General features: G+C 41.8%; 2 protein-coding genes across 2 annotated transcripts; both read right to left on the bottom strand.

The window, feature by feature from the left end:
* Positions 1-11850: 11850 nt before the first annotated feature.
* LOC309796943 (melanoma-associated antigen B4-like) lies at positions 11851-12894 on the bottom strand (the record flags this gene model as incomplete). The annotated part of the gene is made up of 1 exon (XM_082610343.1): positions 11851-12894. The coding sequence occupies one exon, from the start codon at positions 12892-12894 to the stop codon at positions 11851-11853; it is 1044 nt and encodes a 347-aa protein (XP_082466469.1).
* Positions 12895-41474: 28580 nt separating this feature from the next.
* Positions 41475-43018, bottom strand: LOC309796389 (melanoma-associated antigen B18-like; the record flags this gene model as incomplete). The annotated part of the gene is made up of 1 exon (XM_082609427.1): positions 41475-43018. The coding sequence occupies one exon, from the start codon at positions 43016-43018 to the stop codon at positions 41978-41980; it is 1041 nt and encodes a 346-aa protein (XP_082465553.1). The 3' UTR covers positions 41475-41977.
* Positions 43019-72089: the final 29071 nt, after the last annotated feature.

Genomic DNA, 72089 nt, shown 5'->3' with positions numbered 1-72089 from the left:
AAGTTCTTTTCTTCTCTAGCTCGTCTCAAGAATTCTCTTTCTGTTTGGTTTTCTGCAGTTTGAGTATGGTATGCCTAGGTGTAGATTTTTTTTTTTTTCCTATTTATCCTGCTTGGTGTTCTCTGAGCTTCCTAGATCTGTGGTTTAGTGTCTGTCATTAATTTGGGGAAATTCTCAGTCATTATCACTTTGAAAATTCTGCTTCTTTCTCTGTTTCTTCTCAGATTGTTCCCGCTATGCATATGTTACATCTCTTGTAATTGTTCCACAATCCTTGGTTACTCTTTTCTTTTTTAAAAATTATTTTGTTTTCTCTTTGTTTTTTAGTTTGAGGGGTTTCTATCAACATATATCTTTAACTTCATTGAGTCTTTCCTTGGCCATGTGCAGTCTACTGGTGAGCCTATCAGTGGTATTCTTCACGTCAGTTACGATGTTTTTGATTTCTCACATTTCCTTTTGATGCTTTCCTACAGTTTCCATCTCTCTACGTACATTACCTACTATTCTTGCATGTTGTTCACTTTTTCCATTAGAGGCCTAGCGTATGAATCATAAGTATTCTAAAATCCTAGTCTGATATTCCAAATTATCTCCTATATCTGAGTGTGGTTCATTTACTTGCTTTGTTTAATCAGACTGTGCTTTTCTGCCTTTTAACATATCTTACAATTTTTCGTTGAAGGCTGGACTTAATGTATTGGATAATAGGAACCGATTTAAAGGGCCTTTTTAGCATGAGAGTTTGTGGTTATCTGCATAAGAGTTATGTCGTGTTTACTGTTTGCTCTTACTGTAGGCGCCTGAGATTTCAATTTCCTTGAGTGTTCTTGTTGTCTGTGGTTTTCCCTAGGAACACCTTCATAAGTAGTCTAAGCCTTGCAGTTCTTTCAGCAGGAATCCTCTGGTATTATATTGGAACCTTGTTGATGCAGTGGTAAGGTGTATGGGCAGTGTTCTATAATCCTGTGATTAGCTGTCCATGTTTTAGTGGCTCTGTGCCCCTGGGCGATTGCCTTCACAAATGCTTCTCAGCTTTTATCCCCCCTGTTACGTGACATAGGAAGTCTGGAGGGGGCTGGAGTTAGGATTTTCCCTTCATCCAAGTTAGTTGGTTTAGGAAAGTACACAGAACAGAAACATCTGGGCCTGTGTTTCAAAATGGTTCCTTTTTCCTAGGTGTATTTCAAAAGGGTTTATGTCCCCCTCATGCCAGAAGCATGAGGAAATTTTTCTTGGATCTTTACGGTGAGAACCTGTTAGGACCCCAGAAGGTAAAACTCACAGAAGTGTGTGGGCTCCCCTAAGACTCAGCTCCTAGGAGTTTTGGGCTCTGAAGCTTGTCACACATAGCTTCCAGTGTTGCATCAAGTACAATGTAAATTTTTCTACTCCTTCCTGGATCCAGGACTTTCAGCTCCCAGTGAGCTGTGATTCCCTGTTATTTGCCTGCATCTTCAGTTTTGAAGCATTGGTTTTCCCTGTAACTTCAATTCTCTGATGGATGTAAGAAGAGTTGTTGATGTTCAGTTTGTTCAGCTCTTTGTCATTGTGAGGATGGGAGTGATGACTTCCAAGATGTTCACGTGGCAGAGCAGGAAAATTCTTGTCAAATAGTAGAGACGGTACCGTATATCCGTGTCTCGTTTTTTATTTTCTTGGGAATTCTGATAACATTCCACATTTAAGTATGCTTAATACGTATAGATTTTACAGAAGAGAAATTCCCTACTAATGTGAGTTTGCGAAAAGTTATTACCATGGACTGGTGTAAAATTTTTATCAAAGGCCCTTTCTTTACCCCTGCACATAATTAAATTGTGATATTGTGATTTATACTAATAAATATATATGTGGTCTTTGTCCCCAGAGCTGCTAAAACTGTTGGGGTTCCCGAAGTGAAAAGAGCAAGAAAGGTGAAAGGAGTGTTTCATGCTACTGGTAACAAGCCCCTTTCAACCACTCCTGAGCTTAGGTTAATGAGGTGACTTTTGGAAAGCCCCTAAGGGTGGGGGGCTGCCTGCGGGACCCACCATGTGATCAGGGGCTAGGAACTTTCAGTCCTACCCTCTGACCTCTGAGGGAAGAAGGGCTGGAGATTGACTTAATTACCAGTGGCCAATGATTTAATTAAGCATGCCTGTGTAATGAAGCCTGCCTAAGAATCCTAACCAAAATGGTCTGGAGAGCTTCCAGTTTGCTGAACGCATGTAGGTGCTATGAGGGTGATGCAGCTGGAGAAGGCATGAGAGCTCCACACTCCTTCCCCACACCTCACTCTAAGCATCTCTTCCATTTGGCTGTCAGGGAGTCACATCCTTTTATAATAATCCAGTAATCTAGTAAGTACACTGTTTCCTTGAGTTCTTTGAGCCATTTTAGAAAATTACCAAACCCAGGGACGGGGTTGTGGGAGCCCCCAATTTATAGCCTGTCAGTCAGAATTATGGGAGACCTGGGTTTGGATTAAGTGTAGGGCAATCTTGTGGGAATGAGCCGTTACCTTGTGGGATCTGATGCTAACTGCAGGTAGATATTGTCAGAATTGAATTGTAGGATACTCAGCTGGTGGTAGAGAATTGGTTTGTGTGAGCAAAAGAAAACAAAACACAAAACCCATACATTTGGTGTCAACAGGCTTGAGAATAGAAGTGTAGAGACAAATATTCTTTCCCTTTAGAAATGCATTTTCTCCTTTCTCTGTTAATGCAGTGATTTCCAACGGTCAGTATTTTCTAATATGATATCTTTGTGTTCCTTAGTCAGAGCCCATTTCTTCATTTAATCACATGGTTATGTGTGAGTATCCTTATATTGGGGCATTCTTATCTGGACTTTGTATCAAGGAGGGCTACCCTATTAAAATGGTTGATCCGTTTTCTATCTTTCTGTATGGTTTGGAAGAATTCAAATAAGATGGTGATTAGTTTTTCCCTGATCATTTGGTGTGAGGGGGCTCCAAACCTGGATTGCCCTGGAACATTTTGATGCTGCTCTGGGTTTGGACTACATTTTCACTTTAGTGATTTATAGTTTGCTAAAAATTGTTCCATTTTACTTGGGTTTTCAAATTTAAAGGCATGATATTTATAATAAAAACAATCATATACAACATTACAGAGAATAAAGTAATGAACCCAATATACCTGGAACCTCAGCATCAAGAATCCTCAATAATTGTAGGAAACAGCTTGTTCAGATTAAGGCTTATTGATTTACCAGTTTGTTTATTGGCAAGTTCACTCCTGAGACAAAGCTGTGTGCTTCCATTAGGAGACACATAGTGTCTGTTTTCTGCTTCCTGGTGGTATTGACAGTTGGTGAGGATCTTCACCCTTATCCGTTAATCCATTAGGGGCTGTAGAATGGTAATTCTCTCATTCTATCTGATTCTATCATTCCACTGATTTTACATCCATACGTATACCTATATATTATACATAGTATATGTATAGTGGGATCAATCAATCTATTGACTGTATTATATATAATATTAAAAATATAAGTCACTGATATATATCCACATAACATTTTAAAGTGAATAATTCAGTGGCATAACTGCATTCACAATGTTGTACAATCACCGCCTCTCTCTTGTTCCAAACCTATTCCTCATTCCAAAAGGTAACTGCTCCCCGAAAACTGGGTTTGCCTCTTGGTGGGTGTCGAGCCAAATACACAGCCAAGTCAAAGAGCAGGAGAAGGAAGGATTTATTACTTGCAGCAAGGCAGGAGAACCCTGGGGATCTTTCCCAAAGCAGTGTTTCCCTGGACAGCAGAACTGGGGAAGTTTGAAGCTAAGGGTACATGCATATTCATGAAGGGGCTTGAGCAGAGGAGAATTCAGCATAGAGTTGGGGCAAAGGTCAACAGAGTCCGAGCTTTATAGGGGTTTGAAGTCACAAGGGTCAGAAAAGATTACCGTCATCATTCCTTCGGTTGCAGTTGACCTGGTGGTGGTTGATCATTCGAGGGGGGTTTGAATTCTGCAGAACAGCTGAAGATTGTGCTTCAGGCTAATCTTTACCCTTGAAAAGACTGGGAGTCTTAACAACTGACTTATTACCTTTGCTACTGTTACTACTCCTGCCTGATAACAGTCTTTGGTTGCTGCATTCTTTTATTCCCTTAAGATCATTATTACGGAGGTGTGTTCAAGGGCAAACATTGTTTCACAAAATGATCTTAAAATGGCTTAGATCACAAAATGGCTTAGGCGAAAAATGGCTTCTCTTATGTCAAGAGAGCCATGCCTGGTTCTCTTTCTCCAGGGACCGCCTACCCTATCTGCTTACATAACCTCTTACCCTTCAAAAAGTTACTTCTCATTCATAGCTCTCCCTAGCTCCGGGCAACCATCAATCTGCTTTCTGTCTCTGTGAATTTGCTTATCCTGGATAATTCATGTAAATGGTGTCATACAATATGTGACCTTTTGTTTCTGACTCCTTTCATTTATCATTTATCATAATGTCTCCAAGGTTCATCCATGGTCTCTCAGTTATCCGTACGTCATTGCTTTTTATGACTGAATAATATTCCATTGTAAGAATATACCACATTTTGTCTGTCCGTTCATTCAGTGATGGAAATTTTGGGTTGTTTGCATTTTTTGGCTTTTATGAATAATGCTCCTTTGAATATTTGGGTGCAAAGATTTGTTTGAATATAATTTTTAAGTTATTTTGGTTATATACCTAGGAATGGAATTGCTGGGTCATATGGTAATTCTTTGTTTAAATTTGAGGAACTACCAAACTGTTTTCCAAAGAGGCTGAACCATTTTACATTCTTCCCAGCAATGTATGAGGGATCCAGTTTCTTCATATCCTCGCAAACACTTGTTATTTTCCATTTTTATAACCAACCTAGTGAAATGGTATCCCACTTTTTTTTTTTTTTTTTATACATTACCCTAATGACTAATGATATGGAGCATCTTTCATGTACTGTTTGGACACTGGTATATCCTCTTTGTAGAAATGTCTATTCAGGTCCTCATCTCCAACTTATGAGGGAGGCTTTGGATATTGATCCCCTAGGTAAGCTCACTCATTGGTGTATTTATTCACAGGCCAGTCTCAACGCACCATTAACAGATTCCAGCGTTGGACTTGAGGGCACACTGGGGAAGTCTCAGGAGAAAGGAGCTCTAACGTGGGAAAGTGCTGGAGCTGAACACACGTGCTGGGACCAGGGCAGTGAGCTTTCAAGGAACCCTGGAGCGAGGGGCAGGAGGACTCTAGATAAATGAAGCCCACAGACAATCCCCAAATTATGGTTTATTCTTGTATTAACCTTCCTTCATCAGGACTGTTTATAGTACTTTGGCTACAGGGTTTTTTGTTTGCTTGCTTCCTTTTTTTTTTTTTTTTTTTTTTTTAAATTGCCTGAAATAGAGTTTGAAGTAGTGAGGAGAGAAGTGAATTAAAGGATACTAGGTCTGCCTCAGGCTGGGAAGAGTGAAACAGTGTGGCCTCTAGAGGAATTCAGACCAAGGGTCTATTCCCAGCTCTGTCACAAGTCTTGTGAACTTGAGAAAATTGCAAGTTCATCATCTGTAAAGTGAGTCTGATAAGCCCTATCGTGTAGAGCTATTGTAATATACGTGATGTTTGTAAAGCACTTGCAACAGTGGTCTCTCAAGAATGGCATTTATTACTGCGATAACTATGACCCCAGACCATAATACCAACTCCTGGGGATTTTTTTCTTTAATCTCATGAGATGTCAGAAACTACGCGGCACCTTTGGAACGAACAAAACTGCTTAGACAGTAAAACTATGTAAGATTTCCCCATTTGTAAATATGTCATTTGAGTGTAGAGGAATCTCTCCCAGCTGGATGCCACTCAGAGGTTCTAGAATTTGCGTCAAGGACCAACAACTTCCCTCCCAGGTGCCTTTTCATCCAAACCACCCCTATTTTCATTATAATTTCACCACCACCACCAAAAATGTAGCCTTCATTTGGAGTTCCCCAGATTACACTTAAGATCAGTAGTAGAACATCCCTTTAATGGCGTGGCCTCTGGCCCTTTGACCCCAGTGCAAAGAGTGCTATCACAGTGGCTTCTTGACATCTCACTTCAAGGAAGTATCCTCCTTGTTTCTCGGAAACTCCCTGGAGGCGATGGGATTCAAACACCTAGTTTGTGCACTGTGTTCACCTGCACTGGGACTGGGACAGGGAACCCATTTTATTCCTGCCCCGGGTGGAGAGTCTCTCTGTTTTACCCACAGTCCCAAAGTAAAAATTCAGGGTAATCTTCCATTCCAGTCTTGAGTCTCTCAACTCTGAGGCCCACCATCTAAGGGTCCCACCCTCCCCCACCACAATTCACTCAGCCTCATTTAGCCCACCATCCCGCCTAACTTAAAGTCACCTCCTCAAGGGAACTGCAGTGTCCCAAAGCTCCAGACTTCCTTGCTTCAGAGCATTTACGCTTGACTGCTCTCGTCTGGAACCTCCTCTTTCTCACCCCTTGTTTTAACTTGTCATTTATTTAGGTCTTAGAGCGTGTCTCACCATCTTCTTGATATGGCAGCAGCTCCTAGGCTTAAAGTTCTGTGGACAGTGGCTCAGTCTTCTTTTTCTTAACCATCCCCAGTTCTGCCATGGAGCCTTCCAAAGAGTAGATGCTCAATTAGTGGTTGGGAATAAGAGTGGCAACGAGAAGGATGTCTACTTTATTATTGTTTAATTTCTCTCACAATCTTGAATAACCCAAGAAAACATCTTTCAATTTTACAAAAAGAAGCACTAAAAGAATAAGAGAAACCAAAAATGTACCACCATTTACTCTTTTTCTTTTCTTTTTTACTTGACCCACATTATTTTACTGCCGAGTCTATTCACAGTTCCATGGAAATCCCTCTTCCATTGCTGTGTTTTCTTGTTCTGGGTCATAAAAAAAAATGGAAGGTTTCTAAATTTTTTTTATGAAATATCAAAACTTTAACTTGTACCTGATAAAAGTAATGGATATGTGATCCATATTGTCACCAGCAGAATGGCGATTTCCTTGGTTCTTGCCCTCCCAAGGAGGAAGAATTCAATCGAGAGGCGTAGAGCAGTTTTAAGTAGCAAGAGTTCAGTTAAGCAGAGCAAAAGTACACTCCCGAGAAAGCAGGAGAGCGGGCTGTCTGGAAACCAGAAGCAGCCCCGCAATGGGGTAGGGCTGTGTTTTGTAGAGTGGTGGTCCCTCCCTGTGTCCTGTGTTATTTGAGTGACAAATCGATTGACAGCTTTAGGTTATATAACTTTCCTGCTAGTATGCAGGCACTTACCCGTAAGCACCCAAGCAGAACCCATGGGGTGGGGCGGGGAAGCAAAAGCCGCAATGCTAAGTAATTACAAATGAGGCATAATGAACCCGGGGTTACCTTGAGTCACCTTTTAGGTCTTGGTGCGCCTGCGTCAACCTGTGCTGGCGGTTTTGTCTTGCTTGGTCCAGGTACGGCTGGAAACCTAGCAGTGGTCCTTGACCACGAGAGGGAGGATCTCTGGGCATGCTGCAACCACCAGTGTCCAGGTAGGGGAGGGAAAGGCGAACCGTCCAGGATGGGGCAGGCCCGCTCATCTGTGACTCGCTATCCTCACCTTGGCTCTGGGCACCCTCTTCAGATCCTGGGCATGAAACCCCTGCAGCACGAGAGCTCGTGGCTGGGCCTCCCTGAGGCTCCTGGCGAGTGCCGGCAGCAGGGGAGCTCGGGGGAGTACCCCGAGAAACAGAAGCGGGGCAGGAGGGCGACTCTTCTATCTCTGCCGCTGCCGCCGCCGCCTCCGCCTCAGTGGCCTGGACACCCTTGAGACTGAGTCTCCTCCCGGGCCTGGCGGCGTTTCTCCTGGGCACGGCGCTTGCTCTTCCGGCCTCGAGGCATGATGACACGGGTCAGGGCCAGCAGGCGGGAGTGTGGGCAGGAAGGCAGGCAACGAGGGCACCTGGGGGAGGGACAAGGAGATGCTGTGAGCACCTTCAGCGGGGAGAGTCCTCCCTGGCTTTAACCAAGGCCGCCTCTGCAGGGTCCTTGAGGGCACTGCCCGAGGGCCCACAGGGCTCCTGTTCTCCTGCTCAGCCTGTCCCCTGAGAGCCCTGTGGAGGACGGTCGAGTGAGCCTTGGGGCACAGCCAGCCAGCCTACCTGAGTGTCACTGGGGTGACAGAAGGGGCTGCCAGTGGGACCTTCCGTGTTCTAGGGCGGGGAGTCCGCTCAGTTCATCTTCAGGATCTTTAGATGGACGGCAGCCAGGGCCTGGGCTTCCTCCCCTCTGTTGCTCTGCCGTTGACACCTCGGTGGTCCCGGGGACCCATGAGGAGGAAGTGAGGGGTGCCCCAGCTCACCGCCCTGACAGGGGGAACCCAGTGCTGACAGCTCTGTGGAGTCCTTTCTCTCCTGGGATCACTGGGTCCTCAGTCCCTATTCACTGCTCTCAGTTGGCTTCGCGTAGGGCCTGGGACCCACCCTTCTGCCCTCTAATGGCTTTACCTTCAGGCTGAGGATCTCACCTCCCTTAGACCTGATGTAAAGGAGCCTCGGCCCGGCTGCCCTGTCCTGAGCCTTCAAGTGCTGAAAGCAGGCGCAAGGCTAGACTCTTGGTCGTCCCCACAGCTCAGGGGGTGGGGCATGTTCCCCTTAGTCGTCACTCAGGGTTCTCAGTTTGACTCCTGGGAAGGCCTGTGGCTCCTCTCTCTTTACCTGAGGACATGTGCTCATAGAAAGGCCCACAGCTCTCTGAGACCCAATAGAAGGTGAGGGTAGCCTGATTTCCCACATCTACCTGTGGTCTCTGAAGGCAGAAAGCTGTGGCAGGCAAACCCAGGCCTTATGATGGTCGGCCGCACCAGTCCTCACGCAGCCTCCTCGGTTTGACTCCTGGGAAGACCTATAATTTCTCCTTCTCTTCACCTATTACTGTGCTCACTTCTCTGTCACCCCGGGAGGAGTTAAGGGTTGCCTCTGCTCGGCCTGACATCTATCCAGGCGTCTCCCAGGACTGACAGCAGGGGAGAGATGATGTGCTGCCCCCATTGTTATGGTTTTCATGCTCCACTCCAGCCTTAGGTCCTCACCCCAACTCCTAGCACAACCTGGAAATTTCCCCTATGCTGAGTCAGCCAGCCTCAGAGCAAAGTCCTCACCACCCTGAGTCCCCAGAAGTAGAAGTCAGAGTAGGCCACGTGTAGCCACAGCTATTTCTCAGGGGCTTCTGAGGACTAACAGCAGAGGGCAGGATTCTCCGGGCTCCACTCTGCTGGGGTCTGTGACCTCAGTAGTCCTCAGTCTGTCAGGATCTGGGACTCTTCCCTCTACTGACCCGAGTCCTCCGGAGCTGGAAGCAAGTGGGTGACCCATGGAACTGCCCCTGCCTGGGGCTTCCCAGGGCCGAGAGGGTGGTGGGGCTGTGCATGTGTTCCTCTCTCTTTTCGGTTGGGCGTTCCCCTTGGTCCTCGCTCGGAGCCCTTACGCTGACTCTTCCCGTGACCTAGAGAGGCCTGTGCTCTCATACTGCAGCCTTTAATTCCCTGAGACCACCTAGGAGGATGTGAGGGTTGCCTCACGTGGGCATGACTGCCTGTGGTCACTCATGGCCGACAGTAAGGGAGGGATTCTGTGGCGTCCCCACTTTTATGATTTGGGTGGTTCCCTCAGTCCTCATGGTCCTGTGCTTGGCTCTTGGCATGACCTGGAATTCCTCCCTGTGCTCACCTGAGGCTGGCCCCTGAGACCAAGTGCCTCATCTACCTGAGACGCTCTAAAAGGAAAGGTGTGGGGCGCATCGTGCCAACATTCCTGGCTTTGCCAAGGGGAGGCGTCCAGTGGCAGGGCTGTGTTCTACGTGGAGTCCCTCTATCCCCATTTAGAGACACTAGATTTCCAGTCTCTACTGAGTGAGGCTGTTCCCCATAGACCGAGGCCCTCGCCTCCGTGAGACCACCCCCAGTGGAAAGAGGGGGCACGTCAGCCAGAAAGCTTTGTCCTGGGCCTCCTGGGGCTGACGTCAGGGGTGGGACTCTGCATTCTCCTCTGTTCTGGAGTGGTCCTCTTGCTCCTCATTCAGGGTCCTCATCGTGAGGCCTGACCAGACCCAGGCCTCCACCCTCCACTCCCCTGAAGCTGTGCTCCTCAGAACAAAGGCATTACCTTCTTGGAAATTCTGAATTGGAAGTCAGGATGAACCAGATCTGTCCGAAGCTGTTGGGGTCTTCTGAGGAGCAGGATTTTACAAGGCCCCACTCTTCTGGAGTCAGTGGCCCCTCAGTCCTAACTCAGGTTTCTTACCTTGACTTCAGGTAGCATATGGGACTCCACCCTCCCTACTGTCTGTCTGCCAGCCTCAAGCCAAGGCTTTCACCTTCCTGAGACACCAGAAGGGGAGGTAAGAGACCTATTCCCTGGCTACCCCTGCCAGGGGCCTCTGTGTGGTCCCCCTTTGTTATGGGGAGTCCACTCGTCAGCACCCAGTGTCCTCACCCTGAAGCAAATTAAGGCCTGTTAGGGTCTCCGAGCTGGGCAGAACTGGAGGTGCTGCCACAAGACCAAGGAACCCACCTCCCTGAGAGCCTCTCCACCCTTGCCCCGGAGGAGGAGAAGGGGTACCTTCAGACACACAGCTCTGCGCATGGCCACAGAAGGGAGAAAGCAGGGTATACCTTGTGGGGCCCCCTTCTGTTCTAAGGCCCTCACCTTGAGTAACTCTCAGAGGCTGGGACTCCTCCCTCCACTGACCTGAGGACACAGCTCTTAAACCAAGGCTTTTATGTCCCTGAGAAACTTGAAGAGTAAATGAGGAGATGCTGATCTTTTCAGGGTATCTGACGGTGCATATGTAGAAGACCCCATTGTCACCAAAAATTTCTTTTTTATTTATACCATTCACTTATTCAGCGTTACTATTACTGTATTCCACAACAGTGCTTTGGGAACAGGGCCCCTTTTATCCCATGAGATACATTTTGGAGTGGTGAGAAGAAAAATGAATTAAAAGACGTAAGGTCTGGCTTAGGCTGGGAGGAGTGGAAGAGTGTAGGCTCTAGACGATTCCAGACCAGGGGACTAGACCCAGCAAGGTCCCTTAATCAGTCTTGTGAACTTGAGAAATTTGCAAGTTATTCACCTATAAAGGGAGTCTGCTAAATCCTATCCTGCATGAATGCTGGAATGTTATGTACTACATGGAAAGCAGTGGCATACTCATTAAGAAATGTTGGGTTTTTGATGAGTGGCAGTTATGATATGATTATGAACCCCCAAAATACCACCCTCCCATCAGAGTTTATTTTTAATCCAGTAGGTGGCAGAGAATATGCAGTGCACTAGGACAAAAGAAACAAATACTCACAAATGAGCTAATCAGTCAAAGTATCTTTTATTTCTACCAAAAGAAAGTTTCAAAGAAACAAGGCAAACTACGAATTAACTACCTTTTACTCTGTTTTCTCCATTTTTTGTTTCTAAATATTTTCTGTGGTCGCCTTTCACATTTCCATGAAAATCTCTATTGCACTGCCATGTTTTCTACTTCTGGATCATAAAGAAAATATAGATGGTTCGTGAATTTCTTTTATATATACCAAAACTGTAACTTTAGAACTGTTTAAACAGCAATAAGTATGCAAGTAATGTCATTCACGTATTCGTATTCTTAAGAAAACACACTATTACAAGAAAAAAACATTTGAAAAAACCTAAATCAATCAATCAATAATATATAGAAGTTACTAGTGTAAAACAGGAAGATAAATGAGATCTATACTTTGTTCCCTCCACCCCTACTACTCTGCACTATTTAGGAGCCTGACTGCTCTCTTCCAAAACAAAGTGAGCAGTCTGCCCGCAGCCTCCCTCCCTACATGTGGGAGGAGCTGCAGGCCTTGGCCCTGGAAGGTGCCCTGCCCTCAGCAACAGCTGCAGCCCTGGCCGTGGCTCTCACCCCTGTTCTCTCTACCTCATCTTTCACAGCCTCCTCATAGAGATCTGGGAAGGCCCTGGGGACGGTATCATTCATCTTGGCCATAAACTCCAGCACTTCCATCTTGCTGGTTTCAGCTTGGGCTCTCGGGCCCCACAGGAACTCATAGCACAGAGGATCGCTGTTGGGCACCTTGCGGTACGTCAGGTACTTCTGCCGCACGAAATTTTTGATAAGCCTCCTGGGCTCCCCAAAGATCAAGTGGCTCTTCACAGCATACAAACCCAACTCATTGAGGAATTTCCAGATCTCCTCCTCGGTGGCCCGGTTGCCATTCGTGAAGATCTTGCCCAGGAGGGTCATCAGGAAACCGGACGTGGGCAGCCCCGACTCCTCACTCGGATTTCCCTCACTGGGGAGGCCCAGCTTGCTGATGAGGGCGTAGGAGTGACGGCTGGGGTCGACTTCCTTCAGATCAAGGCAAAAGACCAGCTCCATGCGCTCAGAGGCTCTCCTGAGGATCGCAGGGAAGTGCTTCTTGTACCTCTTGTTGACAATCTTCCGCAGTGTAGCCTTCCGGATGGGCTCCTTCGTCACGTACTTCTCCAGCAGGAACTGCACCAACTTGCGGATGTCCCTGGTCAGAGGATCGCTGTAAGTGCTGTGAATGGAAGGTGCTGCCTGGGCGGTACTTGTACTTTTCTCGTCTTGGCTCTGGGCACCCTCTTCAGATCCTGGGCATGAAACCCCTGCAGCACGAGAGCTCGTGGCTGGGGCTCCCTGAGGCTCCTGGCGAGTGCCAGCAGCAGGGGAGCTCGGGGGAGTACCCCGAGAAACAGAAGCGGGGGAGGAGGGCGACTCTTCTATCTCTGCCACCGCCGCCGCCTCAGTGGCCTGGGCACCCTTGAGCCTCTGAGTCTCCCCCCGGGCCTGGCGGCGTTTCTCCTGGGCACGGCGCTTGCTCTTCCGGCCTCGAGGCATGATGACACGGGTCAGGGCCAGCAGGCGGGAGCGTGGGCAGGAAGGCAGGCAACGAGGGCACCTGGGGGAGGGACAAGGAGATGCTGTGAGCACCTTCAGCGGGGAGAGTCCTCCCTGGCTTTAACCAAGGCCGCCTCTGCAGGGTCCTTGAGGGCACTGCCCGAGGACCCACAGGGCTCCTGTTCTCCTGCTCAGCCTGTCCCCTGAGAGCCCTGTGGAGGACGGTCGAGTGAGCCTTGGGGCACAGCCAGCCAGCCCTGCCTGGGCGGTACGGGGGTGACAGTGGGGGCTGGCAGGGGAGGTAGGTCCCCGCGGTTCCCATTCAGAGTCAGGATGACAGTTGTTGGCAAGACTCCCCCACCCCCCCCACCCCATGCCCTCTGCTGCTCTGAAGTTGACACCACCATCTTCCGTGACACCCAGGAGGGGGAAAGGAGGGAGCGTTCAGCCCACCACCGAAGGGCCCTGGGACCCTCCCTTCTGCTGCCTCGTGGCTGCCCCTCCAGAACAAAGCTCTAACCTCCCTTGGACCTGGCAGAGGAAATTACGGGCAGGCTCGGCCTGACAGTCCTTTCTTGGGAGTTTAAGGGTTGACAGGAGGGGACAGGCCATGTTCTCTCTGGTCCCTTCTCTTCGGGGTGGGTGACTCCCTTAGTCCTCACTCGGGGTCCTCCCTGGACGGCCGGTGCAGCCTGGAGCTCCTCTCTTGCCCCGAGGGCCATCTGCTCGCACCAGTGCCGGCACCTCCCTGAGTCTCACTAGGAGCCAGTGAGGGTGACCAGGCGGCCGCACGTGGCAGAGTTTTACCAAGCCTGCAGCGTGCGGCAGACAGGTCGAGGCCCTGTGGCTGGCGGCCCCACTGGCCCTCACTCAAGGGCTTGGGCTGACTCTTGGCAGTGCTTAGGGACGCGCCTTCTGCTGGCCTGCACCTCCCCTCTCAGACAGCAGCCCTCCCTTCTCCGCGTGTGGCCAGAAGGAAGCGGCTGACAACAGGGGAGGGGTTCTGAGGTGCCCTTGCGACGGGGAGGACGGTCCTCACCCTGACTCCTCCCGTGCCCTGGAAATCCTCCCTCTGCTGACCTGCGGCCAGCCCCTCAGAACAAGGCCCCGTCCTCCCTGGGTCTCCCGCGTCTGTCCGTCCGTCCGCGTTCGCACTGAGGGAGTCTCTCAGTCTTTAGACCTGCCCGGAGGCTCCCAGGCCGACGTCAGCGGCGGGGTCTGCGTGGCCGCCATTTTGGGGTGTGGAGCTCCTCGGTCCCCACAGGGGTCCCATCCTTCACTCCACAGGGCCTGGGACGCTCCCTCAACTGAGGTGAGCCAGGGTCCACCAGCCTCAGAGCGAGGCCTTCCTTGCCCGAGACCCCGCGGGGGAAGCGGATGGACTTTGGGCCTAACGGCCAGGCCCGAGCCTCTCGGGCCGAGAGCAGGGGCGGGGTGGGTGGGGCCTGTGTGGCCGCCTCTTTTCGGAGGGAAAGGGGATTGGGGATGTCGGGGGCATCCCCGCACTTCTAACTGGGGTTACCTCACACTTTGACAGCTGAAGAGACGTGGGATTCCTCCCGTGGCTCACCCTCGCCGGACGGCAGCTCTCAACAATGGCGTCGCCCCCACCGCGTGTGTAGGAGGACGTCACATCCGGTCATGCGCATCTGGGCTCCAGGAGCACAGCAGGGGTGGGGCGGGACGGGGCGGGACGGGGCGGGACGGGGCGGGGCCGGGTGGGACAGGAGGTTCGGGTGGTTCCGCGGGAGCTTCCTGCAGGCCTGGCACGAGGGCCTTTCGTTGACTCTTGGCAGGTCCTGGGACTTTTCCCTCTGCTGAGCTGAGTCAGCAGGCGTCACACCTTGGCTCTCATTTCTGTCGGCACCCCCAGCTGGAAGTATCTGGGGGCCTGAGCCTCACAGCCATGCCTGGGTCCCCCGAGACTGACAGTGAGGGCTCTTTGGGGCCCCCTCTTCTATGGTGGATGGTGCTCTCAGTCCTCCCTCAGTGTCTTCTCTTGACTCCCTGTAGGTGCTGGGCTACCTCCCGTCTGCTGACCTGAGGCCAAGGCCTCACATCAAAGACATCAACTCCCTGAGACTGCTTCTTGGAAATGGTTGTAGGAGGTGAGAATTCTGTGCGTTTCAGTGTCTTGGGTTAGGGAAGTTGCATTGAGTTCTATGAGTCTTGGAATTCTTCCTTTTTTTTTTTTGGAATTTTATTTAATTTTTTTTTTATGCAGTAGGTTCTTAGTAGTTATCCATTTTATCCATGTTGGTGTATATATTTCAATCAAAATCTCTCAATTTATTCGACCACCACTCCACCCCTCAGCATTTCCCCCCTTGGTGTCCATACGTTTTTTCTCTACATCTGTGTCTTTATTTGTGCCCTGCAGACTGGTTCATCTGTACCATTTTTCTAGGTTCCATATATATGCGTTCATATACGGTATTTGTTTTTCTCTTTCTGACTTCAGTCTGTATGACAGACTCTAGATCCATCCATGTGTTTACAAATGACTCAATTTCATTCCTCTTTATGGCTGAGTAAGATTCCATTATATATATATATGTACCACATCTTCTTTATCCATTCGTCTGTCGATGGGCATTTAGGTTGCTTCCATGACCTGGCTCTTGTAAATAGTGCTGCAATGAATATTGGGGTGCATGTGTCTTTTTGAATTATGGTTTTCTCTGGGTGTATGCCCAGGAGTGGGATTCCTGGGTCATATGGTCATTCCATGTTTAGTTTTTTAAGGAAACTCCATACTGTTCTCCATAGTGGCTGTATCAGTTTACACTCCCACCAACAGGGCAAGAGGGTTCCGTTTTCTCCACACCCTCTGCAGCATTTGTTGTTTGTAGATTTTCTGATGATGCGCATTCTAACTGGTTTCTTCCCTTTCCTAACTTTAGCCCTGGGGCCTCTCTTGCATGATATCAGTGTCATTAATCAAATTTTCTGGAATGAATTTTTTTGTTATGTGAAATTACTGTGATACTTGCTATTGTATTTCAATATTTTCTTTATATTTTGACAAATAAAATTGCTTTTTATGTATATTTTGTCTAATGTGATGTTTGGCTATATGGGTACATTGTGAAATGATTGCCAGAAGGAAAGTATTTATCGTATCTCCTCCCATAGTTAACCATTTTTGTGTGTGTGGTGAGAAATCCCATCATTTTGAACAACATGGATGAACCTAGGAGGACATTATGCTAAGTAAAATAAGCCAGACACAGGAAGACAAATATCACGTGATCTAACTTATGTGTGGTATCTAAAAAGTCAAAAGTTGAACTCCTAGTAACAGAGAGTAGAATCGTGATTACCAGAACCTGGTGGGTTAGAGAGAAGCAGAGATACTGATCAAAGGGTACAACTTTCAGTTATAAGATGAATAAGTTCTGGAAACTTACTGTACAGCATGGTGACTCCTGTTAATTATAATGTATTATACACTTGCAATTTGCTGAAAGAAGAGATCTCAAGTGTTCTCACTATTTTATTTCCATTCATGCCTTATAGTCTATTAAGATGACCATTAACAAAAGCCCTGTCTTCACCAACAGAAGAAGTTTCAGGTGGTTATTAGGACAATCTCTGGACTCATATTACCTCAACCAACCCAATTTTGGTTCTGTTCTGATATTATCCCATAGTCCTGGCATAACCCAATAGTCCTGGCATGTGGGCTCTGAGGAGCTGCCTCAAGTTCCCTCAAGTTCAGTGAGGCAGTGGAAATTCATCCACCCAGGGCACACTGGGAGAAACGAGGGCTAAACTTTAAAACCTTTGCTTCAAATGATCCTGTCTTCCCTAGACCTATCTCAACTGCCCTCACACAAGCACTTGTTGAGTACAGACTTAGTACCCTCAGGGGTTTCTTGTTGTTGTTTTACTGTTAATGTTGATATCCTTTTGTTTGTTCCTTCTTTAGTTTTTCCAGGGTTGATTTGGGGCACAGGAGACCGCACCTGGAGTTTGGTTGTCATCTTGGAAGCTACAGGTACAGCACTAAAACTGTAAAAGTTAAGGAGCATTGACCTCTTTACAATATTCTGTCCCCCTGAATCAACATTATACTGCTCTATTTGGGACATTTTGTTTTCTAACTCTATCAGTAAATTTTTATTGTTGTCTTCATAAAGATCTTGTACAGTTTTGTAAGGTTTCATTTTAGGTACATTTTAGATATTGTTGCTGTTGTGAATGGGATTGTCCTTTACGTGTTCTAATTAGCTATCGATTTTGTGTGACCAGGTTTCTGATTTTGCTGTAGTGATTTTCAATATACTAGGTTTTTGATGTTCCTTATACATTTGAATATTATGTTTGCCTATTACTTTAGGTATTTTAATTATAAAATCATATTGGTACTATTATTGTTTCTTTTCATTATTCATATATTTATTTTATTATTCTTGTTCTTGGCTGTGTCCTGCTATACATTCACATGCAGGTTTGTGGTACCATACATCTGTGTGTTTTTCCAGACTTTATCGGGAATGCTTCTAATATTTCACATTTATGTATATTTGCTGATGACTATGATATGGGAATTCCATTCTTATAAGTTTGCTACAAGTTATTACCATTAATTTATGTTGAATTTTTATCCAAGCTTTTTCTTTACCCCTGCACAACATGATCACATGCTTTTTCTCCCTCATCTGTTGGTATAGTGAATTCTGATTCATGTTTTCTAATGTGATTTCTTCTTTGCATTCCTTTGACACAGCCTGTTTTTTCTTATTAATTCACCACTACATTGCATGTGCTATGAAGTTATTTAAGACTTGTCTGTATATGAGTGAGCTTGATTCATGTTCTTTTTTCAGCGTATCCTTACCTCGTCTTTGTATCAAGGAGCGCTACCCCATTAGAGTGGTTGAGTCATTTCCTATCTTTTGTATGGTTTGGAAGAGTTTACATACAATTTTGATTGATTCCTCCTTCATTTGGTATAAGAAGCTTCCAGGAACATTTTGAGGGTTCCATGGGTTTTAACTACAGTTTTAGTTTTTATTGTTAGATTAAGTTTTTTGTTTCTTTATGGACCTATTCAGTCATTTATATTTTGCTAAAAAAATCTTCCATGTCAGTTGGATTTTTAAATTTAGAGGCATGCTATTTATAATAAAATCATGTTATTGAAATACTCAAACATACAACGGCACAGAGAATAGAATAATGAACCCAATATACCTGATACTCAACATCAACAGTCCTCGATAATAATAGAGAGACACTTGAAGATGAAGGTTTATTTGTTGGTAACATTACTCGAAAGATGACACGTGCATTTCCATTAGGAGATACATGATGTCTGTTATCTCCTTTGTGGTGATGTTGCCAGCCATTGAGGTTCATCACCCTCAGCCATTAACCCATTAGGGGCTGCAGAATGGTAACGCTAGCATTCCTTTGTGATTATTAGCTAAAAAATTCTCTAGGTAGAATTTTTTCCTTACCCACCATTTGTTATCCTGTTGTAAGGGTAAAAGTATTTATAGTGTTCCATTATAGCCTTTAAATCTCTTCTGTAGGTATATCTTATAGAATTTTATTGAACTAATATCACTCATTTATGCTTCTTTCTTTTGTAACTGATAAGAACTACAGAAAGTATTATAGAAATATTTTCAAAGAGCTGGCTTTCATTAGTTGGCTTTACTACCTTCTAATTCATCGTTTCTGCATTTATCTTCATTATTTCCTACCTTCTCATTATTTGAATGTAATGTGCTATTGTTTCTATAGCTCTTGAATCATTTGAATGTTTAAAATTTTTTTTTCTGGTAAATGTATTTAAGGCTATAATATTTGAGTACCACTTGGACTATTTCTCACAGGTTATACTGTAGAGCTTTATGTGTAGTGCTCGAAATTTTTAAAAGTTGAATAAATCCCTCCATTATACTGTTAAGAGTTTTTGAATATATATGTGTGTGTGTGTGTATACACACATGTGTGACAGAGTTAAGTTTTTCTTAGGACTGAAAGGAGGCTTTCACATGAAAAAAATAAATCAATAAAATTGGTCATCTGTAATTGGTCCCCTGTTATCCAGGAAACAGAAATCACTCTATACAATTTGGAGAATTTAGTGTAGGAGATTGGTTACTCGAGAAACCAACTGGGGAGAATTGAGCAAAACAATACTTCGCAACTTAAAAAGGCATTCCCGCCTCTAGGCTAGAGGAACAAAGAGAAAAAGTATTGTTACTGAGGTAAGTTGGAGCCACGGAGATAATGTGGCCATCGAAGGGAAACCACCTGCTTCAGAGAGGAAGAAGGTGAAGGATTCTGGGCACTTGGATCCTCCTGGGCTCTACTCTGCAGTTGTCACTCCTTGGTTTAACTGAGCTGGCATCCAGGTGTTGGAGAGCACAGAGCATGAGAAATGAGAGACATTTTATACTAAAGAGCAGAGCAGAAGAGTGAGGAATCGAGCTGAGGTAGAATAAATCCACGGCTGGCATACCTTGTGGACAGATTAAATGAGAGAAAAATCATATGTAAATTGATACAGAATAGTGTTTTATAAAACTTATTCATTCATGATGAAAGAAATTATGCTACCAGGCAAAGGATATCTTTGAAAGTAAAGGATATCTATGAAAACATGAACAATAAATAAAAACAGCCTATGAAATCAATAGTTTTTTTTTTTTTTTTTTTTTTTTTTTGCGGTACGCGGGCCTCTCACTGTCGTGGCCTCTCCCGTTGCGGAGCACAGGCTCCGGACGCGCAGGCTCAGCGGCCATGGCTCACGGGCCCAGCCGCTCCGCGGCATGTGGGATCTTCCTGGACCGGGGCACGAACCCGTGTCCCCTGCATCGGCAGGCGGACTCTCAACCACTGCACCACCAGGGAAGCCCAATACAGTTATTTTTAAAAGTTGGTGGGTATAAAGTCAATATGTAAACATGCGTTTTGTTTCTGCAGCAACAAACGTGACCATGAAATTAAACAAAATATAACTTGTAAATTACTAAATAAAATACACATGCCTCATATAAAAATATATATAATAAAAAATTTTAAATATACAGCTATTAATAGAGAAGTTAACAGAAACTTAAATAGGGAATTATCATATATTCATGGAGAGGAGCATTCAATATTGTAAACATGTTAATTCTCCCCAATTTTAATCTGTCGTGTATGGTAATACCCAGTCCTCCCAAGAGAAACTCAAGAGGTTTTGTATGTGAAACTTGCTGGCTTATTCTAAACTTTAAATTTCTTTGCAAATGGCCAAGAAGAGTCAGTATGCTCTTGATAAAGAAAACAAATATGAGGACTTACTCTACTAGGTGTTAAGAATTACTTTTTTAAAAAACACTACAGTAATTAAAAATTGGTGTTATAAGTGCTGATATAAGCAAATAGACCAGTAGAACTGAATAGAATGTCCTAAAACACCCACTTATACATGGACCTTTGATTATTAAAACTGCCATTGCAGAGAAGCAGAGAAAGAACACTCTTTTTACTAAGGTGTGATAATGGAACAACTGTATATCCAAATTGGAAAATAATGCAACTGGAACACTCCCTCACACTAGCCACAAAATTCAATTTTGGGGGCTACTAAAAACCTTCTTTTATATATATTATGGTAATTTTCAAAGTTACATCCAGTTGAGGAGAGCAAAAAAACTTTGTATTTTCTATCAACTAGAGAGATATCAGCATTGTTCAACTAGTGCATCTGGAAGGAAAGGGCTGAAAGGAAAAGGGGACATCAGTCAACTGAGTAACAGAAGGACTGGGAATGATGTTAGCTGAAGAAGAAGAAAAAACGTCAGCTCCTTCTGAGAAATGGCAGCTCCTTCAGTCCCCTTGTCCCCCGCTTAGTTGGCCTGGATACCATCTCGGGCTTTCACTTTCAAAGAAAAGTGCATGGGGATTTAGCAGAGGCTTGGGAGGAAGCTACCTGGGCCAATGATCTGTTCATTCCATCTACCTCTACACCAGTCTCTCCACTGACCTGTCAATCACTAGACTTTGAGGAAGCATAACCTGGATAATAGTGTTATAGACATAGTGACCAAGGAATATAGTGCTGATTATAGACACACTGAAGAGAACCAAGAAGACATTAGTGACTTAGAGGCAGTTCCAGCTTGTCCACCTGTGATGGGGGCAGTGTCTCACCTTCTTCTCCACCAGAATGAGTGCTCCTGCTGTGGGGTGAGGAAATTGGGAGCCAGGGCCTCTCCCCCGCTCCCCCTTTTTTTTTTTTTTTTCTTTTGCCCACGTAGAGGTATCCTGCAGATTCTGCTCTTTATCAGGGAGACTCTTTTGTAGAGGCTTACCCTGGGGTTTAGCGTAGTTAATGGTACAAGGGAGACATTTCTTTCCCTTGTTGTTGTCAGGGCTACTCTGAGTGGAGAGAGGTTGGGAAGCAGAGAGTGACCCTGATTCCACAACGGGCAGGCAGCTTTGCACAATCTCATTGTGAGAGCCTGCTCCTCTAGCAAGTGAAGTAACACCACTCAGGGCAGGTTGTGCCCTGGAAATGTGTAAAAGAGGACTTTCCATCATCGGAATGGTATTTGGAGCTCCAGTGGGAAAGACTTTAGGCTGACAGTCAATCCCGAAATGTGGAATAGGTCACCCAGAAATAAATCCACAGGGTCATAAGCTGAGGGGAACTGGAGGAGGACGGGGACTAACCTGGTTATCTCATAGGTACATCTCAGCCCAGAATAAGGCCTACCTTCACTTCAGCTCCACATACTTCCTTCCAGCTACCCTCAACTCTGACAGGAGTGAACAACTCCTGCTCACTCAAATGTTTCATGAACCTTTTTCTAACTGTTACCAGGTAACCACTTTAGGCTTGGAAAGTTGGTATGTAAGGAATGAAGAAAGGCCAAAAGAAAGGGTTAATAGCTAGGTCAGTATAGTGGAGTATTCTTGTATCCATTTTCTCCTGCTGCTACATAGCAAATTAGTGCCAATTTAACAGGATAAATGAACACAAATTTATTATCTCACAGTTTCTACGTGTAAGAAGTCCAGGTAGAACTCAACTGTGGTCTCTGCTTTAGAGTCTCACCTAGCTGCAGTCAACATGTCAGTTGAGCTATGTTCTTATCTAAAGGCTCAACTAGAGAAAAATCCCAGTTGACTCACTTTGTTGGCAACGGTGCTAAGAAATGTTGGGTTTGTTGTTGTTGCTGGCTGTTGGTTAGAGGCCAGCCTCAGTTCCTAAACACAGCCTGCAATTCCATGACACGTGGCTCATTCCATCCTGGCCATTTCCATAGGTCCCCAAAGACCTGTCCAACATGACAGATCTTTTCTTCAAGGTCACCAGCATAGCAAGAGCATTTCTGCTAGCAAAATGGAGTCTTATATAATGTCCATAATCAGGGAAGTACCATCTCCCCTTTGACATACATGAGGGCAAATACAAATTTAAAATAAGGAAGAAGTAGAAATGTTAAATCATTATGTTGTACACCTGAAACTAATAAAATGTTATCTGTCAATTATACCTCAATAAAAATAAAATAAGAAAATTTTATTTCTCCCAGGGCAAAAAAGAAACGAAACTCCCCCCCCTCCCCCATTTTTTAGAGCATTTACTTTAAAAAACTTGTAAATTCTTTCTCTGCCTCTTTGAGATCTATGTAAATCTTTTAAAAGCTAAATACGCCTCTCGCCAGTTTTACAACCCAGGAATGTTTTTCTCAAGTAACTGGGAGCCACCTCTTTGAAATATAAATATCAAGGAAGTTAGCACCCCATCTCCTAGACTCCATAAGAGTTTAACTTTGACCTGTCTCCAAGTTGTAAAAAACTGCCTCCTTTCACAAAGGTATAAGTTTATTTTTCCTTTGGATAAAGTCAATTATCTAACAAAGAGGGCAGCCCCAACTACCAGATGAATTTAGGATGAAGTATGTGTAATCCATGGAGCTGTCAGGTCCTCTTACTTGAGGAACAGTTATCCTTATCTTGAGAACATGGGTGTAATGGGTTGTATTTGTTTGGTGGTATAAAAGGGTGAGCTATCTTTCTGTCTTCACAATCTTTTTAGCAGGTTGCCTGTGATGAGTGTCACATTCTGGTTTAATTCTTATTAAATAATAAAACTGTTTCCTTTCTTTCCTATATTTTGCAGAAAGGCATTTGTTAGTTGGCAGAAGAGTCTGTTTCTAATAAATTACCCCAAGAAATCTGGCAATGAGGACCAGACTTCTGTAAGTTCCTGAATCAAGTGAATCAGCAGAAGTTCTGTAGACACACAACAGTCAGGTAAGAGATTTAAATGATAAAGTCTTCCTTCTAGCTCTGTGCCCTTTTGGATCATTTGTCAGAAGAACCAACCTCATCAAATTCAAGATTTTACTATAAAATATATGCATGGAAATATGGGCTCTAAAAGCCCATCAGGATCACCATCAGCTTTGCTGATGGAAAAATATGGGAAGCCACTTCTTTCTCTTTACTAGGTACTAGCTCTATCACATTAGAGATGGTATACCTGTAAGAATCCAGTCTTGCGGTGGCCTGAGGATGCTTCCTTTAATTTGGATAAAGTAACATGTTTTCAGAGGTTCTCAGAAGGGCCTCATCTCAACCAAATGAATTATTAGTATTTATGGGATTAATATCATTCCTACAGGAAAATTAAATATAAGTTGGGTAGCCAGGAGGAAAGAAAACCTGAGAAAAATGGAAGAGGAAATTAGAGAATTATAGGCACTGTCTCTGTCACAGAACCCTCCTCCTTTCCCTGATGTCCGAACTCTCTCTGCTCCCCTGCTTCTCTCTCTCTCTCTCTCTCTCTCTCTCTCTCTCTCTCTTTCTCTTTCTCTCTTTATTATTTGGCTGCGACAGGTCTTAGTTGCAGCATGCAGGATCTTTCGTTGCAGTTCACGGGATCTTCGTTGTGGTGCGTGGGCTTCTCTAGTTGCAGCCTGTGGGCTTTTCTCTAGTTGTGGCGCACAGGCTCCAGAGCACGCGGGCTCAGTAGTGGCAGCGCATGGGATCTTAGTGACATGTGGGATCTTAGTTCTCCAATCAGGGGTTTAACCTGTGTCCCCTGCATTGGCAGGTGGATTCTTAACCACCGGACCACCAGGGAAGTCCCTCCCCTGCTTCTCTTTATCTTTCCCTAACTCAAATCAGTTTCTGGAGAGGAGGAGGCAGTGATCTTTTGGATGTGTGGCTCCCTTCATTAGTGATTTCCCTGCACAGAGGGACTAAGGCATAAGTTTGGTAACTGCTAATGAATTACCTGCCCTGTTTGAGGACACAGGTTTTTGTACCTAATGCCCTAGCCTGAGTCCACTTCATGTCTTCATGCCCAGGTTCACCTACAAGATTCCCATATCATCCCCACACCAGGTAGGTAGGAAGGAAAGCAGAAATGATAAAGCAGCATGATCATGGAATAATTGAGAATGTGGATAAAAGATTCTGTCCCCATATGAAGGCAACAGGATGGAGAGTAATTCCACTAGGCACTTGAAACAAAGCAAACAAAAAAAGATGTTAAGCTGATAAAGGTCAATATGGGCAGATTAGCCAAAAGACCATATAATTTACCTTTTTCTTATTTCAGTATGAGAACAACAAGCTCTTCCTATTCGGATCACCAGCAATGCCGATGACAGCGTTGAGGAGCTGCCCAGGCCTCCAAGGTAATGCGCTTGCCTTTCCAACGAGCTGATGTGACTCATTTAAAGGCTTTTTTTCCACTGTACCCTAGAAATACTTTGCAGTGTGTTTTCAGTTCACAGCCCCACACGTGGGGATGTGCAGTGGCTGCTGTGTGGAATTTTACAACTAGCTGGCTTGGCGAGTTTGATGGAACAAGCATGTCAGGGTCCAGAAAACTACCGCATCAAGGTATATGGTGGCCAAAGGAAGCCACTGCCCCCCCGCCCCCGCCACAAGTGTGGAAGAACCAAGGGCAGTAAAGACCTGCAAGAAGGGTTGCTAATAGCCATGCTTGAAGCCTTTCTGCTAAAGGTGAGCTGAGAGAAGTTTCAGAGGTGTAACCAGAAAACCAGTGAGTCCCCCCAACTGATTTCAGTTGGCTGTTTGCTAAGGCGGTCTCAAAATTTATTGGCTCAGGGCCAAAGGCAGATGCAAATCACTCCTTGGCCCTAAGCACACTTGTCTGGGCTCTCTTGATGACTATCCACATTCAGGTTAGGCAGAAGGAGGCAGGATGACAAGGACAGATTGTTACTCAGATCTCCGCAGCAGCTCTGTTGTTTTCTGACAATCGAAAGAAAGACAAAGAAGGAGAGAAAAAATGAAAAATTGTTGTGTTAGCTGCTTAGTTAAAACTATTTGGTAGAGGAATAACCCCTACTCTGGACAACTTGTGAAGGGAGTAAAGAAGGGAGACTGTATGTCATTCTTACAAGAAGCCGGGACATTGGAAAAGGAACTGTAAAGAGATATTCCGAATGCAGAAGTTGCAGGAAGCAGGGAATCAGGAAAGCCCAGGAAGACTAGGGAATAATTGGCAAAATGGCTAAAAATGGACAGATATTGGAATCTTGGGGGTGAGAATTGGTGATACTGGTGCCACTTATTCTGAAACTTCCTCAGGGATTTTTTGCTTTTTATTTGGTGGTAGATCAATACAGGTTTCTGGTGTTTTGGGTCAGCCTTCTTCTTGTCCCTTTTCATCCCTGGTTCCCATACAGATAGGGCCTATGACTAAGGGAAATCCTTTCTTACTTTCTCTTGATCCTCCTGTAAACCCACTGGAGAGAGACATGCCTTGGAAATGAAAGGTTACCACATTCTATACACTGGACAGAGTGTCTGTGGAGTACCATAGGGGGAGAAAAGCACCTGATGGGGTTCATTGTGCCTTCTGAATGAAATGGGGTATGGCAGAAAGTGGCAGTGTCATACCATGCTGGAAAAGCACCCCAAGCTAAAACAGATCTATGTATCACTTTGGGCCCTAGGGAATAACGATACTGGTTTAATTTGAGATCTAGAACCAATAAAAATAGCTCACCAAAGGGATGTCATGGCTATGCATAAAACAGTATCCTTTGTTGAGAGCTCACTTGTAAGGAATAAAATTGGTTATAAAAGAATTAGAGAAAAAGGGAGATGATAAAAAATGAAAACAGTACTTGCCCTGTAATACTCCCATACTTAGAGTAAAGAAGGAAGGTATATTTTATGAAGATCTTCGACCACTACATCATTTTGTACAAGATCTTAGAGAAGTAAGTAAATCTGTTGTTCCATTAACCCCTATAGTCCGTAAGCCTCCAACTGTTCTCACTTGTGACTTCAGTACCAATATCTGTAGTGTTTTTTTCTCTGTAGTTGGTCTGCATTCTGATTTTTTTTTCTCCCTCTCTGTTCCTCTAGCACACAAATCTATATTCTTGTTTGTGTTTGCTTACAAAAGAGTACAGTATTGATGGCAAAGGATTCCTCAGAGCTCTGGGGACTCTGCTACTGTTTTCTCTAGTCATTTACAGGAAAATGTAGAGAAATTTGTGCCGCTAGTAGAGGGACAATCATGCAATATGTAGATGATTTGCTGGTAGATTCAGAAACTAAAGAGCAGTGCAAAGCTGAAACTTTGTTACAATTCCTCTCTTCACAGGGCCATAAGGCCGCCCTAGGCAAAGTGCAGTATTACCAAACTGAGGGAAAATACAACATCTGTTGTCAGCTGGAAGTGGCAAAGTGTTACAATCGAGGAGCCAGCCAATTTTGCAAATAAAAAATTATCTTAGATAATTAGGGACCTAGTAGGATATTGTAGACAGTGGATTCTAGGTTTTTACAGGGCAGTCATAACTTCTGGCACAGCAGTGGCACGTTGTTCTCTAGATCCTCTGGTTTTTGTCCCTAGAGTCTGAAGAGGCTTTTGAATAATTGAAATTGGCTACGGCCTCTCTCTCCCCACAACTTTGGAGTCTACATTTTGAAAAACCTGGCATGATTTATTTGACATTTCTGTTTAGAATGCAGATTTGATCATGTTTACTGCTGGGTCATGTACTTGAGATAAAAGTGGCTGACTTAAGGCTTCCTGTGGGGTGGTGAAATGAAATCTTGGAAGCCCATGTTTTGTCCAGAGTTAGGTCTGCAGAAGCAGACGAGATAATAACAGTTCCTAGAGCTACAATTCTTGGTCCTAGACTTAAAATGGATACATATGCTACTAATCAATGTTTGGTTCTGCCATGCCACAGGGTAACTTTGGAAAAACAGGGGATTTTTTACTTCGATAAGAACTAAATTTTCTCATGGAAAAGTTATAGCTGATTTGTTAAAGGCTTTACAACTGCCCGCTCAGATATCAGTAATTCATGGTAGAACTCACACAGGGCAGAAGGATGAAGTTTCTAAAGGTAATAATTTTGCTGATAGAGCTGTAAACTGTGCTCTTCAAACATGGCAGACTCATTCATTTTTGCTTTTGTTGCTTGTGCTTTGCTGTCATATCCAGGAAATCACTGCGTAGATCAATGTCAAGGAACCCTGTTTGCTTCCAGGAGTTTTACGGTTTCAGGATTTAAATTTAAGTTCTTACTCCATTTTGAGTTCATTTTCGTGAGTGGTATAAAATAGGGGTCCACCCTCATTCCTCTGCATGTAGTTATCCAGTTTTCCCAACACCTTTTTTTGCAGAGACATTCCTTTCCCCCATTGGGTATTCTTGGCACCCTTGTCAGATGTTAGTTAATCATATATGTGGGGGTTTATTTCAGGGCTCTTGATTCTGTTCCATTGGTCTGTGTGTCTGTTCTTATGCCAATACCATACTGTCTTGATTACTACAGCTTTGTATTATAGTTAGAAATTCAGAAGTGTAATGCCTCTGGCTTTGTTCTTCTTTCTCAAGATTGCTTTGGCTACTCTTGTTGTTTTCTAATAAAATAGAACTACCATATCATACAGCAATCCCACGTCTGGATATATATCTAAAGGAAATGAAAACAGGGTATTGAAAAGATGTCTGCACTCCTGTGTTTATTGCAGCATTATTCACAATAGCCACGATATAGAAACAACCTAAGTGTCCATCACGGATGAATAGATAAAGAAGATGTGGTATATATATACAATGGAATATTATTCAGCCATGAGAATGAAGGAAATTCTATCATTTGCAACAACTTGGATGGACGTTGGGGACACTACGTTAAGTAGAATAAGTGAGAGGAAGGCAAATACTGTATTATATCACTTATATCTGGAATCTAAAAAGGATAAACTCAGATTCATACTTCCCATTTGAAGCCAGCACCACAGAAGGACTAGGACTGTGATTCCCTAGAGGATTTGAAACTTAAGTTTTCTAGAGTAACTGAAGTTGATACTTAATTCAACTGAAAGGAGGCGTTCTAGCAAACTTACTATTCTCACAGACCACCTTGCTGTCCTGTTCACAGTAGTGGCTATCAAATACTTTAAGAATCATGTTTTACTAGGAAGAAAAAACAGGTTTCTTGTTAAAATATGGAAATATACTGCTTGGACTGTTTCATGCTGGAACGACAACAATCCCACAAAGCTCTCAGAGACACTCACTCCAAGATATTGTGTAATCACTTGTTCAAAATTACAGGACTATTCATATTTAAGGCAACAATTAGGTATTGGGACTATGACTATCCCAAAAGAGACAGAAAGATGGTATAAAAAAGCAAAGCATCTAACTAATAGACAAACAAATCTGTTATTTACAGATAGAGACTTCAGAGGACAGGTCTAGTGTCACTCCATTCACCTTGGGATGCAGGTCCTCTCCAGTCCCAATATATAGAGATAAACAAGGTCATTATTTGTGGAGGTTTAATTGACTGCTCTAATAATAGAATTACTGATTTGGACCGATGCCAAAAAAGAGTTTCGGTTTGTCCTCGAGGCTTAAAACAATTAGAGCCATGTACATTAAACACTGCAAGTTCACACGCTACCCTTCAACAGGTGCCTTGTAATAAGATATTGATACTAGATAATGGCCAAATGTCTTTGTGTTTCACATCTGGGAAAAATTATTTGGTGAGATGGAGCACTTATTGAAAGAACTTTAAGTCATCATGTAAATGTTATGTTACTTATGTAATTAAGGGAAACTCAGGAGAAATTTATTGGCCCTTGTAAGAAAAACTCCTAGTTAAAATTTTAGATGGTCAGACTCTAGAGTTACGCTCTCCCTTAGGCTTGGATTGGGTACTATAATATTTTATAAGGAACTACTAAATAATACTCAAATAGTTACTCATTTGGAAGTTTGAGCAGTAAAGCATCACAACAGTTTGTAAAATTAATGTACGATGAAGGACTTTCGCACATTGCTGATCAAGAATTTGCTTTAACCATTCGCCATTGGTCTGATATATTTAAAGGTTTTCTCCCCGAGGCAAATAATGTACTGAATTTTTCAACCCATCCTACTTTATTTCTGTACTTGCATTGCTTTGTAATTTACCACAGACTTGTTGATTATTTAGATGGCTGTAATTTGCCCAGAGAAAGGTAGAAATGGCAGTGGAAATAAATTTGAAAACAGTAGTGTTAACTATTTTGCAGCAACAAAGGGAGGGTACTGTAAAGATAAATACAAATAAAAAATTAAGAACTTTTAATTCTTTTGGTGTCCAAAAAAAGGAATGCGACTTCCTTTTTTTTTAGAGCATTTACTTTAGAAAACTTGTAAATATAAAACCTTTCTCTTTTAAATATTGTTGCCAGTTTTATAACCCAGGAATGTTTTCCTCTGGGTAAAGTCTAACACAGAGGGCCACCCCAATTGCCATGTGCATTTAGGAAGAATTGTGTCTGACAAATGGTGATACCAAGTCCTCTTACTTGAGGACTAAGCTATCTTTTATCTTGAGAACATGGATTGTATCTGCTTGGCTGTATAAAAGGGTGAGATTTCTTGTTGACTTTGCTATCTCTTTACTTGCTTGCCTGTGATGCACATCATATCACAGTTTAATGCTTATTTAATGATAAACTTATTTTCTTTCCTGTATGATAACATTGCATTTTCCCTGAGCCCTGTGATTCTGGAGAACAGTGTAGGTTACGAGATTCCCCCCCACTTTGTGTTCCAGGAAATAGCTTACCTCAAAGAACCATTCTTCCCCATATAATTTAAATAAGACTCATGGATTTTCCTTTGTTTACCTATGACAAGGCCAGATACAGATCCTCAAAAATACCACTTTTTGTCTCATAAATGATCAGTTGAAACAAAATGCTTGTTAGCCAAACCTTGGTTAAGCTTCTTTTCTTCCTCCAGGCCCCTGAATTTTGGCCTCCTCTCACCAGAGCCAGCATACAACCCCTCTTGAGAATCAGCTGTCCTCGGGGTAAAACATTCTCTGATTTAGTATCCAATCACACTACCCCTTCATCCCCTTTCCCCACACCCAGTTCTTTCTAGCATTGTTTACTCCTGTCTACAAAAGAGAATCCCTTTTTGCCCAATGCTTGAGATCCTTGCAGATCTTATGGTCACAGCTTTTCTCTATTGCAATAGGTGCCCTCGCCCTGTTTCAGAAGTCCCTTTCTACCCTTGTAATAATCCTTTTTCAAGAAAGATCTCTCCTTAATAGTCTAGATTTGTTTTATATTTTACACATAGCTTGCAGAGGGGCATTTTTGAGTCAGCAGGATGGTTTGTTTCTAATCATTTCCAAAACACATATAATGTCATCACAGGGGCGACATCTCATCACCTTTGTCATAATATGTTGGTTAGAAGCAAGTCACAGGCCCTACCTACAATGAATACACAAAGGCATGACCACCAGGAGGTGGGGATCACGGGGGCCCCATGAGGTTCTGTCTGCCACAGTTTACCCTCCAGGCCTCAATATTTCAAGTCCCCACCTTATACAGAATTCATTCACCCTCACCCAAGATCCCCAGAAGTCTTGCCTCATTACAAAATCAACTTAAAATCCAAGTCTCATCCTCTAAATCAGGTCCAACTGCAGATGATGAGGCTCTTGGGGGGAAGTTCATTAAGCAAACCAGCTGGGCACAATAAATCTCTATTTATGGGCATATAAGATAAAGAGACAAGTCATCTGTCCTAACAAATCCAATGTACAATGGAGAGATAGCAGTAGGGTAACACCTATAGACATTCCTGTTTAGAAACAAGAAAATGGGAAGTATAAGAGTCACTGGACAGTAGCAGTTCTGAAATACCGATGGACACATGTTTCAGTTCCTTGATTAGATTTCAAAGCCTGGGAAAAATTCCCCTGGTTATCACCTCCATCTTGTGAGTCATCCTTCCTTTTTTATGGAAGATAGCATGTGTTTGTAGTTGAGAATGTAAAACAGTTACTTTGCAGGCTGTGATCAAAGGCACTGGGACGCGTACTTGAAACACCTACCTTGCCTCCGCCAGTGGAAAGTTTCTTTCTAATTTATCCAGGATTCCAGAGTCACTGCTAAGAGCCATTTTACATTTTAGGCTTTAGTCTCTCAACTTTGAGACATACTATCTGAGGGTCTCCCATATCCTTACCTCACCCACCGTATAGCTAAGCTTAACACTTCCTTTCCACTGAAAAACTGCAGTTTCCCAAATGTCCAAATGGATTTGCCTCAGGGCTTTTACACCTAACAGCTGTCACCTGGGCTCCCACCCCTTCACTCCTTTTTAATTGGGCTAACATGATATAACTTCTGACTGCTTCTAGACACAAAATCCCTAACATCCCCAAGAATATCAGGGTGTTTTCCAAAGAGCGCATGTTCAGTTAATGTTTAGAGAATAAATGAGTCAATGAACGTCCTAATGTAAGTTTTAATTTCTCCTACATTCTTGGATTAGTTAAGTAAATTCATGTATGCATCTTTTAATTTTACAAAATGCTGGACTGAGTGTATTAGGAAAGCCATGAGTCAACCATCTTCACGTTACCTATTTCTTAAACCCAACAATTTTACTACTGAGTTCTTGCATATTTCCAAAGAAACAGCTACTCAATGCCATGATATCCTGTTCTATATCATAAAATAAGATGGAAGATTGACCAATTTGTTTTCCAAATTACATAGCTCCTGCTCTTAAACCTGATACATAGCAATAAGTATATAACCAAAGATTTGATTAATAAACTTATATTCTGAAGCTATTTAAATCTTCTATTAAAAGACACATTTAGAAATTAATTAGAAAGAATGAATGAAATTGAGAAAGAGTGAAAAAATTATTTAAAAAAAGAAGGAAAGAAGGAAGGGAAATCTCCAAGATACCACATAAAACAGAAAGACAAAATGATATGTTGTGTTTCCTCCAGCCCAGTACCGGTTCTCCACTAGTTGGAACATTGTCTGCTCTCTTCAACCACAAATTAAAGAAAGCAGTTCAGACTCATTGTGGGTAGGAGAAGAAACTGGACATGACCCTGGGACATGTGCTGTCCATGGCAGTAGTGCTAACCCTTGCTACAACTTGCTCAGGCTCTCTCTTCCTCATTTCTAAAAGCTTCCTCATATTGGTGTGGGAAGGAACTGTGTATAGTCTAAGTGACCTTGCCCAAACCTGCAGGATGTTCGTCTTGCTGCTTTCAGCATGGGCTCTTGGACCTCACAGGAATTCATAGCGTGGAGGATCTCTGTTGGCTACTGCTGGCACTTCAGTTACTTTTCCTGCACAAATCTTTAGTGATAAGCTTCCTGGGCTCTCCTAGATGAAGTGTTTCCTCCCAGGCTACACCCCCATTATAGTCAAGAATTCCTAGATCTCCTTCTTAACAGGGCAGTTGCCTTTCATGAAGATGTGCCAAGGAGAGTCATCAGAAGACTGGTCTTGGGCAACCCCTGCCACCATTCAGACTCCCATCATTAGTGACATGCAGTTTCCTGACAAGGCCATAGAAGTGCTTGGTAGATTCCATTTCCTCCAAGTTAAGGCAGGAGACCAGCTCCGTGTGTTCAGAGGCTTTCCAGAAGATCACAAGGAAGTGGTCCCTGTATTCTTTGTTGACCTTTTTAAGCATGTTTGCCTTTGTAATGGGCATTCATTTTACAACTGATCAAAAGAAAGTACACCAACAAAGTCACCTTCTTGGTTAGAAAGTCTCTGCGTGGGTGCTTACACAGAAACAGCTACCAGTTGTGTGTGTGTGTGAGTATAAGTATATATGAGTGTATATGTGTGTACATGTATATATGCATAAATATACCCAATCTCAAAAGTTTCTTGAAAAATACTAGCCTATGTGTGATTTACTGTGATATTCATTATTCTATTTCTAGCCCATACACTGTGTTCTATTAAAAATAATAATAAAGGCCAATGCTCACCTCTAAAGAGGTTTCAGATGTGCAGCCATAAAAGGAGAAATGGACAGAAACACAGTAATAGTGGGGGACTTTAACACCCCACTTATGTCAATGGACAGGTCATCCAGACAGAAAATCAATAAGGAAACACAGGCCTTAAATGACACATTAGACCAGATGGACTTAATTGATATTTATAGAACATTCCATCCAAAAGTAGCAGAATACATACATATTCTTCTAAAGTGCACATGGAACATTCTCCAGGATAGATCACTTGCTGGGCCATGAAGCAAGCCTCAGTAAATTTAAGAAAATTGAAATCATATGAAGCATCTTTTCTGACCAGAATGCTATGAGATTAGAAATCAACCGCAATAAAAAAAAAAACTGTAAAAAGCACAAACATGTGGAGGCTAAACAATACGTGACTAAACAGTCAATGGATCACTGAAGAAATCAAAGAGGAAATTAAAAAAATACCTAGAGACAAGTGAAAATGAAAACATGACAATCAAAAACCTATGGGATGCAGCAGAAGCTATTCTAAGAGGGAAGTTTATAGCAATACAGTCTTACCTCAGGGAACAAGAAAAATCTCAAATAAAGAACCTAACCTTACACCTAAAGCAACTAGAGAAAGAAAAACAAACAAAACCCAAAATTAGTAGAAGGAAAGAACTCATAAAGATCAGAGCAGAAATAAATGATATAGAGATGAAGAAAACAATAGAAAAGACTAATGAAACCAAAAGCTGGTTCTTTGAAAAGACAAACAAAATTGATAAACCTTTAGCCGGACTCATCAAGAAAAAAAAAGGGAGAGGGCTCAAATCAATAAAATTAGAAGTGAAAAAGGAGAAGTTAAAATGGACACCACAGAAATACAAAGGATCATGAGAGATTACTACAAGCACTATATGCCAATAAAATGGACAACCTAGAAGAAATGGACAAATTCTTAGAAAGGTACAATCTACCAAGACTGAACCAGGAAGAAATAGAAAATATGAACAGACCAATCATAAGTACTGAAATTTAAACTGTGATTAAACATTTTCCAGCAAACAATAGTCCAGGACCAGATGGCTTCACAGGTGAATTCTATCAAACATTTAGAGATGAGCTAACACCTATCCTTCTGAAACTATTCCAAAAAATTGCAGAGGAAGGAACACTCCCAAACTCATTCTATGAGGCCACCATCACCCAGATACCAAAACTAGACAAAGATACCACAAAAATAGAACAGTCATATGGATACATGGGTATACTGTAACATAATTACAATTAGCTTTTTAATTTTTCTAGTTTTTGATAGGTAAAAAATAACGCTATTTTTTCATGTTTAATATGTTTCTATGTTTATTATTCATTTGTGTTTATGTTTCCTGTTTATTGTTCATGAAGTTTGCCAACATTTAGTGTGGTCAGGTTTGAATGAAATTTTTATGTATAAAAAGTTAAAATTTGTTCTGAACATTTAAAATAAATAAATCACAATGTCACCTTGTTAAATCAAGAAATAGGTATAGCTATTTTACACAGTTATTGAGAAGAAATAGAACTGAAAAGAATTAAAAAAAAAAAAAAAACACAACTCAGGAACCATGAGCTGGGGATGTCATCTAGATTATCTTTTTCAGACATGTCCACACTCAGCCCTTTATCTGCAGAATCACTGAGGTAACTAGCCTCAGGACATCTCCCCTCAATTTCTCCCTCTCTGCAGTTTTAGGTCCCCTTCCACTACTCACTGGTTTTCCTGGCCTGTCTCAACTGTCATCACTTCCCAAACCTGCCCACTCATACTGCCCCAAACTCAGTAGAGGAGGCACTGTACACAGGGTAAAAATACCAGACCCCAGCAGCCATCAACACAGCTCCCAGCCAGGAACACTGGCAGGGATGCAGTGAACCACCAGAATAGCCAAGAGACGTAGCTCTCCCAGCATTTAGCATCACTGGGTGACACAGAAAAGCTACCTATACTCTCTGCCTGATGGTAGGCACAGAGGATTCTAAGGTAGGTGAGGTGTTTGGCGTGCCTCTAGTCCTTTCATCCAGTAGATCTGCCCACCCAGACCTCTCAACTTCTAGCTGCTCGTGGTAATTCAGAGATTTCCCAAGCTTACTATCAGAAGTTATCTTGGACCCTCTACCCAGATTCTCCACCTTCTCTCCGTATAGTCCCTTCTCTACCTTATGCTGAACTCTAAATCCGGAATGCTGACTGCCAGCCTACCATGGGCTCTCTAGATGAGGTTTTTCATGTGGTCTCTCTCATGAACTCTGGCAATTGCTGTGATCTCAGAGCTTCACTAGCTAAGGGTGTCCTCCCTGGTTCTCTTGCCCAACAACTGATCATACTCATCAAGTCCTTGCTTTTCAAAGTAAAGGAGGGATGTCTTGTTGATATTTCAGAATGTAAAGTATGCCTAGAAGAATCCTGGTACTCAAGACATTGATGCAGAAATCCAGCTCCATATGGGTAAAAGTTTAATTTTATACTCAACCTATTTGAAAATAAGGGAATAAAAAACGAGACAGTATCTTTCATCTGAAAGTTCGGCCAAAATTTAAAAGACTGATGAAATAAAATGCCCATGAGAATGTAAGGCATTCACACACGTGAATCTGAAAGACTGTAAATTGGTATGGCGTCTTTGGAACAGAAGTTCAGCAATATTTGTAAAAAATTTCAGTCTGAACACTCTGCCCACTTGAATCAAGTTTGCACTTTTCTGTGTCTTTCCTGTGAGAGAGCATGCACATTTGTCTAAGATTTCACGTTCAAAGATGTTGATTTCAGTCCTATTACTCATAGCAACAAATGGGGAACAATTTTTATGTCCATTAGGAGGAGAATGATTAATTATCACACAAACATAAGAAGTAGGGTAATCCTTACGTGTCTTTTTCTTGGAGGGCAGTTTGGAACATGATGATTGGAGTTCTCATGATACATGATTAACATCTGTGCATAATCAAGACTTGCAACACCCTGATTGCTCCTGTCTTATTCTTCCTGAAGATCTTCCTTTCGAATGGCCAAAAGGTACGAAAAGATGCTCAACATCACTAATTATCAAGAAAATGAAAATCAAAACCACAGTGAGATATCACTTCACACTAGTTAGGAAGGTTCTAATTTTAAAAAAGCGTAATTAAGTGTTGGCTGGCATGTGAAGAAATCAAACCCTTGTACACTGTTGGTGGGCGTGTAAAATGGTATAGCCACTATAGAAAATAGTATGGAAGTTTCTCAAAAAATTAAAAGTAGAACTACCATATAATCCAGCAATCTCATTTCTGGGTATGTATTCAAAAGAATGGAAATCAGGATCTGTAAGAGATGTCTGCATTCTCATGTTCCTTGCAGCACTGCTCACAACAGCCAAGATATGTAAACAACCCAAACGTCCATCAAAGATAAGCGAAGAAAGAAAATGTGATTCATGCACAATGTGACGCACACACACACACAGATATGCAAGATGAATTAGTTCTCCAGATCTGCTGTACAGCGTGGTGCCTATAGTTAACAATACTGAAAATTTTTGAAAGAGCACAGATCTCATGTTAAGTGTTTTCACCATGAAAGAAAACACCAAAGGGACACGAGGAAACTTTTGGAGGTGATGGATATGTCTGTTACGTCGACTGAGGTGATGATTTCACAGGTGTATACATATGTCCAAACTCATCAAATTGTACATATTAAACATGTGCAGTTTTTTATATCAAATATATCTCAATAAACATGGTTTTTTTTTAAAGAAAAAGGATCTTAGTTGTTAAATGAGTGCGGTGGATCTATGTGTGCTGTCGTGGAAATATCCTGCATTCATGTTGTTAAGTGACAGGGTCAAGAGGCAGAACAGTATGTGTGTTGTTAATCATACATGTGAAGTTCAATATATTTTTATAGCACATCTACATATGAAGAAGCCTCAGGTCAGCTTTAAAATGACACACATCAGTTTGTTAACTGTGGTTGCCTCTGAGGCGGGGGCTGGATTTTGAGGAAAGGGGGAGATTGTAATCTATCTGTAAGAATTTTTTGCAGCAAGAATGTATGTACTGTTACCTTTGTAATGACAATATTAAATACATCTAACCACAAAAATAGTAGGTATATGGGACTTCCCTGGTGGCACAGTGGTTAAGAATCTGCCTGCCAGTGCAGGGGACACGGGTTCGAACCCTGGTCCAGGAAGATCCCACATGCCGCAGAGCAACTAAGCTCGCGCGCCACAACTGCTGAGCCTGCGCTCTAGAGCCCGCGAGCCACAGCTAACTGAGCCCACGCACCGCAACTACTGAAGCCTGCCCGCCTAGAGCCCATGCTCCGCGACAAGAGAAGCCACCGCAGTGAGAAGCCCGCTCACCGCAACGAAGAGCAGTCCCCGCTCACCACAACTAGAGAAAGCCCACACGCAGCAACGAAGACCCAATGCAACCAAAAAATAAATTTAAAAAAAATTAAAAAAAAAATAGTAGGTATGCATTAATCAGATAAAGCAACTGATGCAACAGATAAAACCTGCAGACCCACAATGGCTTAAAGCAACAGAAATTTATTTCTTATACACATAAAGTCCAATGTGGGTAGGCAGGGGCCTCCACTGTCAGATGACCCAGGTATCCAGTCTGCTCCCATTGGCGGTTCCACTTCTCAACAAGCGATCTCCGTGTTTGCTGCTGAATGGGACAGAAAGCATGGAAGTGGCATACTGGCTTTCAAATTCCTTGGCCTGGAGTTGACAAACATTGTTCATATTTCAGTGTCTGCGTAGTCACATGAGCCTTCCTAAGTAGAAGCGGATTGGACTGAACGTGTAGGACACGTTTACAGGTGACATTAGGCACAAGGGAAAACCAGGATTTTCCTCTGGGGCAAGAACTGAGATAAGAGGCCTATGAAGGATGGTGAATTATTTTGATCTTTGTTGTTCAAAGACAGGGTATCTGTCAGGAAACCCCTGACATTTTTCCCCTCCTAGAACGACTGTGGGTTCTGAGGGATTCAGCCTCAGTAGATGTTTGTTAGACAGTGAATTCCATGGTCTTTTCTCATCTTCAACCTATGAGGGAGGCTTTCGTAAACTCACTCATTGGTGTATGTGTTCAGTGGCCTGTCTCAAAGAACACATTCCTTCAAAATCCTACTGACAATATCTGAGTCATTTACAAAACCCCCCATCTAACTTCAGTTATATCCCAAGAACCAGTATCTTCTGTAAGAAATGACTGTGATCACCAGCTCACTTGGAATATACTCTGAAACTTGTGGGCTGGGGATGGGGCTGTGGTAACCAGGTATCTAGACTTCACTGTCAGTGGTTCCACTGGGAGGGATGGGACCTTCACTGTACACGTGCAGAGAGTTGGAATGCTTTAATCAAGGGGAGGGCATATGACTCTGGACTGCCTGTATCACAGGAAACAGGGTGCAGCTCCAGAGGTCACAGTGAAGAGCTGGTCAGTGTATGAGGTTCCCATTTGGGCAGGAGGGCACACTGGGGAAGACCCAGAAGAAACATGCTGTAATTCAGGAAAGTGCTGGTACAGGACTGTGCCAGTATGTGGGCAGAGTCACCTGTCAGGGAACCCTGGGGCTAGTGACAGGGGGATCCTCAGCATATGAAACCCACAGGCAATCCCCAAATTGTGCTTTATTCTCATATTCACCTTCCTTCATCAGGATCGCTTTTTGTACTTTGACTAGAGTGTCTTGTTTTTTATTTATTTATTTATTTATTTATTTATTAGACCAAAGCTTCTTATTTATTTATTTATTACCTCTTTATTGGAGTATAATTGCTTTACAATGGTGTGTTAGTTTCTGCTTTATAACAAAGTGAATCAGTTATACATATACATATGTTCCCATATCTCTTCCCTCTTGCGTCTCCCTCCCTCCCACCCTCCGTATCCCACCCCTCTAGGTGGTCACAAAGCACAGAGCTGATCTCCCTGTACTATGCAGCTGCTTCCCACTAGCTATCTATTGTACGTTTGGTTAGCATACGGTATTTGTCTTTCCCTTTCTGACTTACTTCACTCTGTATGACAGACTCTAGGTCCATCCACCTCATTACAAATAGCTCAATTTCATTTCTTTTTATGGCTGAGTAATATTCCATTGTATGTATGTGCCACATCTTCTTTATCCATTCATCCGATGATGGACACTTAGGTTGTTTCCAGCTCCGGGCTATTGTAAATAGGGCTGCAATGAACATTTTGGTACATGACTCTTTTTGAATTATGGTTTTCTCAGGGTATATGCCCAGTAGTGGGATTGCTGGGTCATATGGTAGTTCTATTTGTAGTTTTTTAAGGAACCTCCATACTGTTCTCCATAGTGGCTGTACCAATTCACATTCCCACCAGCAGTGCAAGAGTGTTCCCTTTTCTCCACACCCTCTCCAGCATTTATTGTTTCTAGATTTTTTGATGATGGCCATTCTGAGTGTCTTGTTTTTTAATTGTATGTGATACATCTTGGAGTAGTGAGAATAATAGAGAATGAAAAGACAGAAGGTCTGCCTCAGGTTGGAGGAGTGGAAAAGTGTGGGCTCTAGAAAAATGTGGACCAGGGGTCTAGTCCCGGCTCTTTCACTTATCAGCCATGTGAACTCGAGAAAATTACAAGTTCTTCATCTGCAAAGTATGTCTAATAAGCCCTATCTTGTAGGACTGTTGGGATATATGTAATGGATATGAAGCACTTGACAGAGTAAGGTCTTTATTGAATCGCAGTTATCATATGATTTTTTTTTTTTTGTACTGCAGATGATACCACCCTCCCCTCTGGGAAGATTTATGTTATATTAATCCAAGAGGTATCACAGAATATGCAGTTTCCACCAAGTGATCGCATAAAGCTGCTTCGCAGGTAAAACAAAATAAATTCCCCCATTTGAGGATGTTACTTAATTTGTATGTGGGGTTGTCCACCCCAGTTGGATGCAACTCAGAGGTCATAGAATTTGTGTCAAGGACCAACAATGTCCCCCCTGGGTGCCTTTCCATCCAACTCACCTGTATTTTTATTCACTTCTTCACCACCTAATATGGAGCCCTCCCTTAGAGTTTGCAAAATTATACTCAAGATAACCTAATTAAAATGTCTTTGTGTGTGTGTGTGTGTGGTATGCGGGCCTCTCACCGTTGTGGCCTCTCCCGGAGCACAGCAGCCATGGCTCATGGGCCCAGCCGCTCCGCAGCATGTGGGATCTTCCTGGACCGGGGCACGAACCCGTGTCCCCTGCATCGGCAGGCGGACTCTCAACCACTGTGCCACCAGGGAAGCCCTAAAACGCCTTTTTAATGCCTGAGATATGGTTCTCAGCATTCCACCTCAAGGGCGTGTCACCTTTATTTCTCATAAATTCCTTGGAGATGCCGTGCATAAAACAACTAGATTGTGCTCTGTGTTCAGCTGCACTTGAACAAGAGCACAGGACCCCTTCCATTTCTGCCCGAGGAGCTTTTCCTGTGGTTTATTGATGATACTAAAGTAACTCTTATGAACAGGTTTGCATTCCAGGGTTTTGTCCTCCAACTCTGAGAAACAGCGTTTGTATACCTGGCCTCTGCTCACCAGTCCCACAGCCTCATCTAGTCTACCACCCAGCTTAAATTAACAGGATATCCCACTAAGTGATTTGTATTTTCCCCAAACCCCAAACTTCTGTTCCCCAGGGAATTTGTACCTTATTGTTTTCACCCTCCCTCTCCCACGTCTCCCAACCCCATCCCTGTCCCATTACCTCCTTACTCCTTCTTACTTGTCCTTTAGGTCTTAGAGGGTATTTCACCATCTTCTCTATATAATTATGGCTCCTTGACTGTACAGTTCTAAAGGCAGGGTGTTTTGTATCCTAGTTTCACCATTTATAACACAATAATTTTCAAAGAGCAGATGCTCAGTATTTGGAGAATGAATGAGCCAGTGAGCATGAGCTGTAGTTTATAAGTGTTTTATTTCTCCTACATTCTTTAATAAGCTAAGCAAATCCAGGTATGTATCTTTTATTTTTACAGAATAACAGACTAAAATGGATAAGGTAAACCAAGAACTGCACATTTTTTAACCTTTTTTTCTCCTGTATTTTTTTTAACATCTTTATTGGAAGTCTCCTGTATTTTTTGATCCCAGTAATTTTACTGAAAAAAATTTTCACATTGCCAAAGAAATGCCTATTACCATGCCATGTTTTATTGTTCTAGTTCAATAAATACGAAAGGTTTCCCAATTTGTGTTACAAAATAATAAAACTCTTAATCTTAACTCTATTAAGTTAAACCTAATAAATATGTAACTGAGGTCACTAATAAATTTAGGTTCTGAAATTATTATACCTTCTATTAAAGAAACAACATTGAAAATATAACAAAAGGAAAGAAAGAGAAAGGAAGGAAGGGAGGGGAGGGGGAAAGAAAAGAAAAGAGAAGAAAAAGGAAGAGAAAAGAAAAGGGAGAGAAAAGATTAAACTCTAAATTTACCATATAGAATAGGAACACAAAGAGGATATTACTCTGTGTTCCCTATAGACCCACCCTGGCCATCCACAACTTAGAATGTTACTGCTCTTTTTCCACAAGGAAAACAGTCTTCTCAGACTTCATCATTTGAACTATAACCTAAATAAAAAAGAAAAAAAGGTAAAATTCCAAGTTAGCAATACACAACAGGAACTCAGGGATATACCCTTCTCCAGTCCCACCCTGGCCCTCCACTGTTAGAACACTGACACACCTTTTCAACCAAAAAGGGAGGAACCAGCCTTGAACTTCACGTAGCCTGGGAGAAGTTGCTGGCCGTGGCCCTGGAGCGTGCACTGGCCATAGCAGCAGTACAAGCCCTGGCTGCCATTCTTGCTTGGGCTCTCTCTGCCTCGTCTCTCATGGCTTCTTCATAGCAGTCTGGGAAGGCACTGGGCACTGTATCGTGAACCTTGGCTAAAAACTCCAGGATTTTCATCTTGCTGGTTTCAACGTGGGCTCGTGGACCCCATAGGAACTCGTAGCGCGGAGGATCGCTGTTGGCCACCTGGCGGTACTCCAGGTACTTTAGCTGCACCAAATCTTCAGTGATGAGCTTCTTGGGATCCCCATAGATGAAGTGCTTCCTTCCAGCACGTACACCCATCATATTCAGCACTTCCCAGATCTCCTCTTCAGGGGCACAGTTGCCGTTCATGAAGATCACACCCAGCACCATCATCAGGAGCCCGGTCTTGGGTATGTTCTCTTCTTCATTCATCGTTCCATTGGAGGTGAGGTCTAGTTTGCTGACAAGGGCATAGCAGTGCCTGACAGGATCCACTTCCTTCAAATCAAGACCAAAGATCAGCTCCATGCGCTCAGAGGCTCTCTTGAGGATCTCACTGAAATGACGCTTGTGCTTTTTGATCACAAACTTCAGCATGTCTGCCTTAGTAATTGGCTCTTTGGTTTTATACTTCTGCAGCAGGAAGTGCACCACCCAAGCCACCTTCATTTTTAAAGGATCTCTGCGTGAGCCCTCAGTGCCCGTGGAGGATTTTGAGCTCTCCTTCTTTGGGCTGTTGGTACCTTCATCTGAATTGGTGCGTGAAACAGCTGCACTGGCGCTGGTGGTTCCCTGAGGTCCCTCAGGACTGCTAGGTGTCCCAGCAGCAGGCATATCCTGAGGCCTGTCCTCAGAGAGAGGATAGACAAAGGAAGGGGACTCTCCTGCTGCCGCCGCCGCCGCCGCCCCAGTGGCCTGAGCATCCTCCAGACTCTGGGTCTCAGCATGGGCCTGGCGGCGTTTCTCACGGGCACGGAGCTTACTCTTCTGACCTCGAGGCATGATGACTCTGGTCAGGGACTGCAGGCAGTTGTTTAATCTGTCAAGGTTGATGAGAGGTCACCGAAGAAGACAGAGGAAGAGATGGTGTGTATAGCCTCAGTAGGGAGATTTTTCTACCTTGGCTCCAAGAAAAGCTGCCTCTGCTTTTCCCCTTAAGGGTACCGTTTTAGGAACCCGCGAGACAGGGGCCGGCAGGACTCTGTGCACCTCCTCTGTTCTGCAGGAGCTTGTCACCTCAGTTCTAACCCAGGATACTAAACTTGACTCCTGACCAGCCCTTTGACTCCTCCCTCTGCTCACTTGAGGCTACCCCTTGAGACCAAGGATTCCCATCCCACAAATTCTGCAGGCGGAAGTGGAGGGGGGTGTTGGGCATAACAGCCACGCTTGAGCCACTCGGGGTCGACAGGGGGGTTGGGGCATGTCGGTACAGGGCGGGGCTCTGTGGGGCCGCTTCAGTTCTGGGAGGAGTGTGTCCCTTCAGTTCTAACGGAGATTACTCACCTGGACACTTCTCCAGTTCTGGGACTCCTCCGTCTGCTGATACGAGGCCACCCCTCTCAGACCGAAGCCTCAGGCTCTATAGCTGGTGTGACAGAAGTTAGGGAGAGTGCTTCTGGCCACGCCCACCTGGGCTTCCCAGCGTTATAGCAGAGGTGGGGTTCTGGGGGCCTCCCTCTCTCTCCTGGGAGGCGGAGGAATCACGCAGAACTCACACCGGGGTCTTACCTGACTCCTGACAGGGCCCGGGACTTCTTCCTCTGCTGAGATGAGTCAGCTGGCCTCAGACCAAGTTCTCATTTCCCTCAGAACCCCCAGTTAGAAGTAAGGGGGAACCTGAGCCTAGCAGCCGTGTCTGGGGTCTCCCAAGATTGACAGTAGGGGGGCTCTTTGTGGCCTCTTATTTTGGAGTGGGCTCTCCCTTCTGTCACCCTTCAGCGTCTTACCTTGATGCCTTGTAGGTGCTGGGCTGCTTCTCTGCTGACACCGCACCAAACCCGTCAGGTAAGGCATAAATCTGTAAATAATTTACGGAGAATTGACATCTGTGCACTATTCTACTCACCATGAATCAACATAATATGTTGCTGTATTTGAGACTTTTTTTACCAAAATCTATCAGTAATTTTTTATATTTGCTTCCATAAAGATCCTGTGCATTTTTGTTAGTTCTCTTTTTAGGTATATTTTGGATATCGCTGCTGTTTTGAATGGTGTATTTTCCATTACATATTCTAATTAGTTACTGATGTTGTGTGATAAGAGTCCTCCTTTTGGTATAGTGATCTTCTACACCAGCTTTCTGAAGTTCCTTATACATTTGAATATTTGGCAGCCAATTTCTTTGGAGTTTTTAGTTAGAGGATCGTATTAGCTCTTTTCATTATTCATGACTTTTATTTTGGTATTGCTGTGTATGGCTGTATACTGGCTATGCAATCCAGTCCCGGTTTGAACAGCAAAGTTGGTGCCATACCTCCGTGTCCTCTCCTGGACTTTATTGGGAATGTTTCTAACATTTCACACTTACATATGTTTGCTGTTGATGTAACAATATGGAAATTCCATGCTAATATAAGTTTTCTAAAAGTTATTACCATCAACAGGTGTTGAGTTTTTATCAATTTCTTTAGTCCCACACATGATCAAATGCTTTCTCTTCTCTGTCTGTTAACATAGTGAATTCCAATACTACTCTTTGTTAGCAAAACCATTCCAGAGGTGACACTGCAATTCTATTAGGAGATACATAGTGTCTGTAGTTTCCTTTGTGGTGATGTTGTCAGTCATCGAGGATCATCACTGTCATCCATTAATCCATCAGAACTGCTGAGTTGTAATTCTCCAATTCTATCTTCTCAAGATTATTAGCTGAAATATATCTATAGGTAGAACCTTCTGTTATCCTCCCTTTTGTTTTCTTGATGTGAGCCTTACAAGGCCCTATTTTACTGCCTAGAAAGATAGATAGATAGATAGATAGATAAAGAGAGCTAAATCTCTCTTTGTCTAATCAATATCAGAACAGTCTTTAGCCCAAAGTTGTTTCATATTTTTTATAATTTTAAATAACAAAAAAATCTTGCTTGAGAACAAAACCAGTTAATAACTGGTTGAATAATTCATCTTGCATTAATTACTATTAATGAGCAGCATTGGAATAATCAATGTTCAGGCCCTAGAATTTATCACATGACATATTGTTTGTGCCTACAGATAGTTATAACTTTGGAAGACATAGAAAATTTTCCTATGATTTATTCAAAGCCAGCTTTCTTTGAAGGGATATAGTTTCTCTGTTCTTTCTATAAAGCTATCCGGTCGTTATGCTAGTTGAGTTTTACTTTTTTCTTTGAAAATTCCAGTGGGGATATGGCAAGTAGTGTAAGTGTTATTACTGTCTTAGTTTATGCATATGTAGACATAAAAACCAATTGTGGCACTCTGTCCTCTGGGTTCAGAAATTTATTCAATATAGGGCTGTCCTGATGGACTTCATTTAAGGACTCCATTAATGTGGTCAACGCAGAAATATCTGATTTGTTTGAATAAATATGCTAATATGTTGCCTCAGTTTATTAAAATAATTTTCCAACTTCTCATTTCACTTGTTAGTAAATGAAATGTTTAGATTTTTGAATGAATATTTACTTCTTGAGTAGGTAACATTGTTGGTTGTTTCTAAGTTAATAAGCCTGGAAATACAGAATGTTCTAGAGCAAAGACACTCAAACTGTGGGTAAGGAGTCTTAGGTTTTTTTTTTTTTTTTTTTTTTTTTGCTGTACGCGGGCCTCTCACTGTTGTGGCCTCTCCCCTTGCGGAGCACAGGCTCCGGACGCACAGGCTCAGCAGCCATGGCTCACGGGCCCAGCCGCTCCGCGGCATATGGGATCCTCCCAGACCGGGGCATGAACCCGTATCCCCTGCATCGGCAGGCGGACTCTCAACCACTGCGCCACCAGGGAGGCCCAGGAGTCTTAGGTTATAAACTAACTGTTACAACTATTTTAGAGTTCTTTATCTCCCCCCTGTGCTTCAGCCCATCCTGCTTCCCCCTGAACGGTATAATAATGCCTTCTGAAGCAGAAGTCATTTAGGGTGATTCAGCCCCTACTAATAACTTGAGCCTTTCAATGGCTGAAGACTTTGTTCCCCTTTGCTTTCTGTTTCAGTTCGACTTGAACAAATTGTCCACACTTAAATCTGCTGTGTCCAGTACCATTTCAGCCCTTTCAGTGGCCACACTGCCAATGAAGGACTGAATTTCTGAAGGCTTCCTCATCCCCATGCCTCATTCTCTGAAACATCAGCTCCAGCCAGGATAATGATATTAAGGAGGAACAAGACATGTTAGTGATCAAGGCCATTTTAGAGGAATGAATGCACTGTCTTCAATGAGCCCAATACCTGTGACACCATGCTTAGACTGACATAGCCAGGAGTCACGTTGTCAGCTTAAGAGAACTCTGCTTTTGAATACATAACTTCACCCCTTGCCAGACAACCAAAATAACTGAGTAGAGAGTTTATTTAAGAAATAGAAAATGTTAATATGGCCTAGTAAATGGAAGATAAGGAAGTGTCCAAGGGTACATGTTACTGAGTCAGGGCCAGGACTTAGGTGAGGTGAGTGATAAAATAAATAAAGTTTCTTTATTTTCAATAATGAAATAAATAAATGCAAATAAATACAAAGTTTTAAATAAAGACAGGACCTGACCCTCCACTTGTATGATGCCGAGAGTGAGTGCCTCACTTGTTTAACCCTATTTTTAGCCAGTGGATGGTGTTTTTATTTAAAGGTGTGATATTTTCTCATCATGGATTTTGGCATTTATTTTGACTTTTTAAAATATGGAATTGAGACATAATTTATCTTGATTACTGAGATGTTTTTGGTTCCCCCCTTACCTTAAATTTTGAACTCAAGGTGAAGGCCTGACTTGTCTCACCCTAGCCCCAGTCCTGGTAGGTCTTTAGTGTTTAATATTGATCCTGGCCTCACACTTTTAAGAGCATCATTACTTAATGCCTTGTTTTAAATTTTAGGCATCATTTCACTGTCTGCTTTTGTGATCTTGAGCCCTAAAATTACCCTATATGAGACTCTGTTAAAAAAAAAAAGTTTAGAGTAGATAATGAAGATATTCTTTTTACTGGGTTGTTGGGATGAATAAATAAAAGTATATATGAGAAAATACTTTGTAAACTTTACAAATTATTAGTTGTTTAGAAATATTTATTGGGTTGAAACTTTGAGAAAGTTCTAAAAATCAGTCTTGATCCATCCTTTGAGATACCCGGTGGATTAATTTTCCATTGCTGCATGGCAAGTTATCATAGACTCAGTGGCTTAAGATAGCATCCACTTATTATCTCCCAGTTGTGTTGGTCAGTAGTCTAGGTGCAGTTCATTTGTGTTCTCTGCTCAGGTCCTCACTCTCAAGGTGTCTTATTGGCTGAGCTGTGTTCTTATCAGGAGGCTCTGGGCAAGGATCCACTTCAAGGAGTCAGGTTGTTGGCAGAATGAAGTTCCTTGTGATTGTGGAACTGAGGTCTCCATTGCCTTGCTTGCTGTCAGACGGGGGCCATTCTTAGCTCCTAGAAGTTGATTGCATTCCTTGCCGCACGGCCCTCTCCATTTTCAAAGCCCGCAGTGAAGAATCTCCTTCATGTAGAACCCCCAGAACTTTGAATCCATTTCACCAGGAAGACAGAGTCTTGCCCCCTTTTAAGGGCTCACTTGATTAGGTCAGGTCCACCAAGGATAATCTCCCTTTCTTAAAGTCAACTGTGCCATGTAACATAACCTGATCACGGAAGCAATATTCCATCATATTCACAGGTCCCTCTTGCACTCAATGGGAGGGGATTAAACAGGAGTGTGAGCCATATGGGGTAAGCTTAAACTTCTGCCTGTCACACCTAGAAACAAATAAATGATTGCAGACTTTCTGACCACAGTGGTAGCTGGAACTCCCAAGTCGCATATGCTATACTAAATTTAGAATGAAGGGTTTTAAAGTCTCTAGTGCTATGGGTTGTGTTTTTGCTTTTTGTTAAACACTTGTGCCTGATGGCCGTTAGCAAATACCAAATACTGGGGTATTTGGAACGTTTAAAATCTGATCAGTTAAGAGGCTTTGGTTTTTTGTTCGTTTGTTTGCTTATTATTTTCACTCTTAGTGGAATGTGAGAACTAACCTTCTCAGTATGTATCAATGTATGTGCAGTCATTCGGCAGGCAAGAAGGCATGGGAAGACAAGTTATCAACTACTACAAGATAAGTGAGAAGTACCCTAAGAAAGAAGTGGTTGTGACTGGAAAACTTTAATTAGCCTAGTGTCCTAGACTGTTTTAAATCCAAAGTGTGACTGAATTATGGAATGGGGCCCATGGGTTTCCCCACCCCATTCTCTAAAACATCTGTTATTGAGCCACAGAGATATGAGGGGAAATAGTAAGGAGGGAGGACAAATATTTTAAAGTAAAAATAATAATAACTACTTATTTGTTGAGGACCCATTATGTTCAAGGAAGTGTGCTATGTGCATTATAGTACTTCACCTGTGGTGTAGGTTTTATTTATTGGATTATACAGGCAAAGGAACTGAGGCTTTTAAGATGAAGAAGCTTTCATTCATCCATTTAGTTTTTATTTACTAAACCAGGAACTTGACCACAGTCATGAAGATACCAAAGGCTTAGACTAAACAAGACATAGAGAAAAGGGGTGTCAGAAGAAGTTTGTTTTTTTTTTCCTGGTCAGAAGTGGCAAAGATCCCTTGACAGTAGATAAGCAACTTTATTTAGTTTTAAGTATTGCATTCAACCCTGTTCATTACTTTCTGTCTTAGCCTTTTCTTTGTTTTTTTCTTTGTCATATTACTCATAATTTTGATAAGCAAAATGATGGTTAAAGATTGGTCTCAACTATAAACTAGTATTAAAGTCATTATAAGGAAAAAATTAACATGGTATTTATTATAAGGACATTGTTCACTATAGAATCATCTTAAGCATTCAGTTGAAAAGACCTTTACGCTCTTAGTTTAGCTCTTTTATTTAAGAGAAACTGTTGTTTTTAAATTTGTTTATTTGTTTGTTTGTTTATTTATTTATTTTTGGCTGTGTTGGGTCTTTGTTGCTGCACGTGGGCTTCCTCTAGTTGCAGCAAGCGGGGGCTACTCTTCATTGTGGTGCACAGGCTTCTCATTGCAGTGGCTTCTCTTGTTGTGGAGCACAAGCTCTAGGCGAGTGGGCTTCAGTAGTTGTGGCGCACGGGCTTCAGTAGTTGTGGCTGGCGGGCTCTAGAGTGCCGGCTCAGTAGTTGTGGCACATGGGCTTAGTTGCTCCACGGCATGTGGGATCTTCCTGGACCAGGGCTCGAACCCGTGTCCCCTGCATTGGCAGGTGGATTCTTAACCACTGTGCCACCAGGGAAGCCCTATGTTGTTTTTAATCTGGTGGACAATTAGATGTCGGTTTTTACTCAAGTCAAAAGTAGAATCTCAAAGTCAGATTTATGTATTCTTAGAGCAAGTGAACATGTTCTTTTTTTCTTTCTTTTTTTTTTTTTGGCTGCATTGGGTTTTCGTCGCTGCAGATGGGCTTTCTCTAGTCGCTGTGAGCGGGGGCTACTCTGCGTTGCAGTGAGCAGGCTTCCCATTTGTGGTGGCTTCTCTCGTTGCGGAGCATGGGCTCGAGGCTTGCGGGTTTCAGTCGTCGTGCCATGTGGGCCCTAGAGCGCGTGGGCTTCAGTAGTTGTGGCATGCAGGCCCTAGAGCATGCAGGCTTCAGTAGTTGCAGTGCGTGGGCTCAGTAGTTGCGGCACACGGGCTTAGTAGTTGTGTCTCGCGGGCTCTAGAGCGCAGGCTCAGCAGTTGTGGCACACGGGCTTAGTTGCTCCGCGGCATGTAGGATCCTCCCAGATCAGGGATGGAACCCGTGTCGTGTCCCCTGCATTGGCAGGTGGATTCTTAACCAAGCAGGTGAACATGTTCTGATTCTATGCACTTTGAATACCAAGTTGACTTCATGTATTTTGTTCCCACTTTAATATTTTTCTGAATGTAAGACATTCTCATCCTTAATGCAGCAGTAAGTTATTGATAAGTAATTCAACCATGCACTATGCTGGGAGCTGAGGAGAAAATGGTGAGCAAAATGTGAGCAGACCCTGCCTTCCTAGAACTTATCGTCTAGTGGGAATGACAGATGTAAATCCAATAGACACGTATATACATTTATTACAAACTGTTAAACATTACAAAGGAAAAGGACAGAGAGATAAAATAGTGGGATACTATCTGATTCAATAAGTCTGGGAAGGCTGTCCTGAAGAATTAGTATCTTAACCTAGAAAAAAGGACGAATGTGAGTTAGGTTAACAAGGGTGGAGTGAGGTTTGGAAACTGTTCCTTAGGGGAACCACTTGCACAAAGGTCTGATTGAATAATAAAGTTGGCGCGCTGGAAGGACACCACTCAGTAGACTGGAGGAATACCACTCATTGGACTGGCAGGAAAACCATTTAGTTTTAGTGTGAAAGTCAATGGGTAGAGTGTAGTAAAAGAGTTTGGGTTTCTTCTTAGATGCAAAATAAAACAACTAAAAGTTTTAAAGCAGGTGAATGACCTGCTCAGATATGCATTTTGTAAAGAACACTGTGGCTGCGGTGTAAAAAAAAAAAAAGGGAAGCAAAGCAAAACAAACAAAAAACACATAGGAAAAAGAATTCCAGATACTTGTACTTGTACAGTATTCCAGGATTGTGACATCAGAGATGGAGAAATTTGGACAGATTAGAAAGCTGTGTATAGGTAGAATTTGCAAGACTCATGTGCATAGTTTGCACATGGATGGTGTAGGAGAACATAGTGTCAAAAATGCCTGCTTATATCCATGGCCTGTGCAACTGCATTCACAGTTGCATCACCTACTGAGATTGGGAATTCTGCAAGTGTACCATTTACCAAGAGTAGGATTGATAAGAATGGATGTAATTTGGAGGTATGGTTGGAGTTCGATTTAAAGAGGGTTGTGTTTGAAGCACTTTTAATAAATATGCAAGTGAAGATAGCAGGTAAGCAGAAATATATGTGAAGCTGAATATTAGAGGAGAGGCCTGGGCTTAGGATGCACATGTGAAGTCATGAGCAGGTATTTGAAAATGGAAGCAATGAACATGAATGAGATTGGCAAGGAAGAGCGTACAGAGTGAAATAAAAAATATGAAGGCAACCCAACATTTTAAGAATGGGCAGCGAAGCATACTTATTGTAGGAGAATTAGAATCTATAGAAAACAATTTAATCACCCATAATTCTGTTGCATATATATAAAAATTATCAATGTTTTGGTGCCAGAGCTTGCTATTCCTATGAATATCCAATAAACGTTTTTACTTTTAATCAGTAGAGATAGCAATTTCTTATTCAATGTTGATGAATAAACTAATCCACTCATAATATTGTTGAACTATAAGCATAATAAAGTAATGAATAAAGAAATAAATACATTCTATAAAGAGTTAAACCCATATACTCAGGAACTCTAGTTATGACATCTAGAGAATTTGGTGTACTTCAGTTCTATACTGTATTCGCTTCAGAAAAACTCATTATCACCATTTGAAAAATAGCACAAAGCGTATGTTCTATTGATGGCAGCATTATGCTGCTATGTGAAGGACAACTCATTGAATGTACATTATGATGGCAAAGTAGAAAAACTCATTATCGGCTTTTCCTAGACTGAGTCGTTTGTGTTCCTATTAAAATGAATATTAACTGTTTTTTTCTAATTTGATTTCAATTTAAACAGCTTTTTAAAATGTCAATGTCTACAAGCATAATACATTTTTTAATGCAACTAAAATTCATTTACAAGAAAAAATGATTGTGTGCATTGTACTTATATGTAAATGTGAAACTGATGGCAAAGCATATTGTGATTAATGTGTGATATTTGGTATTTACGTTAGAGAGGTCCTTTTCTGTTTTCAGTGGTACATAGTTTATGGGGTCTGTTGCAATCATGATGTATAATGTAAGACACCAGCTGACCCTTAGGATGAGTATGATATTTAAAAATTTATTTTTTTCAGAATGAATCAATAAGCTTTGAAGTAATTAACTTCTTCATGGCTTAGAGTCATGCTTTTCCAAAACTTAAGAAACTCTCCAGAATTTCAGGTGCCATTGCATCTACATTTAATGTTGTGGTGACTGTTGAGATGTGTACATTTATTGTCACTCGAAGGAAGTTGTTTACAAAGGATATTGGGCTTTTAAATAAAAATAAGTATTTCCTATTAAACTTTAGTTTTAATCTAGGTCTTTAAACATGAGTTTTAGATAGTTTTTTTAAACTCAGTTTTCATGCCTTGACATTTTTAAATGTGTAGAGGATTTCACTAAACAATAAGAAATCTCTGATATATTCATGGCAGTGAAGTGTAGGATATATAGATAATAAAATATATACAGAGAAGTATATCATACAGAGCTAATATATGAAAAAATCAAAAATGGTTTTAACCAACTCTTCCCTTTTATACTTCTACTATGCCAAACCATTTACCATTTGAATGAAACTAGTTTTTGTTTGCTTTTCCTAGTTCTTGGACCGATGACTGGATAAATAGCCCAAAGACAAACACCAAGAAAGAAAGGTCATGTAGCATTGACCAAGCCATAGCTGAATTAGACACAACAAGTTCAAACAAAAACATCATGGAGAAAAAATAGAACAAAACCAAATAAAACAAAACAACATACATATTTTATGAAACACAACCCTGGTGCAAGCATATCAATCATAATAGCAATCTGTTCTTTGACAAGATCTATTTTGGACCATTTGCACCATTGTGTAGCAATAAACTCACAATCGAGCATATCCATAATAACAGTGTTACAATAGAAATTTAGAAAAAAAGATTTTCCATTTAAAATTTTTACTTGGCTTTTGAAAAGAGGAAATGCTGTTTTTTTAGTGGAAGACACTGTACAAGAGATATATTATTGAAATAGTGAAAGGCAGGTTTTTTGTAAGGAGAAAATTTGATATTGCTAAAAACTGCCTCTAAATAAAGAAGAAAAAAATGACTTATATGACTTTAGTGTTTTCAGACACAGCATTTGATCATCTCAATGTTGAAAGGTGTGGGTATATATTATTGTTTTTCCCATCTCATGGATGAGAAAGGAAACTGAGGCACAGTTAATCTAAGTGATTTATTGGAATTGTGTAGCACATACATTTCACAGAGCATAGTGGTAAAAATTTGAATATTTTACCATTCTCTCCTCCTACTCCCAGGAACCAATTGCTCTAAATTAGAAAGATATCTTTTCTGGGAGAATTTTCTTCTTGGTGACACTTTGTTTAAAATGCTGTAAAAAAAAAAAAAAAAAAAAAAGGTAATAAAAAACAGGTAGAGAAATGCAGTGAACAGTAATAGTAGTAAAACTTCTAGTAATAGCCAAGTCAACAGTAAAGAATATAGTAACCAACTCAAGACACCACGAGATGATGGTGATGAGTAGAATGTATCAGAAAGTTCCTAGATGAATATCCTATCCTGTGCTTATTGAACTGTTGACCACTCCTTGTGTACAGCTGGTTAGGGGTGTAAATGATGCTTGCATGTGCCTGGTAACTTATAATAGACATTAAAAAATATTTGGTGAACGTGGGCTTCCCTGGTGGCGGAGTGGTTGAGAGTCCGCCTGCCGATGCAGGGGACACGGGTTCATGCCCCGGTCCGGGAAGCTCCCACATGCCACAGAGCGGCTGGGCCCGTGAGCCATGGCCGCTGAGCCTGCGCATCCGGAGCCTGTGCTCTGCAACGGGAGAGGCCACAACGGTGAGAGGCCCACATACCACACACACAAAAAAAAATTTGTTGAATGTCATGATGAACATTGTTGATGGTATAAAATAATTGAAACTTATGTGTATTTCAACATATATAACCACATATTGATAGTGTGATAATTGAAATTTATATGTATTTTAATATGAATGCTTAGTAATTTTGCGTAAATAATTTTTGTAGGGAATGTTATTTTCAAGTAATTTCATGTTGCTTAAAGTCTCAGTTTGACAATTCTAGCAATGAATCTAATGTATTCAATACCTTGCCTGAGTAGATATGGAACCAGATTTTGCCCTGGAAGAGCTATACTTCTGTAGTTCTTTAAATAGTTTGTTGAGTCAGTTAGCTATTGTCACAATTGTGTTGTATTTTTAAAAAGCCCAAATTCAATGCATATAGCAAGTATTTATTTCTCCCTCATGCTTCTGCAAGTTGGCTGATAGTTTGTGATCTTGTCTGAGTTTGTTTGGGCTTGGATCCAAGCTGAAGCTAGGATCCAAGTCGGCTACATGTGTCTGTCATCCTCTTTGCTCCAGGGGCTACTTGTAGCCTCTTCTTCTTACAGCAATGATGCAATATGCACGCATGAGAACAAGTTCTAGGCCACAATCATACAAGCACATTTCAAGTCTCAATTTGTCACATCCACTACTATCCTATTGGCAAAAGCAAGTCATATGGCCAAACCCAACATCAGCGTATCGTGGACGTATACTCTTCTCATCCAGGTCGGGGCGGAGAAGGTGGGGAGTGAATATTTACTCAACAGTAGTCTAATCTACCATCCATACCTTAATCAAAATGCAATCTGCCTTTGAGTTTTTATTGTGGATCCCTAGAACACAAACTATTTTCTACTTCTTGTTACACAAAGAAAATAGTACAGTAGCTAAAAGTGTTTTAAGGTCAGCAGATCTTTAAGACTTTATTTGTTCATAAATAATGTAAAAACTTGAGTGTATGTTACACCACAGGCCTATGTAATCAAAGCTCTCTCACATATATACAGAGATTTTGCTTATTATCTTTTTTTTGAAATTCTTTGTCAACATTTGTAAAAGATGGGGAGGACTCTCTAGATGCTTGGACTTTCATATTAATGTTTAGAAACAAGAAGGCATAAAATGTAATCCACTGCCTCAGTGTGATATTCAAAATTATTGTATTTTTAATTAGAGATTTGTCAGGGAGATGCAAAAACAGAATTCAAACTGCAGATTTGTTGACTGTGCTTAATAAAGACTTGGGATTTTTGAATACGCTAAAGATTGGCAATTTTCTTACTAGGGCTATCATTACTTAGAAGCAAACATTTGGTAATCCCAGTTCTATGATGGAGACTGAGTTGTCGTGATGTTTTCTGTGAGGACACAATGAAATTTGATTTACTTCTTTATATTTTGAAAGCCACTGGAAACCATGAGGCTTCCCTCACTATCATGGCCTTTATTGGGTTGCTTGACTTGACCACTTGCTTATATTTTATCTTTTTTTTTTTAAAGGCTATTTATTCTTTTTTTTTTTTAAGACCATACTTCATTCAGATTTCTTTTGCTTTTTTTTTTAAATTTTATTTATTTATTTATGGTTGTGCTGGGTCCTCACCTCTGTGCGAGGGCCTTTCCCAGCTGCGGCAAGTGGGGGCCACTCCTCATCGCGGTGCGCGGGCCTCTCACCATCGCGGCCTCTCCTGTTGCGGAGCACAGGCTCCAGACGCGCAGGCTCAGTAATTGTGGCTCACGGGGCTAGCCGCTCCGCGGCATGTGGGATCCTCCCAGACCAGGGCTCGAACCCATGTCCCCTGCATCGGCAGGCAGACTCCCAACCACTGCACCACCAGGGAAGCCCTATATTTTATCTTTTTAAGTTTCAAAGTATGAAGGTTTCTGAAAATCACCTGATGTTTTATATCAAAATGTTTCTACAGAAAGGATTACTCTTATTCATTAACCAAAGGAATTCTGCAACCACATACAGAAAACAGAAAGAGAGAGAGAGAGGGAGAGAATTCCATCATTCCTGAAGCTCATCCTACTGTTATTATACTTAACTTTATTTGTGAAAAGAGAAAAAAGAGCTGCTGTTTTTTGTCATGAAGATTGCCTTTGGCAGTTGAATCACTTTATTCTGCATAATGAAAATGATTTTTCTGACAGTAAAGGTACTACTCCTGGCTGAGTGAGTACATGGAGAACTGAGTGGGCCACGAGAGACACCTCTGGGTTGGCACTTAGGGAGAAAGTGTCTACATGTCACTGGTCCTCCTCCTCTGAATAGTTAATGAGGAGCTTTCAAGTAACATCCTTTGGAACATCTGTCTCAGGAATCACAAAATTCCTTGATCTTTCTCTCTTCCTGATAAAAACACATAAAATCATAGAGTAATAAATAATGAAGTAATATATCGTTAATATAGGTATAAATCTGCCCTCAGTAGTTATTTGTTGAGTGGTTGAATGACATTTTGTCTATGAGTACTTTATACATGTATCTGTTTACTCATAAGCACACATAAACATATGAAAAATTTCTGATCAAAATTATGTGAATTCATAGTTAACAGTATGTTGAAGTGAGGACCAGCTAAGTAATTTGCCACTGAAAAATGAAAATGTAGGGCTTCCCTGGTGGTGCAGTGGTTAAGAATCTGCCTGCCAATGCAAGGGACATGGGTTCGAGCCCTGGTCCGGGAAGATCCCACGTGCCACGGAGCAACTAAGCCTGTGCACCACAACTACTGAGCCTGAGCTCTAGAGACCGTGAGCCACAACCACTGAGCCCGCGTGCCACAACTACTGAAGCCCGCACGCCTAGAGCCCGTGCTTCGCAACAAGAGAAGCCACTGCAGTGGGCAGCCTGCCGGCACTGCAACAAAGAGTAGCCTCTGCTCACCGCAACTAGAGAAAGCCCGCGTGCAGCAACAAAGACCCAACACAGCCAAAAATAATAAATAAAATAAATAAATTTAAAAAAATGAAAATATAGAGCCCCTTGTTCAAAAATTACTGAGGGTTTCTAGATGGTGACAACAGAGCATTGAAGCCAGCATGGGAACTTCTAAGCGTGGGCCCCTTTTTGACTTCAAAGGTAGCATGTCCATGAACTTGTTCTGATTGACGTATGTGCTATGTATAGAATGCCCTTTCTTTCATATGACAAAAATAATGTATTATTGTCTTTGGGAACCTTAGCAGTATGAATCTCTTTTAGCCTATGTATATGTATTTGCATATATATGTAATAGATACGAATACATACATATATATTATATATAATATTTCAACATGGAGAGTCTACTTTATATAATTATGTTACTATTATTTATTTGAGTTATGTAGTCAAAGCATTTGAAAGGAGGTCTATAGTATCCTGACCTGTATTTTTCCTCTCAGGATCTTATCTGATTCCTATGTTGAAGAGGGGTGAAGATCAGCATTCCCCACTACTTTCAGGGTCAAACTTAAATTCTGAGTATGTGGCTTACGCTTTCCTTTTTTCTTTTTCTTTGTTTTTTTAAAAAATTTATTTATTTATTTGGCTGCATTGGGTCTTTGTTGCTGCGTGCGGGCCTTTCTCTAGTTGCTGCAAGTGGGAGTTACTCTTCGTTGCGGTGCACGGGCTTCTCATTGCGGCGGCTTCTCTTTCTGCAGAGCACAGGCTCTAGGTGCACGGGCTTCAATAGTAATGGCACACGGGCTCAGTAGTTGTGGCTTGCGGGCTGTAGAGCACAGGCTGAGTAGTTGTGGCATATGGGCTTAGTTGCTCCACGGCATGTGGGATCTTCCCAGACCAGGGATCGAACCCGTGTCCCCTGCATTGGCAGGCGGATTCTTAACCACTGTGCTACCAGGGAAGTCCCAAGTGTGTGGCTTATCCTTCATTCTCTGAGATTTCCTCCCATTTAAGAGGCTTCAGACATTTGAAGGCCAGAGTGTTTCAGTTATTTGAGATGTCTCAGAAGAGCATCACAGTTTTCTTCTACTCTTTCAATTCCCTTTCTGAATAGAAAGGATTCTAGGTAGAAGTATGCCAGAAAGCCATTCCCCATCAATCATCTAATAATAACAACAGCAACAACAAACCTTTTTAAGCACCTGATATATGCCAGTCTCTTTATATTTGTTTCTAATTCTCATTACTATCCAAGGTAATAGCATTACCCCGAGTTCCTAGATTTGGAAAACAGTGCTCAGATGGGCTTTTATTATACTGCATGACTTAATTCAGAAGAGATAGAACCACAGTGCAACTCTAGATCTGTTCAGTATAAATTCCCACATTGCCCTATACTTGCTTATACCACATTGCCAGAAGATGTGCTTAAGTTCAGCAAAGCTACTCTGGGAACAGGAGGAAGGCCAGTCTGGGACTCTAAATATCCAACATAGAGATACAGTGTTCAGTTTGTTTCCACAGTTGACCACCATCACTTGTTTCCCTTTTTGTACGCGTACCATCAAGAGATGGAGTCAACTTACTCTCCTCCTGAGTCTGAGCTGGCTTTGTGATTTACTTTGACCAGTAGGCTATGGCAGTTATGACACTGTGTGAGTTCCAGGCCTAACTCTGAAGAGGCATCTTCTGCTTTCTCTTTACAGGGAGCCAGCCTCCATGATGTAAAGAAGCTTCGATCAGAAAACGGATATATGAGACAGCATATGAGGATAGAGAGGACCAGCCATGTAAGTGAAGCCTTCTCGTATCTCCCAGACTAGCTGAACCACCGGTCAAATGCAGCTGAGAGAGTAACTTCAGGCATTGTTGTATGTAACAGAAGAACTGCCCAGCCAAGCCCTGCCTGAATTCCTGACCTAGAAAATTTTAAGAAATGATACATTGCTGTTTTTTAAGCAACTAACTGGTTTGTTTTATAGCAATAGACACTGAAACACAGGGAAACTTGGGGGCTATCATGTTTTAGCATAGCCGGCAATTTCAACAGCTACAAAGCCCTGGCTGACTATCTTGAATAGAGGTATGCTTGGGCAAAAATGTGTTCTAAGACTCCATGGGAGTTCTACTATAATTGCTTAGGTCTCCTTTGGGAGAAAGTCTATCTGCAGAAGTTTTTTTTTTTTTTTTTTTTTTTTTTTCTTTTTGCGGTATGCGGGCCTCTCACTGTTGTGGCCTCTCCCGTTGCGGAGCACAGGCTCCGGATGCGCAGGCCCAGCGGCCATGGCTCACGGGCCCAGCCGCTCCGCGGCATATGGGATCCTCCCAGACCGGGGCACGAACCCGTATCCCCTGCATCGGCAGGCGGACTCTCAACCACTGCGCCACCAGGGAGGCCCTCTGCAGAAGTTTTGATGTCACTTAATTTTGCATCAGAGCAGCCCATGAATACCATTAATTGCTGGAGAAATGAAATACATAAGGAAGACTACCCTGCTTGCCTTAGGGTTAAATCCATCAATGCTGTTTCCTTTCCAAGATGTCAAAGTCATTACACCTCTGTATTCTGTTCTCTTTGTCATGGTTTTTGCTCTCGTGAGAAAAAAAAAAAAAAAAGATTTAGGATCATTTATATTAAAAAATGAACTTTCCATGGAGGATACAGCTGAAATTCAGCCCTGTTCATGCCTTTTTCAAATTCCTAAGTTTACTTGGGTGTCAGTCCTCTTTGATCATATTTTGCATGTACAACAGAACACTTGGGGATAAGTACTCGATAACTTTAATATGGCCTCAAACTTTGACATAAAAGGCACAATAAAATCATCTTGAAAAGGTTTTCAATATTAATTTCATTTGGTGGGGAATTATGTGATGAAGGCAGGCACATTTGATCAAGATTTAACCATTTTCAGTGGAATGCATCAATTTTTTCTGTTGCATAAAGTTGAGAACCTCATTCAGAAGATATAATTAGAAGCCTCAGCTTTCTAAGTCATGATTATAAGGAAACTAACTGCTAAGTAAAAGCTTGCTACATACATGGAAAGTGTATAAGAGGAGTTTTAAAGAGCCATTCCTGTTATATATTTTATTTGATAACTAAAATTTTCACTAGTGTCTTAAAGGAAAAAAAAACTTCTTTGAAAGCGAGAGTATTTTTTTTCTGCAGTACATCATATTTTTTTATCCAAAAATAGTTGCCCCTTCACTTAAATAGATATTATTTGACATTAATAACAACAGTACCTTGGTTTTCTCACTTAATACAGTCGTCGCCTGGTATCCACAAGGACTGGTTCTTGGACCCCCATGGATACCCAAATTCTCAGATGCTTAAGTTCCTTATGTAAAATGGCGTAGTGTTTGCATATAAGCTACGCATATCCTCCTGTAAACTTTCAATCATCTCTAGACTACTTATAATGTCTAATACAATGTAAATGCTATGTAAATAGTTGCTGGTGTGCCGCAAATTAAGTTTTGCTTTTTGGAGCTTTCTGGAATGAAAAAAAAATATTTTTGACTTGAGGTTGGTTGAATCCATGGATACAGAACCTGCGGACACGGAGGGCTGACTGTATCTTTATGCGATGGTAAAGCATAATGCGTGGTTTGAAGCTTATGTCTTATAAGGTTTTCCAATTACCAAAGTTTTTCTCTGGCTTTAAATGCTTCCACAACAGTCACACAGTCAGTAGGATCATAATGATTTTAATTAATGTTCCTAACAGTTCTGTCCAAATGAGCCATATTAATTATGTCACACAGAACAAGACCAGAAAAAAATTACAGCATAATGCTCTCCGGAAAAATAAGCAACACGCAAACAACAAGACTCAGCAACTTCAGTGAAAACATGACAACCTCCTTTGGCCTCTGGATTATAATAGCAATAGCACCCCTTTCGCCTAGTGCATCAAAAAGCAGCCGCTCTGTTTGCTGTTTAAGGCCTTAAATATCCCTACTCCTATGAAATCTCCATCTGGCCAGCATAATCCCACAGCTCCAGATACGCCTGCCTCCTCATCCTGGCTGTGCAGTATACTTACTCCCACCTCTGTGCCTGTTCTCAGATTGTTTCTTCTCGGAGGCATACTGCCTCTCTACTAAGTCATGTCAGCTTATTTGTTGGTTTCAGATCAAACCTTACATTCCTTATAGCCTTCCCTACCCACTGCGCCTTGTACTGAAGTCTAGTTATAGCTCATTTACTTATCCATCAAGTCATCAAATACATATTGAGCCCTCCAAGCTGCCAGGCATTCTGCTTAGTGCTGAAGGTGTAGAAATGGAATACACTCTTCCATTTCTCAGGTTGCTAATACTCTCTCTGTGGGGATAGGTTAATAGAAAGAAGCATGCTTGGGGAGAGTGATTTGATGGAGATATTTACAGAGAGCTAAAGTGGTACCTTTTAGAAATACCTAACTCATGAAGTGAGAAGAGGGGCAGATGTAACTCTAGGGAGACTGTCACTGTGAGAACTGAAAAATAAGCCAAGCAGAGAAGGTAGGTGAGGTCATTTTGGGAAGAGGGAACAACCTGAGCATAAATGGTATTTCCTGGGCTTCCCTGGTGGCGCAGTGGTTGCGAGTCCGCCTGCCAATGCAGGGGACACGGGTTCATGCCCCGGTCTGGGAAGATCCCACATGCCGCGGAGAGGCTGGGCCCGTGAGCCATGGCCGCTGTGCCTGCGCATCCGGAGCCTGTGCTCCGCAACGGGAGAGACCACAGCAGTGAGAGGCCCGCGTACCGCAAAAAAAAAAAAAAAAAAAAAGGTATTTCCTGCATGCCTATATCTATCTGGCTGTATTTTAATTCAGGGATTTAATATTTTTCCCTTGACCGGGTATAAATAACCTTCCTATCCTGATCTTTTTGCCTTATTTTTTGAATCTGCTCTTTGCTCGTTTATCTTCCAAACCATGTAAGAGTTAAATATAAGTAGGATGTAGTTCAGTAATCAAAAGTGAAAATAAATAAGGAATAACCAGGTAACAAAAAAGAGAGAAAACCCACAAAATAGGATTTACAGACATGAAACTACATGTATTGTGATCAATGTAATTGGAGTAAAGTCTTCTAGATGGATAAAAAAGCAAAACTAAGAATCTTTTTAGTTTAATGAGGCAAACGGAAACAAGATAGTATAATTAAGGAAATGTTTTAAGTTAAATTGTTCCAATTCAGTTGATCCCTTTTTTAGATAAACCCTGAAATCCAGTAATGGGTTCAGAGGAGCCTGAATAGAATCCGTGTTTCATTAAATATTTTTGAGTTCTTAGCATGTGATAGGCACTACACCAGACATTGGTGATTGTTTTAGTTATTATTGCTGCATAACAAATGACCACAAAGTTAGCAGCTTAAAACAACGCCTATTTATTATCCCATAGTTTCCTTGGATCAGGAGTTTGGACACAGATTAGCTGGATCCTCGGCTCAGGGTTTCACAGAGCTGCAGTCAAGGCTGTTTGCCCGTCTGGAACCTGGAGTCCTCTTTTAAGCCCTTGTGGTTGTGGGTAAAATTCAGTTTATTGTGGTGTGGGACTGAGGACCCCATTTTCTATTAGTTGTAGCCTGTAGTTATCTCCTAGAGGCTGCCTTCACAGGCCTTCTCACCAGCCCTTTCACAACATGGAAGCTTACTTCTTAAAGGCCAGCAGGAGAATTCATCATTCCAGTCTGTAAAGACAGAATCTTATATAATGTAGCTCTATCACAAGAGTGTCTATTCCTTCACCTTTGCCATATACTATTGCCTAAGCTTCAAGTCATAAGTTCCACTCACACTTAAGAAGAAGGCATTATACAAGGGCAAGACCCACTGAGGGCAAACTTAGAGTGTGTCTGCTACAGGGTGCAAGGCAAATCCAGATTTTGGGGGCTTAATACTTATTAAATTGGGGAGCCCTCTTTTTTTTTTTTTTCTCACGGTACGCGGGCCTCTCACTGTTGTGGCCTCTCCCGTTGCGGAGCACAGGCTCCGGACGCGCAGGCCCAGCGGCCATGGCTCACGGGCCCAGCCGCTCCGCGGCATGTGGGATCTTCCCGGACCGGGGCACGAACCCGTGTCCCCTGCATCGGCAGGCAGACTCTCAACCACTGCACCACCAGGGAAGCCCCTGGGGAGCCCTCTTGAAGAAAATAAAAATAGCATAAATTTATGAATATAGGTCAAGCAAGTACCTCTGAAGCTTACACTTCACTGGTGTCACTGGTGTCACGGTCACTCAACCTACACTTGAGATACGGTAACTTTATAGGTCTTATATTCCAAAGAGAGCCACACAAATTAAACAAGTAAACAAAAAGAATATATTGAAAAATTATAAGACGGGGAAAAGTGAATGCTATGAGAATAATGGGGGTACGTGTGTGTATGGCAACACTGAATCAGAGAAAGCCTCTCTCTGTAAGTATCTGCCATTTAAGTCAAGACCTGAGGACCAGAAAGAGTTGGGCAAAAACCTTCCAGGCACAGGAAAAAGCGTATGTAAACTTCCTGAAGCTGGAAGGGGCATGCGGTATTCAAGAAACAGAATAAACAGTGTGTTTTCCATTGTGTTTAAAAAGAAAAAAAATCAGTTCTTGAAGCTTTCTAGATAAGAGGTATGAGAACTTGTCTTTTTGTTCATTATTTACAGTTTGTGAAAACTGTTCTGGGCTGCACACAAGCATGGGCATTCGACTAACATCTATTTACTGATTTGATTATGAATAAAATTTAATATAGCAAGATCCCAGAAATATAATGGACACTGATGCCTACAATATGAAATATGTCACCCACATTTAACCTTTTAATCGATAATGGTTAATTTTGAGGTGGGGTCTGATTACTCCAAGAACTAAATTCTTCAAATAATGGCTTTCTCTAACCACAGTCATATCAAAGACGAGAAAAAATACATAGATCCAGCTCCTTGCTCACCTTGAAGTATATTTTAATTTTCCTTTTGATTCTTTTAGTCTTACTAGTGATTCATAAGCCAAGAAGCAAATCGATAACTCTTCAAGGAAGACTGAGTTTATGGGAAAATCTCTGCTCAAAACAATAATTTGTTCATTCAGGCGAGAGTGTTCTTTTCTGCCAACACCGAATTTTCAAGAAAGATTCTCTGTTAAAACGATGCCTAACAGAAAACGCTTCATAACTCACTTCCTATGTACAATAAATCTATTGTAATCCTCTTTATGATGCAACCTGGGAGCTTCTGAAGGTCCCTGGCTCCTCCGAAGAGCACTGTAGCCTCAGTAAAGTGTTATATGTCCACTCAGAGCTTCACAGTAGAAAACACAGGGAAAGTGAGAATTCAGAAACCAAGCTTTACCCCAAAAAAACCTCTGTACTACCTTAAGTAAGTTATCAAGAACTTGGAGGCGACAGAATTGCTTTAGTCCTCTACTGAAAAGGAATTTTCAGTAAAATGCACCACCACTCTCTGTTCCAGTGCTTGGATGACTCAGAAAATTTGCCATGGAAAAAGAACTTTGCAGTTGACTGTTTATCTGTTATGCTTTTTGCCAAACCTAAGTTTATGTTCTTTTGTCAGTTTCTTTTGGTGGAGCACCATAAGACTTGTCAAAAGTGGAAACAACAGATATTTATTAGAGCACATTTGAGCGTATATGGCCATGCTAACAACGTTTTAATGAGCTGGAGATTATGTTTCTCACGTACAGGATCACTAAGGCAGATAGATACAGAGGTGAACACACAGACACAGCTCCCATAATGTAATGACACTGGTCTTGATCCCACAACTACTTGAGATCTATCGAATCCTTAGTGTTCACACTGTGGTTGATTAATTCCTCTTCTCTTGCCTTGACTCCTCACTCTGAGAAGGCGACATACTGTATAATTTGAGGCTCTCCTCTTACAAGGAATCAAAGTTTTAGCATTTCAGAGCCAGAAAGTACTTGTGGGACCCTTGAGGTGGCAGGACATTAATGGGGAGGGTATGGTCTTTGGAACCAAGAGACTTGGGTTTAAGTCCAGGCTGGGAAACTCACCAGTAGTATGTTAGTCAAGTCAATCACATTCACAGAGTAAGAATCTCAATTTTATCATCTGTAAAATAACAATATCAATACCTGTTATAGGAAATACACTTTTTAAAAAGCAAAAACATTGCTTCTTTATGTATGTATTTTGTCTGTATGTACATGTACACCTATGCATACGCTTAAGTGTGCTTGTGTCTTTGTCCTTGTAAAGCAGGCAAGGATTGTTCTGAAATTTGGAGGAAGATATTTAAGTCTGCAAGGAGCCTTGCTGGAAGCATTGGCTATCAAATTGCGGGTGGAACAAATCATGTGGCCACATAATACTAGTCCAACTTTTATTATGGAATAAATAGCTTTCCCTGTGCAGCCTCTTTAGTATGCTTTGTGTGCAGAACCTGACTTTGGCAGTTCCCACCTGCTCACAATTACCCCACTGGGTTTCAGAAGCGAGCACAGAGGACTCCAGTGCATCTCCCGGGGAAAAGAGGACAAAGTCTCCACAGTGTCTGGCTCATTCTGTGCTTTCAACACTGATTAATGTGTACAATTTTCTTTGAATTCACTGGTGATAAATCTTTGATTTTACACTCCTACTCTGAGTATATTCTAGAGGGAATTTTTGCTTAGCCAAAACAACACAACTTACAGAGTTCTTTTGAGGGTCAAACTAGATACTGTTACTTAATAGTCTTAAAAACACAAAATAGAGTTCAAGAAAATGCTAATGTACTGACTTACAATCTGTTGTAACTCCTGTGTTTTAATTTGCCTTTTTTCTTCATTGTTTTATTTTTACAGGTAATAAACGTTAATTCTAAGTTTAAAAAAAAAGAAGAAAATATGGAGTAGTAAAAATTTCTTTCTAATTAAAAATCACCACCTAGAGAAAAGCACCATTTTTTCACGGCATTTGTGTACTTGGTTTTTCAACAAATAAAATACTATACGTATTAGTCGGAAAAGTTGTATGTAGGTAAAATAGTTTTAGATCATGACTTGTAATGGTGCATAGTACTCCATTATAGGGGTGTAACATAATTCCCTTACCCATTCCCCCTTTATTGACTATTTACATTGTTTCCATTTTTTTTTACAATTTTAAGCAATGCTATAAGAACCTTTGTGCCTATGTCTATATATATGTAATCACACATATACATATATTATGAAATAATTTAAATATAGTTTGACAGTTACATCCAAGAAGTTGTCAGTGATTACAAAATGCCTATTTCCCAACATTCAAGTCCACATTGGCTATTCTTTTTTTAATCATTGGCAATTTGATCAGCTGAAAATTATATTTTATGATTGTTTTAAGTGTAAGGCTGTATTTATTTTTGATAGTTATTGAACACTGATATTATTCCTATTAAACTGTAAATCTCCTGTAAGTTTCCAATAAATTTTTCGTTTCAGATATTTTGCTCTATTCCCAATACATAGCAATATACCGGGCAGAAAGTAGCACTCAATAAGTATTTATATTTGTTTTCAAAAATTCTTATGTCATTTTTTTTCTATTGGAGAATTTATAGGTTTTTGTTAATTATCAAGAGATATTAATATATTAACATAAGTATAATGTGTATCATGTTTTCATATAATTAATATATTAACCCTTTATTTTATGTATGATTATATGTGTGTATAAACCTATGAAAATATGTACCTTCTGTACCTGCTATATACCTCCTATACTATAAAATACATAGTGTTTTCTCATTTGGCACTTCCCTTCTAACTTACATATTAGGTTCTTGCCAAAATTTTTAATTTATTGTTTAAAACTTTTCGAAAATATATCAGTCTTTTATGTTATTATAATGCTTTAAAAAGTTTTTTCAAACCCCCAATTTTATAAATGTGTCTATGTTTTAGTCTAGTAGTTTGTATAAGTTAATTTTTTATATTAAAAGAAATCCATCTGGTACTCTTCTAAGATGTGTGGAGGGTTTTGAGTTAAAGAGAAACTTATCTTTTGTCTTTTTACTTCCCACAGCAAGAGCACACCTGCCCCTTGGCCCTGAAGAGCATGCAGACCATTAGCAGCAATGAAGCTAGCTTGTTTTCACCAAAGGTAAGAAAAAACCTGCTGGAATTCACTGTATGCCCCGGTGCAACAATACTCACCAGCAACCTGGTCTCCTTGTTCTATTTTGACTTCTTGTGACAGTCCGGCAATGAAGGACCATACTGTTGATGGTTATTTTTTGCCTGTTTGATTTTATTTTTGGCTTGCTGGCTTTCTCCTTCTTTGCTGTTATTTCATCTAAAGACTCAGCACTGCTCATTAACATCACTGTCTGTTTTTGTTGCCCTCTAGTGGAAAAATAACCCCACCTGCTGCCCAAACCTAGTGAGCAAGTCGTATCACCCCTCTGAATGCACCGTGGCAAGAGTGTCACTTCACATATAAACTAGAAAACGGAGCTCTGTCAAGCCCTTTCAGAGTGTCTATGGTTAAGATTGTGGCCCTGTATGCCTCTTAATCAGTAGATATGGCCACCTTTGGTCTGGCTTCTGTTCCCAGAGACACAGTAGAGCCCAAGGGTGGTAATAGCAGATATTACAAGGGGACATCGAGGGAAAGCCAAAACACTGAGCCAGATAAGAGACAATATTTGCTTGACATTGGTCACATGCATTGTACTGCATTGTACTGTGCCCTTGCTATTAAAAAGAAAGGTTATATACTGTTTGATTCCATTTATTAGCATTTATGAAATGACAGAATCATAGAGATAGAAAACATACTAGTGGTTGTTAGAGGTTAGGTACTAGGGACTATGCTACTATAAAGGAGTAACCTGAGGGAGTTCATTTTTTTTTCAAAAGGGTAGATGACCTGCAACAGAAGTTATGGGGGTAGGACCCCTCCTGGCAGAGCCGTGGCATGGCTGTGGCTGCCACAGAGAGCCAAGGCATGAGCAGCACCCTGCTGAGTCATGGGGGTGATGTTGCTTTCCCAGCAGGTCTGGAGGGCAGAGCATTGAGTCAAAGATGATTGTTCTCAAGTCTTAACATCTCATGGAGTTTGCCTTGCTAAGTTTTACACTTGTGTGGGACCCATCGCTCCTTTATTCCTTCTTAATGTCTCCCTTTTGGAATGGAAATATCTATCCTATGCCTGTTTCATTTAGAAGCACATAACTTGTTTGGTTTTGTAGATGAGAGCTAGAGAGAAATTTTGCTCAGGACGAATTATAGGGAGTTCCTTTTCAATGATGGAACAGTTTGGTATCTTGATCGTGGTTGTGGTGACATGAATCTATACATGTGATAAAATTGCATAGAACGTCACATGCACATACCCACAAACACACATACAAGTGCTTGTAAAGACTGGTGACATCTAAATAAGCTCTGTACTCCTGGTTTTGATATTGTACTATAGTTCTATAAGATGTTACACTGGAGGAAGCTGGATGAAGGGTACATGGGACCTCTCTGTACTATTTTTGCAACTTCCTGTGACCCTCTAATTATTTCAAAGTAACTTTTAAAAAATCTATGAAAAACCTCCTTCTAATGAATAATGATATTCTGAGTAGTTATTTCCAGCTTTGTAAATGAGAAGAGAGAGTTTTTCTACATAGTCTGAGGCAGAGGATAAACCAAATACCCCAGCACCTGCAGGGTCAATAGAAAGCACTAGTTTTTCCCAGTATCCTGCATGCCTTAAAAACAAATTCGACTCCAAGACTAGAAGTCAGTGAACTTTCGATATTCAGTTCACTTTTTACATCATCTGTGTTATGGACTGAATAGCACAGTGTCCCCCCAAATTTGTGTGTTGAAACTCTAACCCCCAGTGTGATAGTATTTGGAAGTAGGGCCTTTGGGAGGTAATTAGGCTAGATGAAGTCTTGAGGGTGGGGCTCCCATAATGGGATTAGTGTCCTTTTAGAAAGAGGAAGAGAGACCAGAGAGCTCCCCACCCCCCTGCCATGTGAGGATACAGCAAGAAGGCAGTCATCTACAAGCCAGGAAAAGGGCCCTTGCTAGGGAATCAAGTTGGCCAGCACCTTGATCTTAGAATTCCCAGCCTCCAGGCTGTGAGAAGTAAATTCCTGTAGTTTAAGCCACTCAGTCTATGGTATTTTGTTATGGCAGCTTGAGCAGACTAATACAATCTAGGAAACACTCCTGAAATCTCTAGCCTAAATAAGTGATTTTTTCTTTATTCTCCCATAAGACTTTGTTCTTTGTCATTCAATACACTGTAATGGTATTTCTTTCTTTACATGTTTGATATTCTACTGGATTGAAAACCAGGGAGGATTCTACTCATCTTCCTCTCCCCCATGATATGGCATGCCTGGAAAGTGTAGATACTGTCTTAGTCCCTTCAGGCTACTGTAACATAATACCATAGCCTGGGTGGCTTATAAAGAACAGATATTTATTTCCCACAGTTGTGGAGGCTGGGAAGTCTAAGGTCAAGTGCCAGCAGAATCAGTGTCTGGTGAGAGCCCACTTTCTAGAAGGTTGTGTTTTTGCTCTAACTTCACATGGCAGAAGGGGTGAGGGAGATCTCTGGGGCCTCTTTTATATGAATACTAATCCCGTGTATGAGGGCTCTACCCTCCTGACCTAATCACTTCCCAGTGGCCCCATCTCCTAATACCATCACCTTGAGGGATAGGATTTTAACATATGAATTTGGGAAGGGACACAAACATTTAGTCTATAGAAGGCACTAATAAAATTCTATAGGAAAGAGAAAGTCTAGGACAAGCAGCTTTACCTCTAAGGAGATAACGTGATTGGTTTTATACCATGTCTTGGGCCTACTGAGCTGCAAGGGAGTCTAGGAAATGTAGTCTATACCTGAGAGACATTATGTCCAGCTCAAACTTTATAGATTCCATTCTAGATGGACATGTAATAACATACAACTGTGCATTTTTCTACAGCATTTGAAAATCATTGAAGTATATTTAGTCAGTAATATATTTAATCATACTCATTTTTATATGAGGCTATATGTGAGTTCAATTCCTAGCTCTACAACTTATAAGTATGTTGATCTTGAATCTAAGCTTCAGTTGTTTTTCATCCTTAAATGGTTATACTGGTACCTTGCAGGATTGCTTTGTGACAATTGTGATAATTAAATGAGATAATACATCGTGACAATTACATGTGATAATGATTATAAGTTGCTTATCATAGATTCTGTGCTCAGAAATGGTAGCTGTTATTGGTAGATGGTCACAGTTCACCGTAATGTTTTAAAATGTTCACTAGATTTCCTTATTTGTAAAACCGTTCCTGTGGCAAATAGGTAACCTATGTTGATTGATAAAACTTGTGTTTTTGGTTTGCTAGTTTTAGTTGAAGGTTGAGGGTTAAATCCCTCAAATCAATGCAGAAGAAATAACTAATTCACATGTCAGTTACTAGGTGCAGAACAAACTGTTCCAGCAATCAGTGTATTTCACATACAGTAAAGACAGCCACATTTGAGAAATATTTTCCGGTAATTTTCAAAGCCTAATATATTCTTAGATTTTATCTACTTGAATATATAAAAGAGGGAGAGAATATATTCTGGGAAACTTTTAAACTCTGCATTAATCATGTTGATGACTTTGCATTTTGCATTTTTGTAAATATATGAGGTGGATAAAAAGGAAGGAAAAATATGTACATGTTTAGCATATAACCTATAAATCAGGAGACAAAGAACTGCTATAATATAGTAATGCACATGTGATTACTATGCTTTAATTAAACTGTGTATTTCTAGATTTAAATAAGAACACTGAATATTTTTAATAAAAATCTGTTTTATTCGTCACACTTAACTAAGGTTAAAGTCTGGCATATGTACAATGTACTAGATAAGGATGAGAAATAAGTTATATCCTGAATGCCGAATTCCAATCAATGGCTAGTCGTGACCTGTTCGGTTGTGTTGGTAACGTTTCTGAAGTCATGTTTGGCGTGAGTGGGAAAGAGGTCTGGAATTAATTAGTGATTTCTGTTACGGGCATTGCAGGACAAGCTTAGGCATTCGTTTGGGTTCCTGTCACCTTGCATTATAATGCAGACTGGATCTCCAGTGATTAGTAGCGTGCCTAGAACAAATGTGCTGATTGTTAGCCTGATGAATGAACAAATGAATACCCTTTTAGGGATTTCATGCTTCCCAAATAACTTATTATCATTTGACTGTTTTTAAAAGAGACTTTCTAGTTTTCGAGCAGTATCAGGTTCATAGTAAAATTGAGAGGAAGATACAGAGATGTCTCATATACCTTCTGCCCCCACACATGCACGTGTCCCTCTTTTGAATTCCTGGACCCAGTTTCAATGTGTGTGTGTGGAGGCTTTCCCACACCAACAAACAGTCCTTGGATGCCAGCATATGTCCAAGATTTCAACTCAATTCTAACACTGTCTGCTTGGAGACAGAACCAGATTCCACAGGTAAAGGGCTCAATTCCACAAGACTGCCCTCTACTTCAGACACCAGTCCCAAGTCCAGGTTGTTTTCTGTGCTCCTGGCTGACTGGCTATAAATCAGAGGTTCCCACAACCCCCTCCTCAGGTTGATTAATTTTCTAGAATGGCTCACGAAACTCAGAGTAGCATGTTACTTATTAAATCACTGACTTATCATAAAAAGATATTAAAGGATACAAATCAACAGCCAGATGAAGAGCTGCATAGGGCAAGGCATGGGGAAAGGGAAAGAGTTTCCATGCTCTCTCCAGCATGCCACTCTCCCCAGTCTTCACACGTTCACCAACCTGGAAGCTCTCTGAACTCCATCCTTTTGGGTTTTTATGGAGGCTTCATGACATAGACATGATTGATGAACTCATTGGCCATTGGTGATAGATTCAACCTCTAGCCAGTGTTTTTCAAAGTGACTGTGCCATTTTGCATTCCCACCAGCAATGATTGAGAGTTCCTTTTGCTCCACAGCCTCACCAGCATTTGCCGTTATCAGTGTTCAGGGTTTTGGCCATTCTAATAGGTGTGTAGTAGTATCTCATTGTTGTTTTAATATGTCTTTCCCTGATCACACATCACGTGGAGCATCTTTTCATATGCTTATTTGTCATCTGTATATCTTCTTTGGTGAGGTGTCTGTTCAGATCTATGGCCCATTTATAATCGTGTTGTGTGCTTTCTTGTTGAGTTTTAAGAGTTTTTTGTTTTTGGATAATAGTCCTTTATCAGATGTGTCTTTTGCAGATATTTTTAATTCTACACACTTTCCCTGGACCTGGTGCCATAGATTGAAATGCCATCTACATTT

The sequence above is a fragment of the Mesoplodon mirus genome, assembly GCF_964341445.2.
Source record: "Mesoplodon mirus genome assembly, chromosome: X".
NCBI classification, from domain to species: Eukaryota; Metazoa; Chordata; class Mammalia; order Artiodactyla; family Ziphiidae; genus Mesoplodon; species Mesoplodon mirus.
This window is presented reverse-complemented; position numbering and strand designations above follow the sequence as displayed.